At 37.2% G+C, this 72,089-nt stretch overlaps 1 long non-coding RNA gene across 1 annotated transcript; it reads left to right on the top strand.

The window, feature by feature from the left end:
* Positions 1-27,204: 27,204 nt before the first annotated feature.
* Positions 27,205-43,082, top strand: LOC108587327. Its single transcript, XR_002523923.2, has 3 exons — positions 27,205-27,286; positions 39,242-39,292; positions 42,992-43,082. It is a non-coding gene; the product is annotated as an uncharacterized LOC108587327 (long non-coding RNA).
* The last annotated feature ends 29,007 nt before the right edge of the window (positions 43,083-72,089 follow it).

Here is a 72,089-nt window from a genome sequence, read left to right as displayed (position 1 = left end):
ATGGGAGTGAATTTGTTATAAAGAGAGTCTTGGATCTGATTTAATTTATAAGAAAATATAAGCCACTCACAAACATCACTACAGAAACAAATCATTCATATCACACCACACAATCGATGGTGATGCACAAGTGTGTCAAAATGATTTAGTGGAGAAAGGCAATCTGGAGGCAGGCTCCCCAAGTACCCATAGGAAAAGCCAGACTTTCCCCCAGAAAGCAGCTTGAGGTGTAATATACAAACAGCAACCCAAGTACATTCCTAAAGTGTTACACCACAGTATTTGGCCACTTTTCATTTTTTCTAGCAGCAAATAACTTCCTTCAAAGGTTGAATAATTACCAAGAAGGTAGGAGAACTAGGATCAGAAAAATAAGAGCCGAAACAGACCTTTGTTGAACCAAAAATGAAAAGAAAGATTTTTCACTCTACTTGTATTTACTCTTGCATCCCACTTTTTTTAAAGCTCAAAGTCCAGACAGAGTCCAGTGTCTTATCTCGGGTCACATCTTCATGCTGGTTACAGAAAGGCAAGGTGACTTAGTGTGTAGTCCCACAAAGAATACACAGTGGGTGAGAGGGGATTCCCAAATGGAAAGCAGATTGGTGTTGCTAAAAGAAAAATGTGCAAGTGCTGCTATCATCACAGAGAAGCCCAAACTTAGGCCCGGTCCTAACTTAGAACCTAACTTTGAACTACTGCTTCTATTTTACTGTCTTTACATGTCTTTACATGGTCTCTTCGGTCACTCCCTAACTCATTTCTCATACCTTTACTGAGTCCATCGATAAAGGTTGAGTCTAGGTTTCTAATCTGTCTCATTTTGACCATGGCCCTACTTCTGGGACTCCAGTTCCATCCGTGGGTACTTGTTTGCTGGCTAGCTTTCACTCTGTTTTCTCTTGATACACTTTCCTCAGAGGTCCTTTTCATACGAATAGATTTCTCAAGATTATGACCTGAAGCTCTCTCTGGAATTCTGAACATCCACACGCTGCCCAGATTTCCTCAATAGCTAGTCTCCATTCTGTGCAGGATGCTCTGGAACTGATTGGAATGAGAACTGAGAATATTTAACACACGCGCTAGACACTGTGTCTAATGGCTAATGATTTATAACCTCAACATGTTATAAGGTAGACATTGCCAATTGCATAACATTAACATCCTTTAATGGTGCTTCCACGGCTGCTACAAGACTTCCTGGTGAACCAACCCGGATAAATGGGTTTCAAATTCAACTCCCCATAACTACATGAGTTATGTCCAATTAAATCCAATCTTGTTGGATTTTAGTCTTAACAGACCTCAGTCTATTACTCCATTTGGTCATGTTCTTTTGATTCTATTACCCTTCGTCTTAAACATGTCATCTCTTGTCATCTGAAAATTTGATCAGTACTATTTGATGAAGTCAGCTAAGATAAGACAAAGAGGAAAATATAGCTGCACCAACGGAGGCCTTTCTTTAGCATTTACTCTACTCTAGATACAGTCCTTCAATCAATGCCAGCTCTTTCCATATTACCATATCACTTCTGCTTGTCCATCAGAATATCATAATAAATATGCTGAAGTCCTGTGTCTAGAGTTTTCTGGCTGTTTCCTGTGATTTCATCAGCATATTATAAAATAACAACAATAAGAAAGATTTGAGATTGTTTTGATGTGATTTCTAAGTGATCACTGATTTCGTTTCTAAGTTCTCATAAATAATACATTTAATAATACATTCCAGTGCTTCCCTAGCATTGAATCAAACATACTGAATCCAAATTCTTCCCTTTTGGAAACTTAGAACAAGTCCTCTATTATTTCTTCTATTTTTTACCATTCTTTAGAGTTCAACTGTAACTCCTCTTGAAACCTGTAGAATGAATTTACTAAAGCCTGAAGAACTAAACTTTTAAAACATCTTGGTACTTTTTTCACCTGCGTTGTTTGTTAATTCCCTCTTAACTAGAATGGTTATATTATTTCTAATATAAAGAACACTCTTACTGGCAGAAGAGATGGAACAAAAATAGGGTTATGTAGCTCTTTCTGTGGACTTCATCAGTTAGCATAACACAAATGTCCTATATAGATCTGCTCCTTCTCGTTTTTCCTCTGAACATGTAGTAGAAATTCCTTAATTAATGTGATCCACCTAGAGTAGTTGGTAGATTCAAGTGTGTGTGTGTTACACTTAAACAATCTAAATGTACATTTTTTCCCCACTCCTTTGATACAGAGTAAGAGCCTGTTTTTTGAGTGTGAATCTCCCGTTTGGAGTTCTGCCCTACTTTCCTTTATATGCCATAACTCAGAAACATAGGCCCCAATCCTCCACTTTTGATTTCTTAAAGTGCGGTAAAAACTTAGAACACTAGCAAGAGGAACTTTTGGTTAGAATGTGGTTTCCTTTATTGTTCTTTATTTTATCTCATTTTTATTAATCATTTATATTGTTTTAGCAACTCATTTTTACAAAGTCTTTTAAAACACTCAATTTAGAATTTTTAACCTTTTCTAATCATTTCATGAATTCACATATTTCACTACTACGGCACATAAAACTGTCACGAACTGGAAGAAACAAAATGGAATCCCCAGTTACATGCAGTTCCGACTGCAGGTCTGCCTAGTACGCACAGGCACACTAGAAAGAGCCTGGGATTCAATCATGAGCCTTCAGTGGGCTGAGGTTTTAGGCAGGATGTTAAAAAACAGAATAAAGAGTGTCAGTTAATCGGGCGTGTCATTAGGCAGAGGTCAGTTAGGAGAGCTTATTCTGTAACTTTTTAAAATTCCTTTTGATGATTCTTAGCAGTTTTCACAAACCTCAGCATCTTAGAGCTTTGGTCTATAATATAATGGAATTCTTACAGGGCTGTTCTATCCTGTCGTTTTCCTGGTAGTGTATAGGTGCCTCCTTCATTCACTCTTTTCTATGAATGCTTAATGATGGAGAGTTTCCTCTTGCCTGTAACCATCACTGCATCTTCCTTAAAAGCATCCTCTTTATTAGTCATCTGATTTATAATATTGGTAAAGCTTAACTTAACCTTACTCAAGTAAACCACTATTTATCACATGCCAATTACATACAACTCACTGGGCTTTTCTTTGAACAGCTTTCCTTTCTGGTCTTGAGGCTATGCAAACATGCTTAAGTTTCCTTCAACTGGTTGATTTTTCTGATTCACCATCCTTAAATATGATACACATCTGGCCATTCTCTTATTTTCTGGGTGTTTTAGTAAATAATCTTTTGTTCCAAGTGTTAGAACTCTCTAACTGGCTTAGTAAAAAAGAAATGGTGAGAGGGAGAGGGAGAGAGAGAAAGGGGAGCGGGGGAGGAGAGAGAAAGCTGGGGGGAGAGAAAAAGAGTGGGGGATGGAGAGAGAGAGAGAATATGTGTGTGTATGCAGGGGAGCTTCTTTCTTCCTGTAGTTGAAAGTCAGAGGTAGGACTCCCAGCAGGGATTTCAACCAGACTTTCACAGTGTCATCAGGCCACTGACTCTACCCTCCCTGTGGTTTCCTTGGCTTTGACCTCATCTGTGAGTCAGCTTTGTCCTTAAACCTGGCTCCCCTCATGTAACTAAATTTGAACGGAGTGAGCCCCATTGATTGAGGTAAGCTCCATGAGCACAGGAATTGAGTCTTGTTTTGTTTGACTCACTATGTCCAAGATCTGGCATGGAGTCTGGCACAGGGTAGGTACTCAATAAACATTTTCAGAAGAAATAACACCTGTCATAAACCATGCTCTGAACTTGGTGTTTTATACATCTTTCCTCCAAAACACAGAAGAATTTAACACTAAAATATCAGAGTTTTAAAAGTGTCTGTTTTATTAAATTTCTCTGAATCAAATTTTAGTTTTAAACCCCTAATCTTTTGCTTGCTGAGAACTTCAATCTCAGTCACTGGGGTGCCCCTCATCTGTTTCGTACCTCATAAAAATGCTGAACTTACACAGTACCAGACAAGTGGGTGAGAAGTAGCTTCTTTTGTCCATGGTTGTTGTAGTCCTCACATGTCTTGGTCCGTGGCACCTAGCAATGCTGTCTCAGTCACCATCATTCCAAGTGGACTCTCAGAGATCCACACCTGTTCCCCCACCACACTGACTGTGACTCCCTATCTCAGACCCAGTGTCTCCATATGAAGCTCTTTATGCCACCGGCCTCTGCCATACCATCCCCAGACTGTGCAAATACCAACTGTCCCCTAGATGTCACCACTTCTACCTCCACCACTCAAAGTACTTCCCTACATCTCTGCAGAAAGCTGTAATTCCCCTCAATGAGCCATTTCTGGAGTGAAAATGGGCAATGGAGATGTTAATACAAGTTCCTTTTTTTTTGAAACAGTCTCACTCTGTTGCCCAGGCTGGCATGCAGTGACGTGATCTCGGCTCACTGCAACCTCCGCCTCCGAGGTTCAAGTCATGATTCTCCTGCCTCAGCCTCCCGAGTAGCTGGGACTACAGGAGCATGTTCCCACACCCGGCTTATTTTTTGTATTTTTTCAGTAGAGACGGGGTTTCACTGTGTTAGCCAGGATGGTCTTGATCTCCCGACCTCGTGATCCACCTGCCTCGGTCTCCCAAAGTGCTGGGATTACAGGCATAAGCCACTGCACCTGGCCACAACTTACTCTTGTTTAAGATTAATTATTCATTCTTGTATTTCATGGGTCTGTGTTTTATATAAGATGGTTCTCAACATGAGGGGTAACCAGAAGGAAAATCGGTCACTCTAGCCTCTGTGCAGCAAGTTCATGGCTGGCTTTGTATCTCGGTGCATCCGTCTCCTACATGTTCTCCACATTCTAGGTCAGAACAAAATGTGAAGTGGTCTCCTCCCCTGGTTCGTCTCTCTTTACACTTTTATACTCCCCTCACTAGAGGGAGCAATGTTAAGCACATCTACCCAATTAGCTTGGAGAAAGAGCTTATCAAATTGTCTCTTCACTCAAAATGCCTGCCAGCACTAACACATTTCCCTGATCTAACTCCAGCAGGCAGTCATTTGATAGGTAGCTTAACTGCCCTATGTTGTATTTTTCTCCTGGTTCAGTCACTATTCGGGACTATCATCAGTTTTGTTTTATCCCTCTGATAATATACAAAATATCACCTATCAATATGATATGACCACAGAAAACAAAAGAATCCTGCCTGCCCAATCACAGTTCTAGCCACAGAAATACTGAGTCTTTCTTTCCAGAAATAAACATATTCATTTCTTCCAGAGCAATGGTCCCTACATCCAGAAAAAAAAAGTCATATTTTATACTTTTAATCAAAATATGTAGTACATGAATGATGATATTAAATATATTTTAAACATAATTTTTAAGGAAGTCTTGGTTTTTCAGCTCTTGACAGTTTACAAAGCTAAAGAGATATGTGAGAATGTGCAGTAATCCGGTCAACCCAGGTCAGTGTGGAAAGCTGTATGAATTATCTAAGCACTTGTACTCAAACCATCTATACTAAATAAATGAGCTGCATAATCTATGCAACTCAGATTCAGTTAGGTACAGTCCTGGCTGACATATAACCTGGAAACAAAAACAGAGAAGAAGAGAAAAAAAAATAATGCCCAAGTTCACAAAATTATTTTGGAATACTCACAGACATTCCCCATTGACAAGCCCTCCTTCCCCCTTATGCTGGAAAGGCTGGAATATAGCCTAGGATAAGGTGCAGAGGATGACAAAAATTGGTAAACAGCATTTTTAGGTTCAGCCAAACTTTAGAACTTTAGATCAGCCTACTTGAGTACTGAAGAAATATCTGGTCACTCATACGATTCGCTGTTTCCTCAGCTCCAGATCGATGTATACCAGTATATTTGTATTTTTAAATACACAGAAATCCTTTGGGGTGAATACCAGCAACTTCAGTAATGCTTTGTACCTGAGATTTCTATTAAAGGTTGGCTAGCATCATTTCAAAAGAAAGAAAGCTCCCTGTGTGCTGCTGTTAAGACCTGTAGTCCTGTTAGATAAGATGCCTTCCATCATTAGTTCACTTCTTCTGCCTTCTAGGTTTAGAAAGGTATGAATAGTCTTCAGCTGCACTTTAAAACCCATTCAAAATTGCCTTACATAAAGTAAGGTAACTAAATTTGAAGTTTAAAATAAGACAATCCTTGCAGGGAAAATCAGTCACTTATCAGTAGCGTTCCATGCAGCTCATTGGAAATTCAGAATTTGGAACACAAATTTAGAATATTGAACATGGCATTATTCATTGCCTGGCATAGAGTCACGCAAGGCAGTTAGCCAAACAAGCTATCTCTCTACTTACAGGTGAAACAACGGTTTGGAGAATCTTAAAATTTTGAAAACATTCATAAATCAAAAAAGGTTTTCTATGGGGGAAGTTAACACTCTGCCAAGTTACACAAACTAAAGAAGAAAACAAGCCCACCGTTAAAATGGTTTTCGTGACAGACACTTACACTTCTTCACACAATATCAATTAGCGTCTTTAGAACAGACTTCCCAAAGATGATATTTCAATCAGTATATTTTCTGGATGTGAAGGGCTTTCATTTATTGTTTCAGGCTGAGAAGAAAGTAGGACAATGGGTAGCATTGCTGACAGTGGTGGAGCCGGGCGGTCTGATGTATCTACATGCATACACTGATAGAAGAATTGCACCACTTCTAGAACCTCTAATGAAAACTATTCCCTATCTATCAACATGACTTATTCATGTGTAGATTTTTTCAGCTCACATGTAATCTTCCCCCTTTACTACACAAAATTTTGTCTTTCTAGGATCAGCTAAATTTCCCCCTTGTTTTCTAAGGCATGTCTTTGACACCTTGCCATAAAGCTATATCCAGAGAATGGATAAAAGACATGGAATTCTAAAGAAGAAAAAAATAAAAAAACAATTCTTCCTTGCTGAGTCATTTATTGAGCTCTCCTTTGTTACGGCAAAGCCAGGTATGGAATTAAGTCAAGAGAACCAAGTTGATCTACACTATAAAGAGTTGAGGAAGAAGGGTAAACAGGAAGTGACACAGTGAAGCCTCATGAGCTGTGTTCTGGGGAGAATTTTGAAGGTTTGGCATGTGAAGACCTCCAGAGTTACAATTGGAGAAAAGAGAAAAGATGATTGAGATATGTGTGGTGAGTGTTAAATTGAGTTCCTTCCATATTTGAAAGATTCAAGTAAAAATTCAAAGCATTTTGTTCACTGTATCTGTTTCTTCAAATGCCCCTTCATATAGAGTCTAGGTGATGCCTCGTACTGGATCTGATTCATGTTACATCCATGCCACAAACCACCTCACTCATGTCCAAAAAGAAAGTCCTATTTCTAACACCCAATAAATTGTTCATGGAATAAAAGCACAAAGATCCACCTTCAATGACACTAACCTTAACAAAAGCAGAGTTGTAAGGCTTGGAGTTGCATTTGAGTTCAATATCTGAGCACACCATTTGACATGAGTTTTGACCGACTGAAAAAGATTGGCTACCATAGTATTTTAAATCTTTCTGGAAGATTATGATGGTAGTGGCATTTCAGAAGCACTGTAGCTTTCACTGAAAATCATTCAATATTAGAGATAATACATGGCTTTTCTAAAGAATCTGGTTAGCACTCCATATGTTCAAGTAGTGGGAAAAAATAAAACCTCTATCTGAGGGGAAAAAAAAGCTGCTAGGCATAGATATCATGCTTTTTACATTTTTCCTTTAAAGGAAATACAAATTAGCCATTAGCACAATGTGGCCTGTTCTCAATTCTCTGCAAGTTGATGCTTGTTCCAGAGTGTAGCCTCCTTTGCTCTTCGGCAATCCTGACAACAGACTTTGGTACACATGGTGAGTTTACACTGGCTGACCCAGAGCCTCCCTTTGCCTGCTCCAGCCTGGATAATAATTCTCCGAGATGCAGCACAGCAATTATCCTAAGATTTCCTCCGCTGCCCATCTGAGAAGTCCCTACATTTCTCTTGGTTTGGATAACATTTGCCTGACCCAAGCTCTTCTTCCTTCCTTTATTCCCTAGGTGAAATGCATCCTCTAATAGCTCCCTAAGAAATGGTACTGAGGAACTTGGGTTTTGAGACTTTGCTTGACTGGACATACCTTTATTCCATCTTGACAACTGATTGACAGCTTTAGTGGGTATAGATTTCTAGGTTGAGAATCATTTTCCCTCAGAATTTTGAAGATATTTCCCCATTGTCATAGAACTAAGTCATTTCTATCTCTGCTCCTTTCTTACTGTGTGACTATGTGATCAATTTATTTCAATGCTTCTCTCTGGAATCTGTTAGGATCTGCTATCTATCCTGCTGTTCTGAATTTCATAAAATAATATTGGATATTTTGTATTTTTATGGATCCCTTCACATGATGACCATTTTTACTTGGTAAGAGTTTTGACCTAGAAATTAATTTTTTTTTTTTTTTTTTAAAGACAGGGTCTTGCTTTGTTGCACAGGCTGGAGTGCAGTGGCGCGATCTCGGCTCACTGCAACCTCCGCCTCCCAGGTTCAAGACATTCTCCTGCTTTAGCCCGGAGAGTAACAGGGATTACAGGCACATGCCACCGCACCCAGCTAATTTTTTTGTATTTTTAGTAGAGACGGGGTTTTGCCATGTTGGCCAGGCTGGTCTCAACCTCCTGGTCTCAAGTGATCTGCCCACCTCGGCCTCCCAAAGTGCTGGGCTTACAGACGTTAGCCACCATGCCCAGCCCTCCTAGTTGTGGTAAATTTTCTTTTATTACTTCTTTAATGGTGTCTATCCCACCATTTTGTTATATTCTGCAGTAACCGTTTTTCGACATTGGAACTTCTAGAATCATCTTCTAATTTTCTTGTCCTTTTCTCCTATATTTTTATGTATTTAATATTTTGGTCTTTCTTCTGGAAGATTTGCTTATTAGTCAACATTTATATTTAATTTTTAATATTTTACTTTTTTTATTTTCAATTTTTTTTTGGCCTCTAAATGGTACTTATACCATCTTGGTTGCATTTCATATGTGCAATATCTTATCTTTCAGAGAAATATAGTTTCTCTGAAATTTATTTAGCTTCCTGTATGGTTTATCTTCTGGCTTCCTTTTTTTCTGTATCTTTTGGGCACTGTCTTTGATGTTAGAGACTTATCTGAAACATCAGGTAATCTTGGGGTCCATTCCAATTTCAGCAAAGTAGTAAAGTGCTAGTTGGAATATGTCTGTGTACATGAGAGGGGCTTATCAGATAGTGGGCTTTATTCAGTAAGAGAAACTGGGTGGAGGGTATTTGCCAGACTGTCAGTGTTGAGGGGAAATCACAAATGTCTAGTCTTGTAGATTTTGTCTCTTGAGTGGGTCAGTTTCCTTCAAGAAAAATCCTTCCATCTTGTCTGAGTGGGAAAAGAGACTCCCAATGCTCTGGGAGGTAAAAATGAAAAAAAGGGAGTTTTTTTTTTTTTTTTTCTTTTTTCCAGTATGAAATGTCTACCTAATCCCTCTGTTTCCATGTAATACTTATCCTCCCTCTGCTTTGCTTAGTGGTACAGACACCGGAGTCTTTGTGATGCAGCCTCTCCAGAAAGTAAACCTCCAGTCTTTAGCTTAGGTGGAACAGGGAATATAAAGGGTATTGTCTATTTTGTGTTGCTATCACAGAATGCCTGAGACTCAGTGATTTATAAAGAAAACAGGTTTATCTTATCTCACAGTTCTGCAGGCTAGAGAGTTCAAGGGCATGAACTTGACTTCTAGCAAGGGCTTTCAAGCTGTGTCAAATCATGGTGGAGAAGGTCTGGGGAAACTGGACACATGCGAAGAGGCAAAGCCAGAAGGGCGTCCTGTCTATATAACGATCCACTCTATTCCAACAAGAACTAATCCAGTCCTCATCAGAGAGGGAACTCACTACCACAAGAACAGCATCAAGCCATCCACCATCTCTTGTGTGTTTATGCCTCTCTTTCCATTTGATGTGTAGAGAAAGTGGAAATAAACATGTGATCAATCAACCATTTTAAGCTGGAAATCTGTGCTGTCTTTTAAAGAGGTCTGCCCTGTAACAAAGTAATAACTACAAAGGGTCGAGAGCTTCACTCTCATGGTTCAGGTTCAGAGTCAAGAGCATCCCCATCATGGTAAAGGTGGACCAGCATTATGTCTAAGAAAAGTTCAGTGGTAGTCAAATCATTTCATGCAGCTCTAATTGATATTGCTATTCATAACAATTGATGGAGACGGAGATGAGGAAATGTTTCTAGACATGCTACATCAACTGTGAAGTCTGTTATGACCGTCATCACCATCATCACTCACATAGGTAGAAAGTAAACATATCAACTCACTCTCACTTCTAAACTGAAAACTTTTCCTGGTTTTTGCCATCAAGCAGCACACCACCCAGTGGCAAAGACAATTTATACAGCGCAGGAAAAAAATGCCAGACTACAAAAGGTCATAAGCAATATTCCAGATATCTGAATGTGATCTTATCATGTTCTCCTTCACCTCTCGAGCCTTCACCAATGTCCTTCCCTCTTTCAGAGCACCCTTTACCACCTCACTTCATTTCGTTTAACTCATTATCGGCATCTTTGTCTCTCCATTTATTAATAATTATAAGAATACTAATAATAGCTAAATTTATTGAGTCCTTACAATGACAGGTATATCATTATTACTTTACATATATTACCTTATTTATTGTTTCGAGCAATCCTTTGGTGTAGAAAGCCTTTGGCCCACATTTTATAGATTAAAAAACTGATGCAACATTTATATGGCACTTTCTCAGAGAATTTCCCAAACTCTCAGCTTCAATTTAATCATTTCTCCTGTAAGGCAATAGTTAGGATATATACCCTGGTGCCAAAGTTCCTTAGGGAATTTTCTTAGCCTCTGTGTTCTTTGAATCTCTGTTAGAAACATGTAGGTAACAATCATTTTTACATCACATGACTGTTCTGAAGATTAAATAATACAAATACAAATCTCCTTGAATATAACCTTACATGCAGTAAGCCATGAACGCATGCTAGCTATAGCTACATGCTTCTAGAGCTCTTGACACATTTCCTATCTTAACACTTACATCAGAATCTTAAGTGCATGTGTGTTTTTTAAAACATTTCAGTCTAATATGGTAAACACGTACACACTCACACTCTTCCCATTACACAAATACTCGGGAGCAAATTATTTAGCAGTTTAAATGGCAGTGCCACAGTTTTAGGGCCTGGGCCCAAGACGGTAGGCAAAGCCCATTTAGGTCATGATCTATTAATATTTGCAATGAGTTTAAGTGGAATTGCTGCTGCTCTTTCTGTAGTACATGAGCAGAATCTGAATTTTGAATGTTCTATATCCCGCTCCTCACTTCCTATTGGATTATAAGCCCTGAGAGGGCAAGGATCATGACTATGCTATTTAGTACTGTGTCTTACCACTTAGTACACTGCCTAGAATGTATAAAGTGCTTAATAAATGGTTGTTGAAAGGGGGAATCAATGAATGAATGCTCATAGAAAATAAACTCCTTTGGGTGAGTTTCACACAGGCAGAAAATAGGTGAGGGTAGAATACTAATAGAGCTTCCAGCAGAAACGTGGTTATTATACGTAGCAAAAGTAGATTCTGTAACAGCTGTAATTTGGAACCAGAAATGCTGGCTATAAGGCCAGTCTTCATGATTTTCTGACTATGTGATCCTGGACAAGTTGATTAATTCCTCTGAGCTTCAATCACCAAATAGTTTAGTGTGAAAATCAAATGAGATAATGTACATCCAAGCATTCTGTAAACTAGAAATCCCTGTGAAGGGTTACTATGAAAGCTTTCTCCCCAGGCCATATCAATCTGGAAGTACAGTTGGGGCATTAGTTTAATAAACTTGTCATTCTCTGGGGTGTTTCATGAACTGTTGCCGTCCCCATGATCCTAAGTGCCTGTTAGATTCCTTGTTGATGATGAATAAATGTAGATTGTGTGAGTGGGGAAAGTGGGAGGGGGAGGGAGGTGAGGAAGCACAAGCTACTCATGCTTCGTTCTGTCCCTAAGACCCTAGAAGACAAAGAGGATTGGAATGCTCAAAAAAGTTTTAGAGCTGCCAAAAGTACATAAAGTCAGCTATAGAAATTTAAACATAAGGGATGATTCTGTTTGTTACAGCAACAGTGCCGACGGGATGTATTCAAGTTGCTTAGTAAAACAGGGGGAATAGAGAAGTACAAGTTTCCTCTTATACAGGGACCAATGATCACCTCCTTCCGCTAACCAATTAAGTTAGTTGATTCACTATTAATTAAATTATTTATTTTTGAACCCCTATGATACATATACATCATCTGCTATGTGTCAGGTTATGTTTGGTACTTGGGTACATTGTCAAATGAAAAGAAACACAATGTCTCATAACTTACAGCCTGGGGAACTTATAGTCAGCCACCCCATGCCTCTGCTCTGAGTTGAAGCAACCATACCATCTTTGGAATGAGTTTCTCTTCATTAAAGAAACTATGATGGTCAACAATGGGAGATGGTGTTTTCTATCAAGAATAGGAGACACATTAATTAAAGTACATATTCAGTTTGAGATATCATTTCTGAAAGTGAGTTCTGGTAGTAAGAATTAAAATATTTAAATTTAAAACACATATACCATGTAAAGAAAATAAAGATGTTTTATCTAAATAGGGGAAATTGAAGCCAGATTTAATTTTTGCTTTTGATCAAAGGTTTTCAAGTAGGAAATAGTCGTAAGTCATATAGGAGAAATGTGGCCCCTACCTAAGGAAGAATTTCTCAGCATGGAATGATAAGGAATTGGAATGGGCAGCCAGAGAATCTTGAAGAACTTCATCTCCAGGGAGATCCATGAATTTGACCTCAAGTTGCTTCACGACAGAGACATAAGACCATTTTCCCCTGTGCTTTCCAGCTTTATAGACAAGTGAGACACCAATTAAAACAGATAGCTACTAGTTCTGTTTAGAGAAAATAAAATAGAGAAAGTAAACTTGTTTTGATCCTATTTACACTTCTAATGCAAAACAGACCAGCTCTTATAAGTTACTTCAACATTATTGGACCCTTTTTATGTCCCAGGCACTGTATTGGATGATGCAAATCTATAAAAGAGTCTTCTACTTTCAATAAATTTGTAATTTACTGGGGAGACAGAGCTAACAGATAGTTACTATGTGTTAACCCCTTACTAGGGGCCAGATATTTTGTTAAGTATTTTAAATGCCTGATTTTATTTAATTGTTACAACAATCCTAGGAGGTATACTACCATTAATCTCCATTATGCAGATACAACTGCCCTCATAAAAACAATCCAGAGCCTTTGAAAGATCAGATAACTTATCTGAGGGTCCACTGCCAAACCATGGAGCCAGTATCCAAACCCAGTCTACTGATTCAAAGCCTATGTCCTCTTCACCATTACTCTGTATCTTGTGCTATACTCCAAAACAAATGACAGCCATAATGATAACAACAATAACATAATTCTTATTATAAGAGAGGTGTAAACAAAGTGCTTTGGGGTCAGAGAAGGTGAAACAATTAATTTGAATTTGAGATCATTGGAAATTTTAGACAGATGGTCATTATTTTAGAAAGAACAGCTAACTGTTCACCAATATGTGTGTTCTCACTTCCATAGTACAGCTGTCACTTGGGAGAAGCTGCTCTCCAGGATGACATTCCTGGCCCCTGTGCCATGTGACTGGTTCTCAGTGGAATCTGAGTGGAAGTGATGTAGGCCTCTCCTTCATCAAGGCAGTAAAGATGCAGATGCACCTTCCCCACCTTCTCCTTCTTTTGCAGACCAGGATACCTATATGAGTGCTACATAAGAAAATATATATAGACTTTTGTTCTGTTAAGTCACTGACATTTGGGGATTTATTTGTTACAGCCACTAGCATTACACTCATATAAAATGTGTTCTAAGCAAGGAGTAGAAAATAAGCAAAGTCACAGAAACATGGTGTATTCATGGAAAGTGAAGAACCCCTGTTCTTTGGAGTATACATGTGGAAAGGAAGGAGATCGACCCGAAAGGTAATTTGGAACCATGAATGTCAGGCACGAGGTTTGAACTCTCAACAACAGAGATCTCCTGAGACAAGTCAAATCAGAAGTGAGACATATCCCATCTAAAACGAATAAAATGTTCATACTTTCCATTACAGATATGGTCAGAAAGAATTCCGTATCATGGATGCCTAAGTGTTCTCTCCTACTGAAAGCCTATGTTTGGTTTTAACATGTATGTGCTTACATATACACACAGAATGCACACACATACCTGCAGCTACACACGTGTGCACACCTACAAACCACTGACATGCATACATGTAGGTGCATGCATACACACATATTTGTGTATGCACACACCTGCAAAACACCTATATGCACACACACAGTGCATGTAACAAATGCATATTTGCATGTGTGTACACATGCAATTTTTCTCCTCAGTCAGTATTAGATGTTATCTATAGTATCTCATAATCATACATTTATGTAGCTACCTATTCTTTCTTAGAATTGCATCTGTTTAAACATCCAGTTTAAATATTTTCTTGAGGGCGTAAACGGCAACTTGTAAAACCATAGTGCATGGCCTAATATTGATGTTCTTGTTGCCTTCATGATTTTTCATTTTTCCTTCTTTGCCTCCTAGAAGTCAGTCAGGAATGCAAGGGGTGTGACTAAAGAGAAGACAGAGAGAACATCTTTTCATTTATTTTTCTTCTTTTCTTCTTCTTCTTATAACACTTTCTTCTATAGGTGTCCACAAAGTCTCCTCAGGTGGGTCAGAAGGTCCCCAGAGCTGCCAACACTTCTCTTCAGGAAGAAACTTGTGCAAAAATGTGGCCGCTACCCAGAGGGATGTGACAGATGGCAGAATCACCGTGCCGAGCTCAGATGGCTCACCCAGGTGGAGAGGTATCAGGGAGCTGGAAGCAGAGCTCTGGAAATTATTCCTGGCCTGCATCAGCCTCTCATATTGACAGCTCCACACTCTTCTGATCTGTGAATTTGGAGGTTGGAGAGCCCAGATGCATGCATTTTTCCCCCAAGAGCAAATTTTAGCTTTCTAGAGCCACCATTTCTTTGTAGGATATTATGTTTCTTGTATTGTACATTGTCTGTGAGAATTCACTGATGCCTAACTCAATCTAATTTTCTTACCTGAGTGTGACGTTGACATACAAATAGCAACCCCAGAACAACCTCTAACCAGCTTACTTTGGGGGCTCTTCAACAGCCATGGGACAGCCAAAGCCAAGAAAGCACATGGAATGGAGTGTGTGGAATGTGGCCTGATATTGCAGTTAAGGCTTTGCAACAGGCCTGAAGGAGAAGTACCAAATAAGGAGTGGTCAGAAACCTCAGTTTAGTTAGACAGAATGAACACCTATAGGATAAATTTTTTTGTGGTTCTTCCGTCCTCCCAAGAGCCACAGGGGAATGCAGGGCAGGCAGCTTTACTCTTAGATGCCATCACTGGCTGGGAAAGCTTTACCAGGGAGAGGGTAAAACTCCACATCTGAACTTCACCTTCAAAAAACTGAAATAGTAGCAGATTCCAACCTCTTTATCTTCATAGGATTAAGTAGATTAATTTAGCCTCTGTGCAAGTTGCTAGATTGAAGATGTTTACTGCCTGAAAGCAGGAATTCTGTTTATCTACTGCTTTCTTGCCAGTGAGGTGCTGTCTGCCATAGTTGTGCTGTATTCAGCGCTTGTACCCTGTCTCTCTGTCACAAAAGTTAACACCAGCAGAAAAACAAGGAACCACCTCCACCCCCAGGATAGCGATTGGAACTTTATGTCAAGACAAAGAGTGCCTGTGTGAAATGCAAGAACCCTGGTATTTGAAGAAGCTTCACCACAGGCCCTTTGATGTGCTTTTTCCCCCGCAAAGTTGAGGTGACATTGAGCTTGAACAATGTACTGTACACATGTGAGTCCATTTGAGTATTACATGTTTTCAAGTAGCTTTGAAAGATTAGAGTAAAATTCAGAGGCCTGGAAAAGTATATGTATATATGTGTGTGTGTGTATATATATATATATATATATATGATGTTTCATGCTTACATAAGTGGCCTTCAATGGATCAAACTCACAACTTTTGCAGCCGTATAATCATATCATATCTCAAGGGTTTTTAAATCCTTATGTACCTGTACAAAGCAGCACCTGGGAGATGTGACAAAATACAGATTCCAGGGTCTTATCCCAGAGAGTCAGCAATTCTGAAATGAGGCTCAAGAATCTGCATTTTAATAAACCTCCCAGTTGTTTCTTGGCACCAAACCCAGAAATAGTGCTAATTGAGCTAAATGCTAATTTAAGTGTTTGACCTCTCCTTTTAGGTTACAGACGGAACTACAGAGTAGTGTTGCCATGGGTTAACCTTATTTGCCATGACGAAAGTGAGAAAGAGAAAGAAAATGAAAAGAGAGAAAGAGGGGATCCTTAGGTTCCGTTTCCTAGAGGCAGAGCTGATTCTTGTGGTAAGTGATATTTGAAGTAGCCATCTCAAGAGAAAGAAGGGAGGAAGCAGGGAGAATAGGATAAAAGAGGGGAAGGAGTTAATCAAATAAGGGGTCTCCACTGTAGTCTACTTTCAGCCTGAACCTGTGCAGAGTTCTAGAGCATAAATCACACCACACCACAATCCTAGCTTGAGGCCAGGGATCAGCTTTTTGTACCCACAAATGAGTCAGTCATTGGCTGCAGGCCACACCTAGAAGTGAGGCTTAAGGTCCCAGGCATCTCTGTTTGGTGGTGTTTCCTTCAGCAGAGAACGAGGAAGAAGCAGCTGTGAATTTACCCAGCCAACACTCCCAGCTAGTAGGGGAAAGATGCACCAGCTCACTAAAGAACACTTGGGTGAGCATCTACAGCATCAGCCCCAGGAACGACTGGCAAAGGGGGAAAGGGAGAGACAGAGAGAGTGATAAAGAAATAATTCTCAGCGAAGATTGATTCAAACAAACAAAGGCTCTACTGTCTCAGTCAACAAAGTGAATAGCACTAAAAAGCCAGCAATCCAGCTTCTGTGGTACATTCCACGGAGGGTTCACAAGTTTCTGCATTCTTGAGCATCTGCGGCTTTGACACTAGTGTCCAACAGCTCCCTCTGGAATAAGCCGCATTTAAGAGGTTCAAGGGCACAAAGGTATGACAGAGGTAAACAGAATATGAGTGTTGAACAGCCAAGCAGTCTTTGCAGTGGCCATCATACTCAACTTTGTGACATCTGCAAATCTGATGACCACAAATTTTCAGGGTGGGTAAACTAAAATGCAGCTCATCAATCAAAACTACTCTGATGTAATCAACATTTCAACAACATTTGTGTGGGATAAAGCATTACTAGGATAAATCCATCCAAGCCACATTTTCCATCTTATCCAACATTTCCTGAATTATTTTGTCCAACAAATGCCTTCTGAAATAAAAATATACCATTACCATGCATTCTCTCTAGCATTCTGATGGCCTCATTTTAGAAGGAAATTAAATGGATAATATCCATGTGTCAATATTTGTTCCTAGTATCACTACTTGTTTTTTGTATAAGTACTAACAAACCTCATATGTGATCATTGTTCCAAAGACATTGACATGGTTCGACAGCATTTTACTGAGCAGTCAAGTTTTATAAATCCCACCATTTTCCCCTGCCTAAAAGCAGGTAATATACCTATCTCCAGTACTTTGGTAAGTCTCTCAACCACTATGATTTCTAAACAGAGCACCCAGAATAATACTGATGTTCTCTGCATGATCCTTCGGCACTTTACAATTTTATTCATCTAGGCCTTTACTCATATAAAGCTGATAGATATTTCCTTACAATTTGTTTGCTCATCCAACCTGGGCATCTATTTCCTCTTAATGATCCATGATCCTTGTCTACCTGTCTATCTTGAAGATGATCCTCCTGGCTGGTAAGCATGTAATAAAAGTAGGACCTAAATAATTCTGCTGTTACTTTGGGCATGTATCTATGGTAGCACTTATAGATCAACTGATCTATTCTCAGTTGTTCTTACTCTCCAGAAAGCAATAAGCCCTTTGGGTAGTATTCAACTGTTGTTTGAAACTTACACTTCACCCTGGACTCTGGACTTCCTGACATTCTTCTGTAAGTCCACTTTGCTCTCCTGCCAGTAACTTGGCCAATGCCTCCCTCCATCCATTTCTGTAGGTGCCCTACTACTGGATAACTTTATCAGAGGACTTCTTTGTGGTCACACTGTGAATGCTAGAAACATTTCTGCTTAAGTATTCTCATTTGTGATTAAATTGTTAGAAATTAGACTTTTCAAAGATTCACTCTTGAGCCACATGAACTTTTGACTTCACTGACCATGAAATGTGGCTTGCCCTTGTTATAAACTCTAAGCAATGTATTTCCTAAAGCCTAAGATATAATACTGAGTGTCTCCTATGCTCACTCTCTCTCTTTTAACCTAATGTCTCAAATGATTTGACTACTTCCTACAAAGTTTCCGATATCATGTCTCTATCACAAAACAGCCCTTTCATAATTTGGTCCAGAATATTGTTTACTTTCCTTGCTTATTCATCTTTCTGAGTTGTCAGCAAGTCTAAAATTTATCAGATGCCCTGCTTTTTGTAGAATAAGACTTCAGCAGACATTCCGACGGGTGTATTTTCCCCTCTCTTCAAGGCCAGTTTTGTAATCTGCCTACGGAAACCTTTATCCATATCCTCTGTCTGGTCTGTTGGTCTGCAGAATACTTCTAGAATAATATCACTTCTAATTTTCTTTTATCTTATCCTCCTTGAGAGGAAAATTTGCAATGCTCATGCTTTGTGCAAAAGGGAAAAGATCTTTCTAAGTCACAGCTGTCACCTGAGTTTCCACAGGTCCATGTGCTACTAAAAGCTTGAATGCTCGAAAGAGAGGAAAACTCGAAGGTCAATAGATGTGTCTTCCAAAAATGCAGCAAAAAGGTCTGTTGTCATTTTCTCTTGAAAGTTCCCCAAACTCAGTTACACCACCTCTGTTCCAGGTTGTATGAAAATATACACTTATCTAATGAAAACAGAATTATTTGAAATTTTTCATATAGGCAAATGTAGAGTTATTAAGAGCAAGAGCTGTGAAACCCAGAGCTGACCTGACATTGAGTGCCAGCTCCAGTGACTATTAGTTGTGTGCCTTTGATAACCTTTCTAAGTCTCAGAGTTCACATCTACGAGATGGGTTTATTACTAGTACCTTTCTGGTACGATCATTGTAAATGTTATTTTTAAAGGTTAATCACATCACCTGGATTTTAATAAATTCCTTTATTTAATAAAAGGAAACAGGATTATTTACTAGAATACTAGAAATATTCTAGACACTTTTATTGCAATAGGAAACCTCATCAGAAGGGAGTTAAGTGCAAACTATAAAGTCATCCATACATAAAACATATATGTTATTGGCAACAGTAAATGCCATGAAGTAAATAAAAATACATAAAACAGGAACCAGAAAATGACTGTGTATGTGGGAGGCAGCTACTTTAGCTAGAATGGCCAAGGAGGGCTTCTCTAAAGAGGCAACTTTTCAGTTGAGTCAGAATGATGAGAAACCACCAGCAATACAAAAGTCTGGAGAAAAGAATTTTAGACAAAGGCGTGAGCAAATGTAGATATAATATAAACCACTTCTCCATATGTATGTTTTCCTTAAATAAATTTTGCCCAAGTGTTTGATCTGATTTTATATTACCTATTTGGGCATCATCAATTTTCGCTTAAAATTGAACAGATTCCCCTCTATCATCTCCTGTAACCCTGTTCAATCAATCATTAATATTTTAAGCTTTTACAAATCACAAGTTGATGTTTTACGTGTCCATGTTTTATCACTGAGAGCCTATTGCTGAATGCCATGTAGATGAATTTGACTCTGGAAAGCAAGTCCCTTCAATTATCTGTTAAATGCCTCTTTTACACCCAACCTGCTGACAAAAATGAGAAAGCAAACAAATGAGATGAGTTGCAGTGAGGACACAGGAAGCCAAGAGAGCAGAGTATCTAATTGGAAGAGAACAGGAGAATGTTTAAAATAAGTTTCAGAACAGTGATAAGGACAAAGATGATGTTATCTCTTGGATAGAAGACGTTATTAAAATACCCCAGAGTGTTTTCAATCACTTAATCAGAAAGCCCTTTTCCTGAGAACTGTCTTTTGTCCATGTGCCATGAACAAACATAAATATTTTGGACTTCCTGCATCCTTCACCCTGATAATGAGCTCTTAACTATATGCTCTTCCCACCTCAAAGAAACAGCTAAAAGCAATGATAAAACATAAAAGATAGATAGGAAGTCTTTTCCAGATGAATTATTGAGTCTCACAAATACATTTTAGTGTTATTCTTTCTCTAGGCTCTTACATTTTTGTAGGATATTTTATTTTTTTTTAAATATAATTCATGATGCATCCTAGAGTTAGAGCATAACACATAATGTAAATATGTACACAAAAGTTGAATTTAGACAAAATACATAAATGTTCTGAAAACTTCATGTGAATTTAAGATGCCACATAATTTTAACCATTCATCTGGACATAAATTTTCATTTCTTATTTAAATTTTGGAAAATTCTTGGAATTTCACAAGATAATGTTATGAAATGTTCATTTAAGATTTAATTAATATTCTAAATTCTTAAAGTCAGTAGAGCAACTATGTCTAGACTTTTTAAATGAAATAATTTATGTCAAAATAAAAAAATATTTAAATACCTATGTTAGCACTATTCAGGGAAAAATAAAAAGCTGTGCTTTTTAAGAAAAATTATAATTAAAACAAATAATTTCACAGAAACTTCTTTTACGGTTATTGGAATAAAGTTTCATGAGATGTTTACGTTCTTATAAGATTTTAAATAGCATTTTCTGGATTCCAATAGAGATGTGTCAATCATTTGAATCATAATAAGCCAGAAGTTCTCTTTTTATGTTAAACAAATAAATCAAAGTGAAATTCTACTTGGGCAAAAGGTGAAATTAAGTTTAAGTGACCATATTCATGAATAAAATCACTATGAAGCACAATTAAATGCATTTTTGCTACTACTATAAATGAGAAATTTTCCCATTATACCTATATTTTAATTTATAATTGGAAATTGAATTCCTGGTACTCGGATTGATCCCATCCAGAGTTTTACTTTGAAGTGTGACCTCAGAATTTGTGCAATAATATCAAGTAGATGATAAAATTACAGGAGAAATTGTGTAATAATAGCACTCCTGTAGAAATCTTTACTTGCATAGCCATGATTCTTGGATACCAACCTGCCCTTGCTTTACATAAGGATATAATATCCCTGTCTATTTGAAGCCCGTGTTACCAAACAGCTAAAATACAGATCTGGTTTAATTAAACGGCAAGACCCAACAGAAAGGATCCAATCAAGATGAATAATATTTCTGGTTCTCTCTCCAAAACAAAATAGACGGCTTGAGCGCTTTATGTTCAGGCGCAGCAAGCCAATGCGTGCTGGGTGTCATGTCAGATGATAATTCAAGAGTTTAAAAGGACTAAACTCTCATTCACATATGAGAGAAGCTGCTATCAGCTCCCTTATTGACCTTATGTGTGCTCACGGGTAAGATGCACTGTTACTCATAAGAAGATGAGAAATTGATTTATCTGGATAAACTGTTAGAGGAATCTGATGGTCTCATTAGTAAGGTGCTTCCCGGCCGGCAACACTGTCTCCCCTTACGAAGGAAGCCGCGGCTAATCAAATGTGCTCCTGGCGAACAACAGGATTTGGCCCTAAATTTCCAGATAATGATGGTCGAGTAGGGCTTGATTCATTCTATGAGTTGCTTTTATTCTCTTTATTGATTCCCACAAAATAAAGATGGCCGCGCCTGGTACAGAATTAGAAATAACTAGAATCAGTTGTTATTTACTTATGATTTTATTTTTGCAGAAGTTGAGGAGTGGGTGGGTAGGGGGTGGCAGGCGAGGGGAAATGTGTCCTTTGAATAGCTGCCTCTGGAAGAAATGTTCTGGTAAAAAACTGCCTCCAGTGTTTGTCTAAAATAAAGAAATAAATAAATGCGGCGTCGGGTGAATCACATCAAAATCTCAAGACAATTCCAAGATGAACCAACTCGAAGAGTAAATGACCTCTTCATCTGGGTGATAAAGTTCCAGCCAAAATATTCTCTGGGCCCGAGACGTGATTCATTAGAAATATGTGCATGGTGTGGCGCTCCCCTCTCTATCTGGCAGAGTCCGGTCTGCACACTGATAAGAAGCAAATGCAAATGTCCTGATAAGAACTGAATGCAAATATTTATGATATGATATTCCCTGGGAATTATGTGCAGATAAAACAAAGTGTATTATTTTCCTGCTTCTCTTTCAGGTTTGCCAAAATGCCCTTTTTCGCTTTTGGAATTTGCATTTCTTCAAAATTGATTCGGCTTGCGTATTATGTTAAGCTATTTGTTTGCTAAGGATGGTAATTAGTTACTGTAATTACAGCAATGACAGTTGCTAAATTGTTTTTAAAGCATTACAGTGAGCCTGTGCCAGAAGATTGCAGTATTTTTTTGGATTTAAGCAGAGGCTGGAAAAACTCCCACTCTAGGGCCAGCATGGGATTTTCAACTACAAAGCTGCTTTTCCTGATTGAAATTTAAAAAAAAAAATCATTAATTTGCATTGATTGCAAGTGCTAACTTTACATTTAGGTTTATTCACATATCACAGAAATATTAGTGATAGTGGACCTTGGCGTAGAGGAGACACAAGGGGACACCCATCGTAAATAAAAGTGAAAGCTGATAGCAGAGGAAAAATGGTATAACTATTACTTGGAGCCTGTTAATTAAACTTTTTAGCCTGTTTTTAGATAAATTAAAAACAATTAAAAATGTTTCTCTGAAAGTCATTTCCAAACTTTTCTGAGCACTCCTGGTTAAAATGAGTAATGTGGAAAAGAATAGTTTGGCCATATTCTATTTTTGACATGTGGAAAGTAACAGAAACAAGGAGAAAGGTTATTTAGCCTAATACTCCTCACAGATTGAGTTTAAAAGAAAATAATTAAGCAGGAGAGACTTGAGCTATGGTACATGTCCGAGATGGTTCGTATGATTTATGTTTTATAACTGTGACTCAGAGGTTAAAGGCAGGGAATGTGGTTCTCTGTGCTGTTTGTTGTCACAAGTGTCTTCTAATAGTACTTCATAAAGTCTAGAGTATTCAGGTGAGCTCAAGTTTTGTTCTCAGTCACATGAAGTCAAAAGAATACAAAGTTTCAGTGCATAATTTAAGGGTGCAGGTTTTTATACTCATATATTCATACTCACAAATGTCTCATAGATAATGACTACTAGTATATTTTAAATGTTGATGTTCCTCTACTGAAAGGAAGTTAGCTACCATTGTAACAATAATAACAATGGCAGCTAACATTCATTGACATTTTTCCAAATTCCGGGCACAATGCAAAGTACATTACATATATTCTCTCAACAACTTTTAAAATGTTATTATCTCCACTTTACAGAATGAAATACCGAATGTCAGAGTTAGAACTTGCTCAGTGTCATATTTCTGGTAAAAACTGAACATGAAATTGAAATCCAGGCATCCTGAGTTCACAACATGTGCTCTTGAGAGGACAGAACTTTGCATTTTAATGTAAATAAATAATAAACAAATAAATATTTCTTAAAGTCTTGACTTTGTCCTTTAATCTATAGCTAAACTCTAAGCTAAGCCATAAAGTCAAGATGTCAAAAATCAAATTTTTTTCTTGAAGTTTGTTCTCCTGAAATTTTATTCTATTTACTTGTTGCAGAGATAAATATATATTTTTTGATTATAGTACCAGCTCCAATAGTACCAGCACTTCATGAGAAATCTGACTTTTCACAAAAAGAATTACTTCCTAGGAACTGACTACTTCTGCTCCAAAAAGACTCAACAAATTTAATTTGTGTATTTTTCATCATATGAGAACTATAAATCCCAGTTTGTGTAATGTGGTTTTACATTTGTATGAATAGAGATAAAATTGGTGAATTGGTATGTTATTCATTTCAAAACTGAGTTTTAAAAATGACCTCATGCTGTGGATACTTATGTTTGACCCTCATTCTGTAAAGCTGCTTCATGCATGACACAAATCAAATAGCTCCACTATGGGAGGCAAGTACTTCCCATGTACACACATATACACATACACATACACATACATACACATACACATACATATACACAGAGGCAATAGTCAATGCAATTTATACAAGCACTATTTCTAATTAACATATTCAACAACCTGTCTTCATGAAGTCACCCCTAATATACTGTCACCCCCTTCAAGCTGGTTCTCTCTTCAATTCCTCAACCTGCATGACACTATACTTTTACCTCTTACAGTGTTTGTCAAAAGACTTATGGCACCTTTTATGAACTGAATCATTGTATACATATCCATCTCCTTCAATAGACTGGAAGCTCTTTGAATGCTGGGTCTTTTGTGTCTCCTGGATTTAACACAGAGCTTGGCACATGGTAAAGGCCCAATAAAGACTTGATGAATAAGCACTGAACTCATTTAAACAACCACAAAATTTTAGTGACACAGGCAATGAGTACTTATTTCTCACCCATTGGTCTACAAGGCAGCTAGGACAGCTCTGCTTCAGACTGGCGGTCAACTTGTCTACAGCATTTGTGTCAATTTGGATCCAGGCTAGAGGGGCCTAGTCTGAATCCAGAATTGAAGACACACCTAGAGCATATTTTTCTCATGATGGAAGTCAGAAACTACCAGGTAGCTAAGTAGAAATGTGATGTCTTTTAAGGGCAAGGCTTAGAACTGTAGAACTGGTACCCTTCACTTTGATCCACTTGTTCAAAGCACATCAAGAGCTGAGCCCAGTGTCCATTTGGTGGGAAAGCACACCACCTCCCATGGAGGGGCTGGAGGGCAGATGATGGAAGGCTAGTAAGTGTTTGCTGAATGATAACATAAGCTTCCACAAATACTAAATTTCCATATATTAAAAGGTATCATCAATCATCTTTTCTCTAATGTAAAGCATCTCAAACATCTAAGTGAGATAAGATAGAGAATTGCCTCATTATAAAGACTCTGGAAAATATTTCATGATTTCCATTGATAATTTTCTTTTATTCAATAAACTTAACTGACAAAAAATTTTTTACGTGTGGTCAGCATTCATACAATAGCCTACAGTTTGGCGGTTTTCTTATTTTTCTCCTCTGTATGTCTGGAGAAATAATCAACCCTCTTCTTCCATGCTTGAAGACCATTAGTCAATTGTTCCTATGTTCATTCTTCCAGCCTGACATTTCTTTCATCTCCCCTTCTATATTTCACTTGTCAAACCATATCCAACCTTGTGGCTCTTTTTTGGGACTCTCCTCCAAAGCATTTAGAGCCAAAAGCTATATTGGAATCTCTTCTTACCATCGATCAATCAAAACTGGAAAGGGAATCTTATTCCTTAGGGGACAAATATTGGCAAATTCCCAGCTGAAGGGAAACATATGGGTTCACACCCTCACTCCCACATTTTCCTAACCCCTACTCCAATCTGCAAACATATCAGAGTCAATTTGACTAAACCGTATTGGATCAAAGAAGAACTCTGAAGAGTGTGAAGTCAGGCTTCAAATATCAGCAAAGCACAGTTTGGTTACAGAAAGGAAAACATCCCCCCTGGAGTGAGACATCTTTCTTGTCCAGACATTCAAAGAGTGTTATTCATTACAAAGTTTATGGTACCCACACTGGGAGCACAGTTCATTACTTCAGAATTTCTGCCTAGTTTACAGGAAAGGTCTTCAGTCAGTTGCCTAGTGCTTTCCACAGCAGATTTGGTGTCAGTGAATATAAAATAGATCATTAGATGATCTCTAGCTGCACTTGGTCATGTGGTGACTGCAAACACCCTGGAGCCAAGAACTTTCAAATTTTTCATTTAGATTTTAAAATTAGGAAGATAATTTATTTTGTATGCTAGAAAGTAGGATTTATTCACACTTCTTTTCATTTAACTCACCTGCTTATCCAAATTCCACTGAAACAGAGAAAGTTGTAATGTGTTCATATCAAAGCATACAAGAAAAATCACACTTTGGAACATAATTCATTATAATCCATGATGAGACAGGAAAAGATAGAAAGGGCATCCAACACCCTGACTTTTATCAGTAACTCACGTATTCAGACTCCAGATCACAAAGTGGTAATATGGCTCATCATTCTCTTTATTCTATTGCCCACTTCATCAATAAGCATGTACCAAACACATACCACAAACTTGGCACTCCCCAAGATTCCTGCAAAAGTTCTGAAATTAATGATTCTGAATTATTATACACATTTATTTATTCTCAGAGACATTAGGAAACGAATAGACTTGAAATCACACCTACATTGGGTCTCTCCTAAAATCTTAAAGAGATGAGCACAAACACATAAAAACATTGGCAACAACACAAAAAGAAACTTACCAAGGTCTATTCAAATAAGATGCACCCATTTTGCAGGCCGTATTACATCATAGTCACAAGGCCAAACACAAGAGAAATTTGATTAACTAGGGAAATACAAATCAGCAGTTTCTGGACTAGCGAAAATGCTTCTTGGATCACACATTTGCATGACTGCTTAAACTAAATCACTGCACACCTTTCTAAACCAAGTCATAAGTCAGGCTCTTGTCTCTTAATTTTAGGCTCCCCGTGTACCAGGCTGAGTCTGAAAGCTCAAGCTTTCCCTAAACGCTGCATAGGGAAAGGTAGCCTGTTCTTATGTATAGCTCATGCTTACATTCATGAAAAAGGAAAAATGAAGCAGGTAGCATCCTAACTCAATGAAAGATTATTTGGCTTTCCTAGTCAAAGCCAAACACAAGTCCACATATTAATTATGGGGAAAATATTGCCTTAGAAGCTGCTCCTGGCATTTTATGACATCATAAACCTACACGGCCTATTCAGGGGCAAGTTTCCCAGGAAAAAAAAATGAAACAATTCAGGCAGCCACCCATTCAACATGTAATTTTTCTTATTCACCAAGGAAATTTTACGTATTTTACAAATTTTACATGATTTTACATATTGCTCATTGGTACTCTCAATGGCTGTGGGGCTTGATGGAACTCAAGAGTCTAGGACTGCTGGAGCAGATATAAGGAGGTGTCTTCTTTCTCTTGGAAGGTTCCTGGTCCCTGGTAATATGCTGTTCAACTTTTATTCCCTCAATTTTCTAATACATTTTCAGAATTTATATATAGAAGTCATGATTTCCTGTCATATCTTCCAGACTTGTTTTGTATTTTATTATGTGTACGTAATCTCTATGTACATGTGTGTATTTAATAAAATACTAAACTAAAATTTATTGAGACACTGCCATGTTCAAGAAACTTTCTAAACGCTGATAGTCCAGTGGTGAACCAAAAATCATAGTTTTAGTTCCCAAGAATTTACAGTCTAATGTGGGAGACAGATGACAAATAAAACTTATATATTATATTTAAAATTCTGATAAGGCACCTGAGAAAAGAGTGAACGCTAAAAATGCATTTAGCAGGGGAAGCAAATTTAGCCAGGGAAGTCGGAAAAGACTTCTCTGAAAAAGTGATATATTGATTCTGTCCTGAAATTTAAAGAATTATCAAGTGTTATAGAACTATTGAGGGGACTAGCTTCCAGGCAGTGGGAACAGCATACGAAAACACGTGTGAGAAATACACATAAGTCTAGTGTACCCTCAAAAGGGCCTTTTGGGTCATGGCGATAATTTTAGATCCAATCCTAAGTGTGCAGGGGGCTTATTGCGAGGTTTTCAACACGTGAGTAACATGGTAATATCTGTATTCCTAAACAGTCATACTAGCTGCAGTATGAAGAATGAGTTTGAGGGAAGTAAAAGTTGCTGTTGGGAGACCAGTTAGGAGACTATCATAGCAGTGCAGACAAAAGCCAGTTGTAGCAATAGACATTGAAAAAAAAATAACAGAAGAGATGTATGTGACATGGATTTTATTTATCAAATTCACCAGGACTATGTCATTCTTGAATGAGGGTATAATGCAGGAGCTGTTAAGGATGACTTTCTGGATTGTAGCATGAGCATCTGGGATGGAGAACATTGAATGAGGATTGCAACTGAAAATAATGAGTTTAGTTTTTATTAGAAGTGCTCAGTTTGAGATGCCTATGACACAATCAAGAAGAAATAAGGAATAACCAGTTAGGTACATAGTTCTAACTGGAGGTAATTGAGAGATGTGAGTTGTTATAGTTAGAAGTTATCAGCCAATATCTGAAGACATGAGAAAGAATCTGCTCATGTGGGTAGAGTGAAAAGAAATGAAGGTCCAGGCAAATCTCTATGAAATTTGGGTAAGAAGGATGAGACTCAGAGGGAAAGGAAAAAAAGAAATCAAGACCACGTGGCGACTCAGAAGCAAAGGGAAGAGCATTTTGACAGAAGGCGCATCTAATCATACCAAATGATGGCGAGAAGCAAAGGAGACGGTGTAGATGATATGGCCAGATTTCCCTTCTACTCTACCCTTCATTCCTCCATTTTCTGGGAGGCCAATAGCTCTCGGCTGACCCTTCTCTGGGAATTGCCTTCAGCTAAAGGGAACTACTTTGCCTAAGGTCATGCCTTCCTTGCATAATGGCCAGCATGTGATGACTGCTCAACAAGGGCAAAGAAAGTCCCAACCCTTGCCCCAATCCAAGACAACCCTGAAGGGTCTTCTCAGCTTCAGAGCTGCCTGTTAGGATGGGTTTCAGCCTTTGTTCTCCCTCGGCCTAGTGTTGCATCCTGCACTCCTGCACTGGTGCTGCTCCTGGGTGCTCTTTAACCTCCCATCCACGTAAATCTGTATTCAGAGTCTGTTTCCCAGGGAACTGAGCTTCCACAGTAGGATGAGTACTAAAGAACCATACATTGGACCTGTCAGCAAGGAGAACATTGATGATCTTAGTAAGTGCAATATTTTTCCGAAATACAGCAAAAATGATACCATAGTTATATTGTGTTCCATGGAATGAGCAAAGTACAGTATTCAGTTGATAATTACCTAGGTTCTTTCAAGTTTTATTATTATAAATCAAGATGTGATGCATTTCTTTGCACAGATTATTCAGTAGGATAATTTTTCAAATTTGAAAAATTTATCTTGCCCCAAGCTACACTGTAATTTTCTATACCATGTGTCTCAAATCAGCCACCTCATCGCAAAAACACAGGGGAAAATCACTATCTTAAAAAGATCTCTCACTGCTTCTATTATTCTTGTTCTTGACCCTGCAGGTTCTAGATTAAATCCACCAAACTGATCAAAATGGGAACAAAAGTATCTCCTTTGTCTTCTTTAGAAAACTAAAAAACAGCTTTATTTTCCCGGGATTATTTAACCTTTATACTACTGAAAGTTTATTTAAGGAAATATACTCTCAGTGCAACAACCACACCCAAAGTAGATGTGCTGAGGTAGGGTTTTCACTGTTGTTTTACTTTTCACTTTTGGACTCTGTATGTGTCTGTTATAGTTTTCTTCTGTGTCCATTTATTGAGTTTAGAGATCCTGTTTTATAATAATTTGGTGTACACTGATCTAATGTCTGTTGACCACCTGTATCGTTTATGACATTTGTCTGGATACTCTAAAGGACCCCCAAACACTAAACATTTAAGCACATGATATTTAAAATAAGGATATCTGAAATGCTGACTGATACACTTCAGGTCCTCTGATAACAATGCTCTTTTCTGGTTCATGACACTCTCTAATCTAGTGTCCCACCCCTTAGAGTAAGTTACCAATGCATTTTTCACTATAAACAAATTTGTTACTGCCAAATGTTGCTAATATATGAATAAAAGTAGCATATGTCGCATTGTGCAATTGTACAAATCTCAAGCTTGTCTCATGGTGACCCTGCAGCCTAAAATAGAAGAAGCCATCAAGGTAGCACCAGTGATTATGACTGCCAAGCACAAGACAAGCACAAGACAATAAATTCAGATTTGGCTGATGGGAAATGCTTAAAAGCCCCCAAAATTCAAATAGAAAAAAATAATAATGAAAAAAAGAGGGGGTTGTGATGGAAATTAGAGTAAACAATAAAATATGGAGACTGGAAAAACAAGTTAAAAAGGAGAAGATGTAACTTTTAATTCAGCTTCAAAGTCCAAGAGCTTGGAAGTTGTTGCTCCCAGTGTTGTAACAAGATAAAGCTGAACAACTGAAAATCAGTGACTTTTCTTGGACCCACCAGAGAAATGAGGACTCAAGGCAAACTGCCACTCCAAAATATGGAAAACAAGTGCATCCAGAGGGTTACAACTGCTTCCCTAAAGCAGAAGCTGTTGGGACCATAAACTGGTAGAAACACTTGAATGGAAATTTTAATGCATTTCTGAAGGCTAAATATGGACTAGCATGAAAGTGAGAAACTTATGAGAGCTGTTGTCTCAGGGGGTCCTACATACTGTTGTAGGCTTCACCTGCAGGAATCCCACCAAGTTCTCAATGTGAAGCTCCAAGAAAGAGACTTCATGGTGCTAGTAGGATGATGGGGAAAGTAATAATTGTAAAATACATCAAGAGCCTTCACAGTAACAAAGGCCTACTCTATAAGGCAAAAGATATTATCACAGACTTAACCACCTAAATGGAGAGTATTTATCCAACTCAAGCTGCCTTTCTGTCTCATACAAGGGAAGAAAAATAGTCAACAGGGGTCAAGGCTTTTAGGACATAGCTGCAAATACCACAGTCAGAAAAGAGTAGGAGTGGGGGTAAAAAGCTATACAATTGGGGAAACTATTGTAAGAGTCACAGTCCCCAGACACAGGCTCACTGAAATGCTGAGATTAATTGAATATTATAGAATGCGCTCTCTCCCCAGAATCTTACTATTGTACCAACATGTCCCCAGCATAATAACAGGGAATTCTAGCTAATAGAGCTGCAAGACCCAGACTCTCTAAGGAGGGGTACTTAGGGAAGCCCAAAGTCAAACAAAAACACTAGAGGAATTTGAAGTTTCTGGCAAACATTAAATACAACCCAAATCTTATGCATAAACTCCCATTTAACATAAATTCTCACACTAATGGCTTATTTATCTCTGGCATATATGGCTTTTAACATAACTGATTTTCAACAAAAATGGCAAGAAAACCCACACTTTGAAGAAACAAAGCAATTGCTATCATAACCAGATGCAGGCATGATACAGATGTTGGACTCATCAGAATGAAATTTAAAAATAACTACAATTAATATGCTAAGGACTTTAATGGGAAAAGCAGACAACATGCAAGAAAAGATGAAACGTAATCAGAAATGAAAATTCTAAGAAAAAATCAAAAAGAAACACTAGAAATTAAAAATGTAACAGATGAAGGATGCCTTCAATGCGTTCACTATAGGCACAAAAAGGTTGTGAAAAGAATTTAAAATTGAAGACAGATCAATCAAAATTTCCTAAAGTAAAATACAAATAAGAGGAAGGATAAGTAAAACAGAACATCCAAGAATAGTGACTCAATTTTAAAAGATGTAACATACACATAACTAGAATACAGAATAAGAAACACAGAAAGGAACAGAAGAAATATTTGAAGGAGCGATAGCTGAGCACATTCCAAAATTAATGACAGACACCAAACCACAGATCCAGGAATCTTAGAGCAGAATAAATATAACACACATTCTCTCTGTCTCTCTCTCTCTCTCTCTCTCTCTCTCTCTCTCTCTCTCTCTCACACACACACACACACACACACACACACACACACACACACCCCTAGGCATATCATATTCAAGCTACAGAAGACCAAAGACAAAAAGAAAATCTTATAGGAAGCTGAAGGGAAAAGAACACTTTATCTGTAGAGAAATGAGCATAAGAATTACAAAAAATTTCTTATCGGAAACCACGCAAATAAGAAAAGAGTGGAGTGAAATATTTAAAGTGTTGAAAGAAAAAAAATCATCAACCTAAAATTCCATATCAAGCAAAATTACCCACCAACTATTAAAATTATAATAGTAACATTCTACTGTATGATTATAGCATAAGGATAAGTGAAATAAGTGACAGCAAGACCAGTCAGGAAGAACTGAGAATACTCTAAGGTACCTATCTGTACCATGAAGCAACATAGTGTATTTGAAGGTATAATACATACCATAAACTAAGATAACCACCAAAAAGATTCTATAAAGATGTATAATTGATTTGCTAAGAGAAAAGATCAAATGTAATCATGTAAAATGCCCAATAAAGACCAGAGAAGGCAGAAAAAGAGGGGAAAAACATAGAAACAAAGAGTAAATGTAACAAATAGGAAAGAATAATAAACATGGTAGATATTAATTCAGCCATATCAGCAATCGCATTAAGTGTGAATTGTGCAAATATACCAATTAAAATAATTGGTAAACATGCCAATTGTCAGAGTGGATAGAAGTAACAAGACCCAACTACATGTTGTCAATGAGAAATACAATTTAAATATAAAGATTCAGATGAGTTAAAAGTAAAAGAATGAATAAAGATATACCATGAAATCACTAAACAATAACAGTAAAAGCTGGAGTAGCTATGTAAGTTTCAAGCAAAGCAAACTCAAAACAAGGAAAATTATCACCAATAAAGAGAAGCAATACTTAACAATAAAGGGACTAATTTCTCTAAAAACACAATACTCTGTGTATGTATTTAACAACAGAGCCTCAATATGTATGAAGCAAAAACTGATAGACCTTAGAGGAGAAATGAACAAATCTATTATTATAGTTGGATATTTCAACACCCCTCTATCAGTAAATGATAGATCAAGTAGAAAGAAATCAGTAAGGATTTAGATGACATGACTAGCACTACCAGTCAATTTGTTCTCATTGAAATGCATAGAATATTCCACCCAATAATAAGAGAATACATCTTCTTCCCTAGTTCACATGAAACTGTCACCAAAATAGACCAAGTTTAGGGCCATAAAACACACATTTACAAATTTAGAAGAATATATATTATACAATGAATGCTATTAGACCACAAGATAGAATTAAACTAGAAATCAATAGTCAAAAGTTAGCTGGAAAATATTCAAATATTTGAAAAATAAACACATTTCTAAATAAACCGTGGGCCAAAGTAGAACTCACAAGTGAAATGAAAGAATGTTTTGAATTAAATGAAAATTAAAATATAAGTTATCAAAATTTACAGGTCATGGTAAAAGCAGTACTTAGAGAAAAATTTATAGCATTAAATGCATATATCAGAAATAAAGAAAAAAAACTAAAATCAGTAACTTAAGTTTCTGTCTGGGAAAGAGAAGAAATTAAGCCTAAAGTAAGCAGAATAAAAGAAATAATAAAAGAAATTAGAGCAGAAATAAAAATTGAATTAAAAAAAATCAATGAAACCAAAACCTAGTTATTTGAAAAAAAATCAAGAAAACTGATAAACCTCTATCTAGACTAATCAAGAAAAAAGAAGAAGATATAAATTAACAATATTAAAAATAAAAGAGACATCATCACTACTGAACCATGAACAATGAAGAAATATTACAAACATCTATAAAAACAACTCTAGGTCCACAATTTTGATAAACTGGATGTATTGGACAAATTTCTTTAAAGACACAAACTACCAAATATACAGAAAATAAACAGACAACCTGAATAGCCCTATATCTATTAAAGAAATTGAATCAAAATTAATAACCTTAGAAGCACCAGGTTCGGATGGTTTCACTGATGAATTTTATCAAACATTTAAAAAAGAAATAATACAAATTCTTCACAATCTCTTCCAGAAAATAGAAGCAGAAGGAATACTTCCTAACTCATTCTGATAGATAATCATTATCTGAATATCAAAACCAGGTAAGCAAAAGATAAGTACAGATCAATATTTCTCATGAATATAGATGCAAAAATCTTCAAAAAATACTCACAAATTTAATTCAACAATTTATAAAGAGCAGCTTTATCCATCTAAATGAAGAGTCTTATAGAATTTATAAGGAGAAGTAGACAACACAAGCAAGTTGGATTTATTCCAGATGTGCAAGGCTGGTGTGACATTTGAAAATCAATCAATGTAATTTACCATATCTACAGGCTAAGAAAGACAAATTATATAATTATATCAATTTATTCAGAAAACACATTTTAAAATACCCAACACCCATTCGTGATAAATATTCTTATCAAACTAGAAGCAGAGGGGTACTTCCTCAGGAAAAAAAAAAAAAAAAAAAAAAAAAAAAAAAACCATAAACAAGAAACCCTGCAGCTATTATCATAGGTAATGGAGTGAATAAGATGATTTTTCCCTAAGATTAGAAACAAGGCAAGAATGTTCTCTCTCACCATTTCTATCAGCATTGTACTAGAATTTTTAAGTACTGTAATAAGACAAGAAATAGAAATAAAAGGCATAAAAATAGTAAAAGAAAAACTAAAATAGTTTTATTTTCAGATTACGATTGTCTGTGTAGAAAATCCCACCTAATCTACAAAAAAAAAAAAAGAAAAATCTCCTGGAACTCATAAGTGAATATTTCAAGATTGCAAGATATAAGGTCAATATGCAAAAATTATTTACTTTCCTATAAATCATCAGTGAACAATTGAAATGTAAATTCAAAAACAATTCCATTAACAATAGGACCAAAAAATTGAAATACTTAGGTATAAACGTAATAAAACATGTATGGAATATGTAGGAAGGAAACTACTAAATATTGATGAAATAAATCAATAAATTAATCAAGCAAATCAGACAGTCCATCTTCATAGACTAGAAGACTCAATATCGTTAAGATACCAATTCTTCTCAAATTGACTTACAGATTCATCACAATCCCAATACAAACCAAGAAAGCTATTTTGTAGATCTTGACAAGCTGATTCTAAAATTATTTGAAAACTCAAAAGGCCTAAAATTGCCAACACAATACTGAAGAAGAATAGAATTGGAGGACTGTACTACTAATTTCAAGGCTTATTATAAAACTAAAGTAGTCAAAACAACATGGTATTAGTAAAACAATAGACACAGAGATTAATCAGACTAGAGAGCACAGAGTCTGATATTTGGTAGATACCCAGTATTTTTAAGATAAATATATCAATGAATCCTCATTCTGTTTCCTAGCCAGGGGGCAAAAAATGTTATGTGAGATTGGATCAAGGGACACCTCTTGTGCAACTGTGGATGGACATACTAAACCATACCTAGTGAGTCAGGTTACCTCTGGCTGAGAAATACATCAAGGGCTGAGTCTCTAGGAGAGCCCTTGTTCCTGGTAGCCCCAAATGAAGCTAAGATACTACCAATTGTACATTCAGTGTGATAGAGGTGGAAAATCAGCTCTTGTTCTGCCAGGAACTATCCACAGGCACAGGTCCTACGTACAAAATAACCTGTCATTTCCCAATATCAATCCATCTATTCTTCTTGCTGCTAGTACTATGGAATATGAGAGTGGCTCATAGGGTGCTATTAACTACTCCAGTTCTTCTGCAGTTATGGCCCTAGGCCCACTGCCGCTCTTGTAGGACACTGGTACTTCTAAAAGATTCAGTAGATTGGTGCAAACAACAATCAGCCAGTGCTTCCAGTCAAGTGCATTGATTGATGAGTCTTAGCTCAAACTGTCCACTTATCATGAAAGGTCACCAACAGGTTTATCCAAAAGTGTCCAAGATCTGAACACTTGTTTCTATATTACCAACACAATCCATTGAACCACAATCGGTAGTTTAGTATTTTCTATTTGTCTGATGCTCAATTTGAAGGGGTATATACCATGTCTTAGTTTTCTGTAGCACACCTGAGATGAGATTAGAGCAACAATAAATAAATAAATTGACTCACATATACCCTTGACTCATCTAATCCAAATCAAATAGAAAGAATATGGGGAAAACGTAAAAGATTTTTCCCTCTCTTTCATATCCCAGTTTCCTTGCTTCTTCCCCAATGACAGCAGAAATATTTAACCTTTCAACAGAGACAACAGAAGATTATGAATCGATGAAGGCAACTAAAATAGAACGCAATCCAACAAAATTCAAATCCAGAATATTTTAGATAGCTAGATAGTAGCTGGAAATGTCATGTTAGCCCACTACATTGTCTGTCTAGCCTGACTCCAAGAGATTGAACATGTACAAACAACATGTTTGTACAATTTTGTCAAATACAGATACATTGGTTTCAGATTATCTTTATAATTTTTGAAGAATCTTTAAAAGTTCGACATACAATTTTAGGATGAAATTCTAGTGGGATATATTTTGAATAAGTTTTTCCTTGCCTATTGCTCTTCTCCTTGCCCATTCTGCTTTAGGGACACCATCTTTCTTGATGCTTTCAAAGAAATCAAGAACAATTCTGCCTTAAAATTTGACCATTCCCTCTGCCTAGAACACTGTTCCCCAGCTAATACATAACTCACACCTCACTTCCTTCACTTCTCTGTTCAAATGTCATTATAAAGCTCACCTTGACCAGCCTATTAAAATTGCAACCTGCCACTCCAGACAACACCCTAATCCTCCTTTCCATAACACGTCATATTCTAATGCATTTTATAATTTGCTTACTCATTATCTTTACTGCTTGAATCCCAATGCAAGAAAGTGAGATCCACAAGATGAACATCTTTCTTTTATTTACCATCTTATCTGAAGTGTCTGAAATAGTATTTATCACAGAGTAGGTGCTCAAAAATTATTTGTTGAATCAATTAACCATTCAACCCTGTTTTCTAAGAAAAACAAATCTGTGTAAATATTTTTATGAATATTAAGTAAACTAATTACAATCTTTATTTTTATTTTTGCACATGTATATATGTGTTTTACGTCTATCTACCAATCATCTATGTATGTATGTATCTATTATGAATGCATATATTAATGACCTATCTATCTATCTATCTATACACCTATCTATCTATCTACAATCTTTGACTGTCAGGTGCAAGCAGCTGAACCCACAGTTCCTCTATTCCCCACTTGATCTCCTCCCTCATCTTCTACTCCTGGGCAAGGCATGTTCACCTTCATGAAAAGCAGTGCTAGCTTCACTTGCAGGTCTCCCACATCATCAAAGTTGGAAGCATGTGGTTTGAGAGATAAACATGATTCTAGTCTGTTTTCATGGGTTCCAGTTCATCCTTCAGTTTCCAGTTTGCAACTGCTGTTTCTCACTTTATGCCTGTCTTCATAAACTCTTTAACCAGTTCCCACAGTTCCATAAGGTTGAATCCTTACAATCAATCACTTAATATCTATTACTCTTAATGGTTCTGCTTCTCAGAGAAAAAAAGAGAGATAGAGCTATCCCAACTAAAGCCTAATAAGTACATGTCTTGTTAAGCATTTCACATATATTGTATCACTTAACACCCACAGAAAATTTCTGTGGTATGCGTAGAAGATATTTGTCCAGTATTTGTTTCTTTGGCTGTGCTTATCTATGCATGAGGGTATCATATGAATTGTAAAAGACCAGACATTTACTCTTCCTTGACACACGTAGGCATGGGAGTGTAATCAAGGCTTGACTATTTGATGCTCCTGCCTGGAAATTCAGATTTGGACTGTGTGATCAAAGCAGACACAGCTTAGAGTTATATAAAGGGCCAAAGGGGCGCCCTAACTCAGACGTGTCCATATATGACTTGTGTTTCCTCCCTCAAGTGTAACTCCCCCATTTTCCAGGCCCAATTCACCAGACTTCTCACAAATCCTGTGAATTCTTCTTCCAATACATTCCTTTTTTTTTTTTTTTTTTTTCCTAATCTTGCAACAAAAAACCCTGACTACTAAACAGGTATAATTTTTATCTGTATTTTACAGATGAGGAAAATTAAGGCTCAGAGAAGAGACATGCAGTTCTGTCTAGATTCAAAGCTGATGATTTTAACCAATATTCTATGACATCTCCTTTATTTACTTATTTATTGTTTGATGCTTTCTGTCACTAGACTTATTTTTTACTGGCTCTATATTGAAAAGCAAAATGTCAATACAAAAAGCTACATGTAAATACAGTAACTGACAACCTTCCCCTGTAAATATTTGGAAACGAGTATTCCCTGACATTAAATATTCTCAATACTTCGGATCTGGTTTAAATTTGTTGATGACAATTATGTTATGTCATATTGAACGCATACATAAATTTGGATTTTACAACATAGAAAATAAAACAAATCAGCCAAATACATCTACGACAAATTAGTTCTCAGTTCTCAATATAACTTTTCAAAAACTATGACCAGCTTCTGCTGTATCACACAGGAGTGAGCACACTGCCAGAAAGACTCTGCTGTGCTCGTTCGCACACTCTCTCTCTCCCTCCCTCTCTCTATTTGTAGCCCTAGATAGAACTGAGTGACTTGGGGTCACAGGTGGTGTGTTTATCTCCAATCTCTGCATAAGGTCATGGCTTTGGAAAGGAACAAAGAGGGCCAGGTGAACATGTGGATGGTGCTGAAGTACACAATTTGTCCTCAGACCATAGCTTATCATGTAAGAACGATGAGCTCCTGGCAATGGATTCAGTGCCTCTTATGAAGAGCAGGAAGGATAATTCTGACACCAGGATAGCTGAGTTGACCAAGATGGCCTTGATCAGAAGGGGGAAAAGGAAAAAAATTCACTGATAACATGCCCAAATTGCTATCATGTAGGCCAAAATCTGTTAAAGGAAGTAAAATAGTGTTACAAAATCTGTTGAAGGAAGTACACATTCGTTTTCAAAACAATAATGCAGAAAAATAGCTGGAGATATTTAGATCTTATATATCTTATGCTAAATTTACAAAGAATGATTTAGACAATACAACGAGTCTAAATACACTCATGATATTGAAATCATACAAAGGATGTTCTCTGACCATACTGGAGTTAAGTTAGAAATCAACAATAGAAGGAAATTTGGGAATCCATAAATATTTGGAAATTAAGCAACATATTTTTAAATAACCCATAGGACAAAAAAATCATGTGGAAAATTAGAAAGTATTTTGATCTTTCTGAAAATAAATTTAAGATAATAAAATATTAATGAAATAACCATAAACAATAGCTAACATGTTTTCTGTGTTTACTGTATAGGTGGTGTTTTGCGCACACTTTCTCCTTTAATTCTTCCAGCAGCCCAATGAGGTAGGTACTATCATTAGCCCCATTCAAAAGATGTAGACAGTGAAATTTAGAAAGACCACATGCCTAGAAAGTGGTGGAGTAAGATTTCAACTCTGGTGTGTCTGACACTGAAATCCTGTGTTCAATCACTAAGCTATGCTGCCAACACAAGACGGATCTGACCTATGGTTATTGCTTAATTTTGCTGAAAACCTAGTAATTGAAAACATGCAGCATAAAAGGAGTGGCATTTTGTTTCAAGAGGGCCCCCTTGGGTTTGGAATTCCATGTTCCTGAGCACAGAGACTATACTGAAGAGCTTTTAGATGAGGATGAGGGGAAAGAGGCAGTTTATGGATGTGTGTTACCTACCACCCATGGAGAAGGAAAATGTGTGCTTTGCTAAGATTTATATGAAAATTCTCACAAAGGTAAGATATAGAAACACTTACTGAATAACTACTGCCCTTGAAATATAAATATGAATAAGATATTCTGTGTCTTTAAGATACTGACAATTTTCTAGAATTAAATGATAAAGACAGAATTACTAATGATTTAAATAGGGTTCCCCATGAAACAGATTTGGGGATATAGATTAGTGTGCAGGAAGTTTATTGTGACATGCTCCAGGAACACTACTTGTGAGAGAATACAGGTATTTTTCATTCATTCCTCATATCCAATTTTTACATCTCAGTAAAATTTTGCATCCAAAAATTTGACACAGAATCAACATGAAGAATCATTTATGCAATTGGTCATTTTTTCTGCATCATAAAAGTCAGAAAACCAATGAAAAGGAACTCAACTTGTGAGCACCAAGCAAGTGATATTTTATCTCATTCAAAGAATTTATTAAAACTACTACTACCAAAAAGTTACATGTAGCAACAAAAACACATTTTTTGAATGCCATGTTATAATAGGTTAAACTAGTATCCATCCAATATACTTTTCCATCTTTGGAGCTCTCCTTTGGAAAATGTGGTCTGAGAGATGAAGGATTTATGAAGCTCAGTTTCAACAGTACTGATAAAAGAAATTTGCTATGGCCAAGACAGACTATGGAAGGAAATAATCTGGTGACAGGCCTAGAAATTCATACTTCAACTGAATTTTCATACTATTTACACTACAAGTGGTGATTAAATACATGCAAAACTGAATGTAAAATTCTCAAATTTTGTGATTTTCAACACTCTCTGCTGATGAATGCCAAATCAATCATCTGTAGCCACAACTTCTTCTCTAAGTTCCAGATACGTATATCCAGCTGACTATTACATATTCCCACTTGAATGTTCCATACATCCTTGGAGCTCATTGAGTTTAAAGATACTGATCACATTATCTTCATGTCCAAACCTGACCTTCCTATAAGATTCCCTATTTCTATGAATGGTACTACCATATACCAAAGCCAAAAACTTCCTCTATTTTCCACATTCTCAAAAACACTTATAGATTTGACGTCCTTGTTATGATCTCTCATTGAATCCTATGCTCTTTATTCCGACTGCTAATACTTTTATTCAAGCCCTTATTTTCCACATCGATCTTGTCATTCATAACTGTAACAATCTCCTGACTGCTCTTCCTGCTTTATTTCTAGTCCTTCTCCATTTTTTTTTCATCACAGTGAGGTTTTACACTAAAAACTGATGCTACAACTTCTTCAATGGCTTCCATTGCTCAATGAACTCAAATTCACATTCTTGGGAAATTTCCCCAAAGCTAGTTATCCTCACCCCTTCCTTCTGCCTTTCCAGTCACATCTGCTACTCCTCCACCTTATGATGTACACTGCAGCTATTCTGATACCTAAATGTTCCTGGAAATAGCTTGTCTCAAATGTTTGTCCCTTTGAATGGAACATACTTCATCCTCTTCTTTTACCAGGATTATTTGGGTTTGTCCTTTAATCTTGACTTACAACTTGAATGGCAACTGGCAACAAAGACTAGACTAAGAAATGTCAGGTACAGACCTACAGCCTCATCAATACTACAGTAAAATTGCTATTTCCACTTTGGCTTCTTTTAAATCTGTTCAGTCCCCTCCACCTCTGAGATACAAAACATAATCTCAACAAAGAAGTTGAGTTTCTACAAAAGAGAGAAATAACTGTTCATCCCAAATAGTTTCTGTTTTCTGCTCTGCAAGAATGACAAACCAGGGAATTACTAAGGGCTTTTCTCTCTACTTGAAATACATGAGAGAAAATTACAGAGAACATTGTATCTCAAAAAATTATTGAGTGAAATTATCACGGTGACACCAACACAAAGTAGGAAAGTAGAGTGAACATGGGATTTGGTAAAAGAAACTGTAATGAACACATTTGAAGTGTCTACATAGCCCATAAGCCAACACCTTCTTCCTTTCTCTGTGAACTACTCCTAACCACATCACCTCAGGAGTAGGATTCCAGTGGTTGTTTTTGTGGGGCACGACCTCATCTCTTGGCCACACTGATTACTCCAGATGTGGGAATTTTACCTAGGTTGAACCAGTTGAGATTTTTTCTCTAAGAATTTGCAATTGAGACTAAGACTTAACCTGGAATACAAGAACTCAGGAGATGTGGGGAAGCTGTGCTTTCCACTGTAAACCTGAAAAGCAGAGACAGTTGGTACACAGAAAGAAATATAGAAAAAGCAGCAGACACACACACATGAGAGAGGGGAAGGAGAGTGGAGGGGAGCGGAGGAGAGCAGAGAGGAGGGGAGGGGAGGGGACTAGACAAGAGGAGAAAATACTGTGTTTACTATTGCCTTTCAGGTTTTATTCTTTCTTAAGACCTGTACAACTTACATGACCTTAGGTTCTATATATTTATAATAACACCTCTAACTTTTGTTTATTTCTGTTACTCGCAACCAAAAGAATTCTAACTAATACATAAAGAATTAGCCAAATTTCCAGAACTTTACTTTATGAGCCTTAACTGTATTCATTTCTCCAAGTGTACTTTTTGAGTGTCTTCCAAGTGTTGGACACTGTGCTGGTCACTGGGGATACAAAGGTAAGCTCATCATTGTCCTTGGACAAACCTCTAAATCTGAGCCTCAGTATCCTCTTTTATTTAATAAGGATAGTCGTCACAATGGTAATATCAGACTCAGGGCAAGGTTCAGATTGAGACCATATTCATGAAAGAACTTTGCAAGCCTTAAAGACCAAATAAATGTTGTTTTACATTCATTATGATACAGTTTTGGTTTTATGGCTTTTTATCATGTTTGTAATCTCTAGGATAAGAATGTTTCCAGTTTGACTTTTATTTTCAAAACCAGCCCTTACTAATAAGGCATGTGACTAGAAAATTTCCAGGTCAATTGGCTCAGTCATAAAGCTACTTCATTGTAGGTTTGAGAATCTCCTCATGGGTAAGGAACACAAAGATCATCAGGGTAAGGCACTGAAGAAAGTTACAAACTCAGCTTCACTCAGTTTTACATAAACCTTGCAAGAGGTCCCTCTGCTTTCCATATTTCTGTCTAGTTACCTTCCACCCCTTTAAGGCCAGACAAATGAGATGTCTAGATGTTCTTCTTTACCTCACTGACTGACTTCCAGCCCAATTTACAGATTTATGCATGGTGTGTGGGTGGGGGGATGTGTGTGTGTGTGTGTGTGTGTGTGTGTGTGTGTGTGTGTGGCTGGCCAAGTTCTCCTCATCAATAATGAAGCAGGTAACCCCTTCTTGTTTTCCAGATCCTGTTCCTTGTTCAAATCCAAAGCCACATCAGCAGTGAGAAACAAGATTATCTGACAGCGGTTGTCCTCACCAGCTGTAGAAATCTGACCACTCAGACACCAAAATTTTCCCAAATATTTATTTTCCTCTTCTTTAAGTGTATTGTTTCAGGATACATGGAACTTAGGGTAATCTCTTTCATGAATTTTCTAGCACTGTCATTTCATCTGCATACCACTTTCTTATTTAATTGGTGAAAAAGAAAGCACAGGATTTTACTTATGGCAGGTGATAGCTTGTATTTAGCAAAAGCAGAGTCAAGATTCTAGTCCAGCTCTATAACTGTTTCATAATTGGTTAATGAAGAGTTCAAAGGGCTCACTGAATCAAGGTTTATTAAAGAAGTTACTAGAGATTCCTGACTCTAAAGGCAATGGACATATCTGAATCTCTGTAAAATGTAACTAAACAGTACTTGCATAGTATTATTACCAATATACACTCCATTCTGCATGTCAGTTCTTCAAATATCACTGTGTAAATTAATGGTAATCAAAAGCAAATCAAATAGACATTTCTTATATGAGGCAGCTCAACAATATACTTACTAATGATGACCTCGTTCTTTTCTAAGAAGGTTGTAGATCTTCACTTTTCTTTCAAGTCTTATGACTTTTATCTATGGAATACTTTTTAGTCATAGCATTCATGAAAAATATATAGAAGACTCCAACCGATTTCAGATTACTAATCAACACACATAATTCATCACTAAGTACTAACCTAGCCTATCTTTTTAATGTACAACTTAGTTAAAACAAAAGGAACCATAGTGCATATTAATTTTAAAGCGTTACTGCATTTCCAGAGGAGAATGGTTGTACACAGTTTATTAACAGTAGGTTGCAGATTTCTAAATGGTGTGTTACTGATTCTAAAACAATTTGACTGTAACCATCCTCTTGCAATGCTTAAAGCAATATACATTAACAGAAGATGAATTCTGCTTTTTCTAGTACAGTTAAACAGTATAAATGTAAACACTGAGAATTCCCGTCTGATACAAAGCAAATATCACACTGGTTCTCCATATGGAACTCTGATGTGCAGGGAAAATGTTAAGTGCTGCAATGTAACCCTCAAGCTTGCTTTCTGGAGAATATATCAGAGGTCAGGGTAAGCACAGTGTCTAGTGAAAACTTCTCTCATCCCGTTTACTCTGAAAGCATACAATCCCACTGGTTTATATGGCATTGGAGAGATCTTTTAAGGCAAGAAACGGGTACACCGCTTTCGAATAAAAGTGATTCTGCAACATTTGATCCTTGTTCTCTGGTTATCACACCTGGATACCAAAAATGCAACTCAGAATCTCAGTTCTAGGCCCAGAGAGAACATTCAGCAGAGTCACTTTTTCCCCACATACGGTTTTCTATTGGGTCCTAATCTCCAGGAACCTCCTCTGCCATTGGTACTGTTAGAGTCCTGGGTACCCTGAAATGCCTCCAGCACTGCCCATGAGAGCAGAAGAAGCTGAGCTGGAGTGATGCTTGGCTCCTCACTGCTCTTCAAGTAAGAAATCTCTACTTTTATAAGTTTTCTGTATTGGTAGGTGTTTTGGCTTTGTTTTGTTTTGTTTTTGTTGCAAGAATGATTCCTCTGTCAAGCAAGTTTGAAACCTGCTGCTCTAAATAAAATAGCTGATAGGCCCAGTCTATCAGACCCAATATATGGCTCAGTTAAATAGAGCTTCTAAGGATGTGACCAGGAAAGACAGCACCATTAACTTTTGCTCACTCCCTACTGCATCATTTACTCATCAATACATCTCTGAAACTTGAGTTCTCCACATGCTTGTAGCACTTTCTTTTTGTGACTTTAGTCTATTTAAGTATATGTTTTGAAAATGTTGCAGAGAGTAGAACCATCTTTCCACATATAAAAAAATATGGTGAAGAACATTTTAACATGTTTTGTGTTTTATACCCCTACCAACTTTCAAAAAGATTCCGGAGCAGCTAATAATCACAAAATGGGAAAATCGCTTCAAAATTTCAAGCCTTTCTCCAAAACACCGTATCAGGAGAGAAAAGATGTATTTGAGAAATATGAGGCACCCAGGAGGAATTGTTTGATTGTGAGATGAGTGACACAAAAGCCTGACAGAAATGAGTGATTTGGTCAGCTCACAAGAAGGAAAAATTAGAAATCAAGTTACATGCTTTGGGACAGCACCTAGACTATGCCAAAGGGGAGGCTTCTCTGCAGAGAAACAGACTGTTCCTCCAATCACTCTAGTTGTGAGAGTCTAAGAAACTAAAAAAAAAAAAAAAAATGTAATCATATGAGGTTTCTATTTTATGGAAATTACTCCTTGTAGTAAGAAATGTGTTCTGATACTTTCTTTGTTCGTAGCTCCAACGAGTTCCTTCTTTTCCCAAGTTTCCCAGGTATGAGGGGCTATCCCATTCTGATCTGAGCCCAGTTAAAGGTAGTGACCACTTAGAGTAGGTCGTTCATATAAGAACTGGGCACAATCCCAGGACGTAGGCAAGAACCACTCCTGAAAGACAGTTAAGGAGGCTGACAAGATGCTGTTAATGAGTTGTGTTCACAGTTCTGCTCTGAGGAGGACATTACTCTGCCTCTGGCAGTGACCATCCTTGCTAACACAGACCCATGGGTACCAGATCAGCTTGCAACCCTGTCCAATCTCTGCCAGTTGGTGAGTTCTAGCCAAGTCTTCAACTCACCCTGTATGGTGACCATTCTCACTGCACTTTTCTGAGGTGGCCAGAACTGGCATTAGAATCTTTTGCAGGCACACTTGTTTTCTCTTTCATCAATACACTACTTAAATGCCCATGAAATTTTGGAATTCCCTCTGTACCCTTCTGGGAAACTCATAGCTGTCTCTTGTTTCTTCTTCTGAAACTCATAACTCTGCCAGTTTTACTAGATGGTATTTGCAAGTATACTATGGTTGCCTTCTTTCTGGATCTCATAAAGCATGTGAAATACAGTTTCTCTGTCCTCTCAGATCCACAGACTCAGAGCTGGGGTGTCTATCATGCTTTCCACATGGCACATGGGAAAAGTCTACAGCAAGGATCAGAGGGCAGGATATAAAGTCTCCCATACTAACTCTGTTGCTTCCATAGTAGTTTTTATCACTCTCCCCTACCCCAAAATTCAGAGGGTTGTAATGAGTTTGGAGGGGAACAGAGTGGACAGAGGATATATCTGACTTGGATTATTCTTACTGCTTTCTAAAACATTTTATCTTACCCTTGAATCTGTTACCTTTTGTATTAGTCAAGGTTCTTCAGAGAAATAGAAACAATAGAATGTGTATAGATAGAAAGGGAAGGAGATTTATTTTAAGAAATTGGCTCACATAATTATGGACGCTTGGCAAGTTCAAATCTGAGAGGGTAGGCCAGCAGGCTGGAGACTCAGGAAAGTGATGCATTCTGAGTACAAAGGTATTCTCTTGTGGAACCAGGAAGAGTTGATGTTGCAGACTGTATTAGTCCAATTTCAAGCTGCTGAAAAAGACATGCCTGAGACTGGGTAATTTATAAAGAAAAAGAGGTATAATGGACTCCCAGTTTCACATGGCTGGGCAGGCCTCACAATCATGGCGGAAGGCAAAAGGCATGTCTTACATGGTGGCAGTCAAGAGAGAATGAGAGCCAAGCAAAAGGGGAAACCCCTTATAAAACCATCAGATGTAATAACAGTTATTTACTACCCTGAGAACAGTATGGGGAAACCACCCCCATGATTCAATTATCTCCCACCAGGTCCCTTTCACAACATGTGGAAATTATGGGAGCTACAATTCAAGATGAGATTTGGGTGGGGATACAGCCAAACCCCATCACAGATGAAATCCCAAGGCGGTCTGCTGGAGAATTCCCTCGTGCTCTGTAGAGAGAAGCTTTTTGTTCTATTCTCTCCCCTCCCCCAAAATTCAGAGGGTTGTAATAAGTTTGGAGGGGAACAGAGTGGACAGAGAATATATCTGACTTGGATTGTTCTTACTGCGTTCTAAAACATTTTATCTTAACCAACTTATCGGATGAGGCCCACTCACATTATGAAGGGCAATCTACTTTACTCAATCCACTGGTTCAGATGTTAATCTTGTTCTAAAATACCCTCAGAAAAACACCCAAAACAATGTTTGACCAAATAGCTGGGCACCATGGATCAGACAAGTTGACACATAAAATTAATCATCACACCTTTGAACTTAACAGCAAAAAATGCTGTTCTTTTTCTCAAGTTTCAGTGCTAATGTTGTCCACTGGGCTAATGATAAATCTATGCCTAAGAGAAGAAAAAAATAATGGCCATGGTTGAGGAGGGAGGGGAGAAGAAAGGAAAGTCTGATTAATATTCATTAAACAAATACTTACTGATAACCTACCATATAGCAAGCAATATTCTAGGCACTATGATTATAATGATTATTCTGCCACATTCATAAGCAGCATTGTTTTCTCTTATTAAATTGTTTGATCGCAAATCTGGAAGCATGCCAAAGACATATTATTATTTTTTAATCCAAAATTTTCTATTTCACATCATAGATTTATGGTATAAATGATTTCAAGTTCTAGATGTTGAAAGAACTTTACACCTCCCAAAATCTATTTAATTTCATTCCATAACAGGACCTCTAGCTATAGAGTGTTATTATCAAGCTAAAATTCTGCCATAAAATTTTATAAAAAAAGAATTGAAAACCATTTACTATCTGAAACTGTAGTCACTTACTGGGAAAAACAAATTCTGGATGAAAATCTGGGTCCCTCATTTGTTTTGCAGTAGCAAACACTGGCAACACTTGATAATATCTTCCCTAAGAACACCACACCTGGTCTTTAGGCTCAAATTCTTGCATAGAAAAATTGTCCCAAAATACGTGAAGAGTCATAATACAGACCTCTCTTGTTCTTTTTGTACGTAATTTCAAAATTCAATGTCTGACTGTGACTTTATTTGAGAGAAAATGGATTCCACCTAGGACAAGTTTTTCCTGTGAGTCTCTCACTGACACCTCTCACTTTGGAAAGGTTCTAGCCCTTTCTCCTATCAATAAGGAGACATTGTCTTTTCAGGGTTGTTAGAACAAAGAAATCATTTTCCCTTTCCTGAGAAGCCACTCCGACAGGATTAAGTAGCACAATCCAGTGGCCATAACAGAGACAGATGTGTAGATCATAGACAATGGATGAACTGGCTTCTGGCTTGGCGAGCCCATGTCTATCACCAGTGATAGAAAATGTTTGACTCTTCTTAGAGGAAAACAAAAGAAACCTGACCACACTTAAATCAAGAAAGCCTTAGACCACTTTCTACTATACAGGCATGCTAAGGCAACGTTTCAGGAGAAGTACTCAAAATATTTCAATGGCAAGGCTAATCTGTAAAAAGAACTCTAATAACTTGTAGTACTGGTTAGTATACAATGGTATTTTTAAAATATTCCATTCATGACCTATAAAGCCTCCTTACTTACAATTTCTCTAAATGCAAACCTTCTACTATATAGATTGTGTCTTGCAGAACTAGGAAAAATTTTAACATTCATTTTTGACCTATATTGCTAAGTATACATGGTAGGTGCTCAGGAGTTATTCATTAAGTTACTCTAAAATCCCTGAAGTTTTCTATCGTGTTGTTGATTTTCCTCCATTGGAATTTCAACCTTCCAAAAAAATTATTTCTATGAGTTTAGGATCAAGGACTTATGTAAGTTATTGGAGTTCCATGCAGTCAGAGGCTGAGCTGCAATGGCTAAAGTCACTCTCTCTCTAAAATAATTAACTGATAACTTGTTAGACAAGTTGCTTTCATGTGCTTTGGCATCTGTATAAGAAGAGAAACAACAGTTAAACATCAGATGCCTGGAACTGAAATCATGGGAGATATTAAGATTTTCTTAGGGTAAGCTTCTTGCAAAGTAGCTTCCTTGAAATAAATCTGAATATAAAAACATTATAACAGTAGTTCTCAGTTGCATTGGACGATTTTAACTTTAGTAGTCCTGTGGCTCATTTACTCTAGATAATTTAATAGAAGACCTTGACTTATTTTTACAAAAAGCAAATGAACACTTCCATTGGTAATGCTTCTCTTTTCAGGAGTATCTTTACATTAATAGAATATACTGGCCACTTGTTAAGAAAATTAACTATAAAAGCCTAATGCAAAGTGAGTTGGTAGAACTTCTAGTAGCACTGTGTAATGTTGAGACCAATTTAAATATTAAATGTTTGAAATGGGTTGGATTGATATCCTTAATATCTGACTTGATAGCTGGAGTACTTCATATTGAACAAATGTTTATAGAGCAGCTATTATATGTAGGCATAGTGATAGATGCTACTTTAGTTACAATGATCAATAAAGCAAAGTCTCTGTTCACAGTAATTCGAATTTCTAGAATTGCAGGGAAATGAAAATAAGCAACCATAAGAATGACCATAACATGAGATTGTATTTGATACACCAAAAGAGAAATATAAGTGAAATGCTACTACAATTAAAGAGATGAGTTATAAAGGAGAGATTAAATTATAAAATGTTTTATAGATTAAATGACATTCAAACTATGCCCTAAAAGATAGTGTCTAGCATATAGGAGTTTAATAATTATAAATTAGTAAATGAGTGAATGAATGAGATTCTGGTAGGAAGAGAGATAAGGATAGAAACTTCTAGCAAAGGGAATAGCATTAACAAGGGCTCAGAGGCAGGGAACAACAAAGTGGGACTGTAACAGAAGGAATAGTTAAGGTTTATATTTGTAGTATAAGAAGTAGAGTATATAAACCTAAAATATATGTTTGTTGGGGCAATATAATCTAGGACTTTTAATAGTTATCTGAGGAATTTTTACTTATTTTGAGAGGCAAGTATCATAAGAATATAAAAATGAAAAAGTTGAAAAATGGAAAATACTGCAAAATCTTTAAATTAGTTTCAAATTTGTCATGTTTAGCATTATGATCACAATGTATATCTGCAAATACTATGGAGTAAAATTCTCTAAATATTCTAAAACTCAAGTGTTGTAATCTATCCATGCTGCCCAGCCAGTGATTTTCACTGTGCTTCTGAAATGTTTGTTCACTTGTTAAAATTCGTGTCACAAATCTTCAGTGCAGCAGCTAATATTTTACAATTGATCAAATAGTCTTGGATATATATTCCAAATATGTGACTTAATGAAAACAACATAAAGATTTATGCTCCATTTAATGTACTTAGCTAAACTCATGGGATTTCAAAAGAAGATAAAAAACAAAAGGCAACACGGGTTAATGCTTAGTTATCTTTGGTTAACTTATATAGCTTAGCAATCAAAGAACATGAAAGAGGAACCTTTGATAAAACTAAGTTGCTTTTTAAAATCCATAAAAGGCAGCTGCTTTTCTAGGAAGGGCCATATTAACATTGGAATGTACAACTTTTAAACAAAAGCTCTCACTAAGCTTCATTTGTAATTGACAGCCAAGAAACAATTTTTTAAGCCATTACCACTCAGTGGTGCTAGCAAAATAAACCTAGAATAGGAAGATTGTTTTTCTTTATCCCATAAATGAAACTTCAGGACCTTCTTCCTTGTTTGTTTAGAGGACTTTGGTGTTGAGTAAGAGCAGGTGGAGGTTCCTGGGTCTTGACGATAGATGCAGACTTGACAGAACAGAAGACAAGACTGAAAAGCTGATGGACATCTGGGAGGGTACATTTTGTGTTGGGGTTTCTTCTGAAGGTAATTTAAAGACAACATTAAGATTCCTATAATTTTCTCAAGTACATATCAGCATATAGATCAGTCAAAAAATTTCCTTCAGTAGTATGATCATGCAATACTACACTATCAGCAGCTCTAGAGCTCTATGACTCCCTCTGGGAAGCCACCATGAAAGGGAACAGAACCTCGGACCTCAGGAGGATGAGGTGGCAGAATGTGAGCTGTGATGAAGTGTGGCTGATGAAGATTCAGGACAAAACATAAAGGGTGGTTCGATGTTGGAAGCGCATTGCCAAAGATTCATGGCATTCAAGGGGCTAGGATGGAAACAAGGGTGGTTAATGATAAAAAATTGGTCATGACCCTCATAGAACTGGGGTCACTTATTCATCAGGTACAGGCTCACCTATACCTCAGACTGTAAGGCTAATCTTATACTTATCCAGGAGAAATAAAGTAGGGGGCCATGACTCAACCTTAAGCTAGATTTGCTCATTACTTCTTGTGTGGCAGTTAGCAGACACACCCTGACAAATTCCCTAACCATCTATGTCTATTGTACTTCCTAGTACCCTTAAAACTGACTTTCTCTAGAAGGTTCACCCAAGGTACAAAGTCCTTCCCCTGGAATACAGATCTCAATACATGATCCAGATTAGAGGTTCATGATGTAGAAAATGCCTACTTATCCAAGGAAATTTTGACAATTGGCTTTTAGGAGCCTCTCCTAATGCAGAATTCCACCTGTCTGACTCTCAGCCCTTGGCCAGGTACTCGGACACTACTTGCTTTAGTTACAACTGGTTGCCAAGGAGCCCCTGCATCTCCTAATGATGTTCCTAAGCTCCTCACCTAACCTCGGTGACTTTGTCCCTTCTATGAGCACTTATCTTCATTATTTGGGTTAGTCTAATGCTCACTGACCTCTATTCTGTCCAGATGAATGATATGCCCTCTTGTGACAATCTGGATAATTAAGTCAGAAACTGCTGGCATGATTTCATGTAAATACCAGAGATAAAGTGTAATCTAGGAAATTCTGTGTTGATGGGACTAATCAGCCCTTGATGGGTGTGAATTTTCTAGTCACACAATCAATCAATAAACTAATATTTGCAAAATACAAGTTTACCTTCCCAGAGCTTCAGCCCATCTTCTCTCTGATACAGAAAACTTAATCTAGTCCCTTCCAAACACGTTTATAAAACTCAGTGTCTTTTGCTCATTCTGGTTTTAAAATTCATCAATATTCAGGGTTCCATAACCGCTTCCCTGTCACTTGGAAGGAAGGCTATGCTCCGACGACCTACGTAAACACAGATTATGGGTAACTTCTCCAGCCTCGATCTACCTCAGCCCTGTGCTGGTCTCCTGCTCCGGTCTGATCCTTAGGTGTGTCTCCTTCCACACGAGCAATTGATTGGCATATTGCCACATTCTAAAGCAGTCGCCAACTGGGCTTCTTTTGCTCTGTGCTGCTCTTGCTCAGCAGAGACCCTCTGCCCATCCATAGGTGCACCCCCACAGGTGCACGCGAACTGGCTCAAAAGTGCTTTCTCACTACCTCTGTCTCAGCTAGTTTCTCATGAGTGCAGGGAAGGCTGACTGCTTTCTCCCACATCCTTCCGGGGCCCCAGGAGGCCTGAAGTTGTCAGCAGGTACTCACTTTGCCCTAGCAGACCCCATAGCCATCTCTGTTCTGTTGTTCCTACATCATATCTCAATACATTTCTGTAGGAGCAAGGAGACCTTTCTCCCTCTTCTTATTGATTTCTTCAAATACATCTGGGATTGTAGAAATAAGATGATGTAAGTCATTGCTTCCTTTCCATCACTCCTGTTACTCCCTAGGTGGTGGAGTCTTTGGCTGGTCTACGTGAGGGACAGAAAGCCCATTGTGATTGCATGTTTTCAAATCTTTCTTATCTCACATCTGAATCAAATAAAAGCAGTAGCACTTTTATTCTCTGGTTCTCCTAGTGACAAACAGTAGTACAATTGTCTGTCCTCTGTTTTGGCCACCTGAAGTAGGGGTGCCACCTAGTAAAGACAGATTAAAAATCACATATTTTGTTGTGAAATCTATGGAAATTTTAAAAAAGCACTTTCTACATATCAAGCACAGTTCTAGATTAGGATCATTCTGTAGAAGTGATAGGGAAGACTACCTCGGGGAGGTGGGATATTTAATCTGAGTCTTGAAGAAAAGGCTTCCAATGCTAATAGTGAGGGGATGAGAACTCCATGCAAAAGAAAAAACAATAGAATTTCTGAAATGTAAGTTCTGTTCTACCTTGCTCTTGTGTATGTGTGTATAGGTGTGTGTTTCACCATTAGAATTTTTTTCCAGTTTGATGTACTTTCAATGACGTTCGTAGGCATTAAGTTAAAATTTTAAGAAAATAACTTAGAGCCACTGAACGTACTTCTCAGATCTTCTTCTCTGATTTGCAGCAGCATGAGCAAATGCTACCTATTTTCATCCCCCTGAAAAGTGTTCTTATCTTAAGTACAAAAGACTGCATGCAATCACTCACTCTAGGCTCTCCCCCTGCTTCTTTGATCTCCTCTTTATGAGTCTGCTCTGTTGGCTTCTTTTCTTGCTTCTATTTCTAACTGTGTATCTCTCCTAAGGTTCATCCCTTAGTCATTTGCTTTTCTCCCCCAAGAGATTACCCAGAGTTTCTAGGCTTTATCTACCCATGTGAATGATTCACAGATTGTTTTTTCCAGTCCTTTCCTCTCCCTGGTCTCCAGTTTCTTCATGTATTACCATTCAACACCCTTATTTAACAATTGTTCATTGAGCAACTACCACCTGCCACCTCAATACTAGATTCCTGAGATTCAAAGATGAAAAACACAGTTCCTGCTCTCATACTAACCATAGAGGAAAGAGATTACATCATCCCAAATGAGATATGTCCTACCCTAAACTCTTCTTTCTTTGACATTCTTGTTTCAATTATAGCAACATCATTCTCTGAATCTAAACACCATGGTATCATTACTGACTCCTCTCTTTCATTTTCTCCCCCTTTATTATAAAGTCATCTATATCTCCTTATCTCATCATACCCTTAAAACTTCCATAGCTACCACCCTATGGCAAGTCCAGTTTACCTGATGCCTGAGATAACCAAATAGTCATCCAATGGGGCTTCTCAGCTGAGTTCCTGTATCTAAATGCACATGTATGTCCATCATGATATTGTCAGATTCACCTTGCTAAACCAACATGATAGACATTTAGTTTGTGCTTTGATTTCCCTGCTGCCTACCAATCCACTGAACAGCAAACATCTGTTATATTCATAGCTGCCCTTAATACGTTGAATGGACTTCCTATTTTTGGAAAAACTCTGCATCGTGTGTTCTGCCTCCCTGACATAGGAGTCAAACCTAAAAGTTCCAGCCTCTTTGCAGGTAGGAAGCAGCTGGATAAGCTGCTGCTAAGTGTAATCTGATACACTTACATAACAGTTTGATTTGGGAGTGAACATGCTCTGTGTAAAGCTTCCATTTCTTTCTCATGATTGAGACATTCAGTTTTTGGTGATAGCAACAGTAATGCTGGTTTCCCAGAGTTGTAAAGTGAAGTTTCTGGTGCAGAAATGGAACAGAGGGTGGGCAAAAGCAGTGGCTTTTAGGTTCAGTAAGGTCACAGAAGAGGCAGAAGTTTCTTCATAAGACTAGCTCTGCAATGTGGTTCTGTTCTTGGAAGCTTAACTTCCTGTCTGATTCCTAACATTCACAATAATCCTGTGAGCAACCCAATGGACGGGCATATTAGCCAGAGTCAGTCCCTGTTGTTGGAAATGAAGAATCTTGACTGATACGTTTATATAAGTAAGACTGCCAAGGTTTTCTTTTATCTACTCTATACATTTCCCACCTTTATTCCTCCATGTTTTCATTCATTTACTCATTTACCAATGATTCGTTGATGCCAGCTACTGTTCTTGGTACTGAGAATAGAAGAGGCAGCAAAATAAACCAAATCTCTGCCCTTATGGAAATTAGATTCTTACTCTTCTCTCTACCAGCTCTCAATTTCAGTTAAGTTCATCTACCCTTTATGTCCTGTATACATCATATAAAGCTCCACCTTTGGGTTAGATGATGCTCAGCCTAGAATGATCTCTCCATTCCTCTTAGTTATAGTTATCCTTTTTCCTTGGTCTTAAGAAGTCCCTTATTCTATAAACACCTTTCTCATGTGCTTTGTCTGAATTATTTTCCTGCTGTCTGACCTTTTACTGAACATTAAGTGGACTCTTTTAGTAACTGGATCATATTTTATATTATTATTCAATGCATAGAACTATCCATCTACTAAATTCTAGGCTACATGAAGGCAGAGACTGTGCATCATGCCTTTTTGAGCCTCAGCAGTTGGCCCAATGTCCTGAATATACTATGTGTATAGAATGGAATGGCGAGAGCCTCCCCACTTGTGCTGTTGCTGTTGTCTTTTCTGACATGATGCTGACCAGCAAAGCCCTTTAAAACTTTAAAATTCTCTATTTACTCTCAAACACATTTTAAATTCTTCTACTGAGTCTTTAGGGTCCTCAACAAGCTGGTCCCAAGTTTCCTTTACACTGAGACTGCTCACGGACCTGATTTTCTTAAGAATATTAAAAATGTATACTGCTTTTCTTTCCAAACAGAAGTCAATCATCTTGAGACTTGTTTTTATAAAAAGCAAACAATTCTCGATCATTTGGACAATTCCATTTTGTGTGTGTGTGTGTGTGTGTGTGTGTGTGTGTGTGTGTCCATCTATCTAGATATCTGATTTAATGATTGTTCTTCCACATTAGTTTATATTATAAAAGCTCTTAAAATAGGAATACTACGTTTATTTCTGATTTATATATTATGAATGAGGGGAAATAAATAGAACATTTGGGAGAGAAGAGAATGATGAAATTGTAGTTTTTGATTATTTAAATAGCAATTTTAAAACCTGAAGCAAAATAGATAATGCTGAGGAAAAGAAGAGGGGCACAAGAGAAAACATACTGGGTAATTCCATTAATTTTAACTTCTAGAACTTCAAAATTAATAGAATAGTAATCAGAGCAGTAGTTACCTGGGGCAGGATAGGAGGAGACTGACCATATGAGTGATTGAGGGAAGTTTCTAGAGTGCTGTAAATATTCTAGATCTTGACTGGGTTAGAGGTTACAGAAGTCTATATATTTGTCAAAACCCACTATCCTGTACATTTGAAATGGATATGGATATATTTTATTACACATAAATTATACCACAATAATGTCAGTATAAAATAAAATTTTTTAATCCAATAAAAACAATTTTGAGGGGATGGGGTCAAGATGGCCAACTAGAAACTGTGGCGATCAGAGGCTCCCATCAAAAGAACCGTATTTAGTTTGTATCCAGGTTCTCTTATCAGAATGAACTAGGCAGCTGGCCTGATCCACAGAGAGGAAGGAGGAGCAGTGTGGTGTGGCGCCCCACCTGAGAGCCACATGGGCACGGAGCCCTTATCCCCAGCCAAGGGAAGCAGTGAGTGAGCCTGCTATCCAGCTAGGGAAATCATGCATATTCCACGGGAACTCTGCAACCCACAGATTGGAAAATCCCACTCATGGGGATTTTTCCATGTCACCAGAGCCTAAGGTCCAACCCTGGAGCAATGCAGATTCTCATCAACCTCTCAGCTAAAATCTGCTTAAGCCTGCCGAACTCCCAGGGGGAGAGGCAGCCAGCACCACAGCTGTGACTGCCTGCTGTCTATGCCTTTTGAGCTCCTTCGGGGAGGGGCAGCAGCCAGCACTGGGACTCATAACTGCCTAACACTCCAAGCTCCCTAGGTGTGGGAAGCATCTATCTCTATAGCGCTAGGCCACACTTCTCCCCTGCTGGAGCCAGGGAGGCTGGACAACTTGTCCCAGGAGGTGTCCCCCACAGCCCAACACACTGGCTGTGGCAGACTGTGGCCAGGGCACCTCTTCAGGCCTGACTCTGACCCATCCTTCCTCACCGGGTGGGGTTTCCAACAACTCCAGCCAGAGGCTCAGGGACAGAACCCAGTCTCCCTGAGCCTGAGCCCCTAGGGGCAGGGGTGGACATAGTCTCTGCAGACCAGCAGACTTAGCCTTTCCTCCTGGTACTTCTGAGGAATGGGGGCAGCCCAGACGAATGAGTTTCCCTATAGTGAAGCATACCTCCTCCACAAAGGAACAGTCAAAGAGCTTTGTTAAACACATCCTGTTCCCTGTGCCACCCAACTAGGTGAGACCCTCCAAAAGGGGTTGTGAGACACCCTATACAGGAACGATACTGCTGGCATCAGGTCGGTGCCCCTCAAGGTCAGAGATCCCAGAAGAAGGAGCAGGCACCCATCTTTGCTGTTCTCCAGCCTCCTTGAGTGACATCTCCAGGTGTGGGAGCAAACCAGATGAACAGGGAATAAAATGAACCCCCAGCAAATTGCAGCAGCCCCACAGAAGAGGGACCTGACCATTGAAAGAAAAATCAACAAACAGAAAATAACAACAACAGCATCGACAACAAAGAAAATGTCCCTACAAAAAACCCATCTAAGGGTCAGCAGCCTCAAAGACTGAAACTAGACAAACTCACGAAGATGAGAAAGATTCAGTGACAAAAGGCTGAAAACCCAAAAGGCCAGAGTGCCTCTTCTCCTCCAGATGATCACAACGCCTCTCCAGCAAGGGCACAGAACTGGACGGAGGATGAAATGGATGAATTGACAGAAGTAGGCTTCAGAAGATGAGTAATAAAAAACTTCACTGAGCTAAAGAAACATATTCTAACCCAATGCGAAGAAGATAAGAACCTTGATAAATGGTTAGAGGAGCTACTAACTAGAATAACCAGTTTATAGAGGAACATAAATGGCCCAATGGAGCTGAAAAACACAGCATAGCATGAGAACTTCATGAAGCATGCTCAAGTATCAATAGCCAAATTAACCAAGCAGAAGAAAGGATGTCAGAGTTTGAAGACCACCTTGCTCAAATAAGGCATGCAGACAAGATTAGAGAAAAAAGAACGAAAAGGAATGAAGAAAGCCTTCAAGAAATATGGGACTTCATAAAAAGACCAATCCTACAATTGACTGGATTACCAGAAGGAGACAGGGAGAGTGGAAACAAGCTGGAAAACACACTTCAGGATTATCTGGGAGAACTTCCCCAATCTAGCAAGACCAGTCAATATGCAAATTCAGGAAACACAGAGAACAGCACTAAGATACGCCATGAGAAGATCAACACCAAGACACATAGTCATCAGATTCTCCAAGGTCGAAATGAAGGAAAAAAATGTTAAGGGCAGCCAGAGAGAAAGGCCAGGTCACCTACAAAGGGAAGCTCATCAGACTAATGGCAGATCTCTCAGCAGAAACTCTACAAGCCAGAAGAGATTGGAGGCCAATATTCAACAGTCTTAAAAGAATTTTCAACTCAGAATTAATATCCAGCCAAACTAAGCTTCATAAGGGAAAGGAAATAAAATCCTTTCCAGAAAAGCAAATGCTGAGGGATTTCATTACCACCAGGCCTGCCTTTTAAGAGCTTCTGAAAGAAGCACTAAATATGAAAAGGAAAAATAGGTACCAGCCATTGCAAAAACATAACAATATATAAAGACCAATGACACTATGAAGAAACTGCATCAACTAGTGTGTAAAATAACCAGATAGCATCATGATGACAGGATCAAATTCACACATAACAATACTAACCTTAAATGTAAGTGGGACAAACACACCAATTAAAAGGCACAGACTGGCAAATTGGATAGAGTCAATACTCATCAGTGTGCTATATTCAGGAGACTGATTGATAAATTCCTCAACACATACACCTCCCAAGACTAAACAGGAAGAAGCCGAATCCCTGAGTAGACCAACAACAAGTTCTGAAATTGAGGCAGTAATAGTCTACCAACCAAAAGAAAAAGCCCAGGACCAGATGGATTCACAGTCTAATTCTACCAGAGGTACAAGAGGAGCTGGTACCATTCCTTCTGAAACTATTCCAAACAATTGAGAAGAAGAGACTCCTCCCTAACTCATTTTGTGAAGCCAGCATCATCCCGATACCAAAACTGTGCAGAGACACAACAAAAAAAGAAAACTTTAGGCCCATATCTCTGACGAACATCAATACAAAAATCGTCAATAAAATGCTGGCAAATCAAATCTAGCACACAGCAAAAAACTTCTCCACCATGATAAAGTAGGCTTCATTCCTGGGATGCAAAGTTGGTTCAACATATGAAAATCAATAAATGCAATCCATCATATAAACAGAACCAAAGACAAAAACCCCATGATTATCTCAATCTATGCAGAAAAGGCCTTTGATAAAATTCAACATCCCTGCATGTTAAAAACTCTCAATAAGCTAGGTATTGATGGAACATATCTCAAAATAAAAAGAGCTACTTATGACAAACCCACACCCAATATTGTATTGAATGGACAAAAATTGGAAGCATTCCCTTTGAAAACCGGTACAAGACAAGGATGCCCTCTCTCACCACTTCTGTTCAACTTAGTATTAGGAGTTCTGGCCAGGGCGATCAGGCAAGAGAAATAAATAAAGGGTATTCAAATAGGAATAGAGGGGGTCAAATTGTCTCTGTTTGCGGATGACATAATTTTATATTTAGAAAACCCCATCACCTCAACCGAAAAACTCCTTAAGCTGATAAGCACCTTCAGCAAGATCTCAGGATACAAAATCAATATGCAAAAATCACAAGCGTTCCTTTACACCAGCAATAGACAAGCAGAGAGCCAAATCATCAATGAACTCCCATTCACAATCACTACACACGTAGGAATACAGCTAACAAGAGATGTGAAGGACCTCTTCAAGGAGAACTACAAACCACTCCTCAAGGAAATAAGAGAGGACACAAACAAATGGAAAAACATTCCATCCTCATAGACAGAAAGAATTAATATCGTGAAAATGGCCATACTGCCCGAAGTAGTTTATAGATTCAATGCTATTCCCATGAAACTACCATTGACATTCTTCACAGAATTAGAGAAAACTACTTCAAATTTCACATGGAATCAAAGAAAACCCTGTATAGCCAAGATAATCCTAAGCAAAAAGAACAAAGCTGGAGGCATCATGCTACCTGACTTCAAACTATACTATAAGGCTACAGTAACCAAAACAGCATGGTACTGGTACCAAACAGAGATACAGACCAATAAAACAGAACAGAGGCCTCGGAACTAACACTACACATCTACAACCATCTAATCTTCAACAAACCTGACAAAAACAAGCAATGGGGAAAGGATCTCCTATTTAATAAATGGTGCTGGGAAAAATGGCTAGCCATATGCAGAAAACTGAAACTAGACCCCTTCCTTACACCTTATACAAATGGATTAAAGACTTAAATGTAAAACCCAAAATCATAAAAACCCCAGAAGAAAACCTAGGCAATACCATTCAGGACATAGGCATGGGAAAAGACTTCATGACGAAAATGCCAAAATCATTTGCAACAAAAGCCAACTTTGACAAATGGGATCTAATTAAACTAAAGAGCTTCTGCACAGCAAAATAAACTATCATTAGAGTGAACAGGCAACCTACAGAATGGAAGAAAATTTTTGCAATCTACCCATCTCACAAAGGTCTGATATCCAGAATCTACAAGGAACTTAAACAAATTTACAAGAAAAAAACAACCCCATCAAAAAGTGGGCAAAGGATATGAACAGACACTTCTCAAAAGAAGACACTTACGCAGCCAACGCACATGGAAAAAAGCTCAACATCATTGATTGTTAGAAAAATGCAAATGAAAACCACAATGAGATACCATCTCACGCCAGTTAGAATGGCAATTATTAACAAGTCAAGAAACAATAGATGCTGGTGAGGCTGTGGAGAAATAGAAACGCTTTTACACTGTTGGCAGGAATTTAAATTAGTTCAATCATTGTGGAAGACAGTATGGCGATTCCTCGATGATCTAGGGCCAGAAATACCATTTGACCCAGCAATCCCATTACTGGGTATACACCCAAAGGAATATAAATCATTCTACTATAAAAACACATGCACACGTATGTTTATTGTAGCACTATCTACAATAGCAAAGTCATGGAACCAACCCAAATGCCCATCAATGATAGACTGGATAAAGAAAATGTGGTACATATATACCATGGAATACTACCATAGAAAGGAATGAGATCATGTCCTTTGTGGGGACATGGATGAAGCTGGAAACCATCATTCTCAGCAAACAGGAACAGAAAACCAAACACCAAATGTTCTCAGAAGTTGGAGTTGAACAATGAGAACACATGGACACAGGGAGGGGAACAACACACACCTGTTGGGGGTGGGGGATGAGGGGAGGGAACTTAGAGGACGGGTCAATAAGTGCAGCAAACCAGCATGGCACACATATACCTATGTAACAAACCTGCATGTTCTGCACATGTATCCTGGAACTTAAAATAAATAAAAAACAACAACAACAACAAAAAAAAAACAATTTTTGCATAAAGATGCCTTTGAATTGAGGTTAGGTATCTCATTCACTATTTGCCACTATTTCATGTGTCTACTGCTGCATAACAAGTTGCCATGAACTTAATGGCTAAATCAATACGTATTTATTATCCCACAGTTTCTGTAAGTCAGGAGTCTGAGCATGGCTTAGCAGGTTCCTCTACTCAGGATCTCAGGACAATAAATAAAGGCAATATCCAGGCTTCCTTCTCATCTGGTGGCTTAACTGAAGAAGCTCAGTAAGGTTATTGGCAAAATTCATTCCTTTGTGGCTGTATGGCTGAGGGCCCCGTCTTCTCACTGGCTATCTGCTAAAGGTTGCCCACAGGTCCTAGAGGCTACCTGCATGCAGTTCCTTGCCATGCAGCCCCTCTCAGTAAATACCTTACAAAATGCTGTTTACTTCTTCAATGCCATCAGGAGAACCTCTCACTCCATTCTACTAAAATAGAATCTTGCATGATGTAACTCAGTCAAGGAAAGTAACATCCCAACTCCTTGGTCACATTCTATTGGTTAGAAGCAAGTCACAGGCTCCACTTTTACTCAGGAGAGGGGGATTTTACAAGGGCGTTACTTGTAGGGAGTCACCTTAGAGTACAACCTTCGGCCAAAATTAAGAAAAAAACTGCGAATAAACTTCGAAAATTAAGGATACTATAGCAAGCAAGGCACCTTTCATGTTATGATTTCAAAGGTAAAACTACTGCATTGTGTGGAAAGGAATGTATACTATTAATTCAACTGGTTGACAATGACTCAGGATGATGAATTCCCTCTCATATTTAATTGATCTAATTCCTTCTCCAGGCTGACAATATTTTTACTGCCAATTTTCAATTAAATTGTTTCTCTCAGGTCTCCTTGACCCCTGGATGCTCAGTTCTGAGGAGTAATCTGGAAACCCTCATCTGAGTAATGGTGTCTACAAAATTCAGAACAAGTCCCTTGCACTGTGACAGTAAACATAGGCAAACTGTACTAGACTTCTTAATATACTGACCCAGCCAGAATTACTAGCTCAAAAATATAAAGTTAGTCACCATGTTCTTGGATCATTTTCCTACAGAGAGAAAAATAAGCCTTAGGAGGACTATGTTTCACGGCATCAAGCACCACACTAGACTCAAACACAGCTCAGTAAATCCTGTTAGTATAGCTTGAAGAGTAGCTGAGATTGAAACACCATTTCTGTCAGTGGTGATATGTAAATTATGTCATTCAATGACGTCCTGAGCAAAAAGGTAAATGAAGAGTTAAATTAAAATGCCCAGTGTACGGTCCCCTAGATCATGACCCATTCAATAAGGAAGAGAAGATACTGGGATGCATATTTCTCTTGTAAATATTTCCTGTGTAATTAAATATCCCACCTTAGAAACCATTCATGTTATCGGGTTCACAACATCCTGTTTAACAGAAAGTACAGTATCCTGATTAGACACCATTAGATTGACTATAAGTAAGACGATTTTTAGTTATATCTTTTCCTATCCACCTACCCAGAGACGTAATTATAGGTGTGGCATTTATTGTCATGACCATATATTTTACTTGTCCTATAAAAGATAGAACAAATTAATATTATAACCATTATTTTTCTATAATGTTTTAAATGTACTCACCCTTGATAATTTTCATTGCAATAGAGATCTATGCAGATATTGAGCAGGCTGCTTCTTCCTGAAAGGAAATAAAAAGTTTCCATGAAAGCTTGGTTTATGGATGTCAGTTGAGGAATACGTTCTTATAACTTAATTTTCCTCTACTGAGCCATGAAAATTAAAGGTATCAAGTTTAATGCTGATGCTGTGTTTATAAAAGCCTAACCTGATAATGCTGGTTAATTATGCAACTGAGGTCGTCTCTGACATTTTCCTCTGTTTTCCTATGGGTTAACACTTTTTCAGCATTTATTAACACTGCTGCTGTTCATGATGATAATGATAGCTAATAATTATTGAACACCTATAACTGGCCAAGTACTTAAGCCAAGTACTTACAATACATTATCTTACTGAGCTTCACAATGCTGTATAATAATCTCCATTTTGCAGATGAGAAACTGAGGCTTAAAAGCTATTAATACCATGTGCAAAAGTCATACAAGTGGCAGAACCAGGACTCAAACCCAGTTCGTGCCATCATCAAAGTATATGCTATTGGCCTCTACACCCTACTGCATCACTATGTCTTTTTAGTGGTTTAATTTTATGAATCAATGATACATCATTTATAGAAAAGTCAATGAATGCCCAGTATGTATACATTTTAACCCTGGACAGGTACTACAATGCTCTATAAATTTCACAATACTGCCACAAATATTGTGAAATACTGACAATGTACCAGATTAAAGTAATTTCAGCTTCAAAATATCTGTGTAATGTATGACCTTATTCTCAGAGCTTACCAGAGTGTGCATTTCTCTCATTTGAGATGAAGTTTTCTTTAAAAACGTTAATGCATGTTGTGGTCATTTCACAGAGATCTCCCTCGAAAACCAAGTGGCTAGATACAATTACATGCATGTTCCCATAAAGAAAATAAACACAAGGAGAGTCATATTATGCAATACAAGCTGAAAAATGAATATTGACTATCACTAATGTCAATAATATTGTCAATATCTTTTAAAGATTATATTTCTCTTAAAACGATTAATGAAACAGGGTAGCAAGATGACATTTAAGGCTGCATTAGTTTGCTAGGGTTGCCATAATGAAATACCACAGGCTGAGTAGCTTAAGCAACAGAAATTTATTTTCTCAAAATTCTGTATGATAGGAGTCTAAGATCAAGGCGTCAGCAGATTTGGTTTCTTCTGAGGCCTCACTCCACGGCCTGCAGATGGCTGCCTTTCTGCTCTGTCCTCACATAGTCATTCTTCCCTCTGTGCATCTGCATCCTAATTTCCTCTTCTTATAAGGACACACATTGGATTAGGACCCACCCATATGACCTCATTTTACCTTAATTTCCTCTCTCCAAATCCAGTAGTATTAGGCATTAGCAATGGAACATGAATTTGGTGGGGCAGTTGTGGGTGGGAGGGACACAATTTAGCCCATAACAGAGGCATATCCTCATGATCACCCAGCAAATAATAAAAATATTGCATTAGGCTGGTACCAAATAACCCTCTCCTTTTCTTGGTATAATTTCTTAAACACAGAAGTCATTAAATTATTCAGAAAATAAAAAAGCAAAAATGCTCACAGAGAAGTAGTAATCCCTACCTCTCAAAAGGAAAACAAATCAGAAAGTGGTTAACAATTTACAAAATACAAAAATTTTCTCCCAAAAATTTCAGTTAAGTACTCTAAAAACCATCTCACATTATACAGCAAATAATTTTGACATATTGTATATCAATTTTGGCAAAGAAAATTATATTTTCCTACAACTTTCATTATAAAAGCGAAGTTATAGCTCATAGGTATCAAGGACTCCCTTAACTTTATCTTCTGAAAGAGTCCTAGGAGGAGTCATCACTTATCTATTGTTTTTGGATCAGTTCCAGCAACCAACCCTTCAAATAGGCAAGTGATAAGTAGCTGTGACCCATGTGGTGCCTACATTGTATAGGGGTTACAGATTTGTTATTTTTGCAATTAATAAATGGTACAGCAGACATTCCTGAAATTTGTGGTCGGGAATCCACAGACCTAATTATTTCCAAATTCATCCTCATTCTTCATTTTTACTAGAATTTGGCAAAGAACATGCAGTAGCAATTTAAGATTGGAGTGTTTGATAGCATTAGGTAATGGTGATGATGGTAGGGTGAATATTTCAAGATTTTATAAAGCAAGGGTATTTTTAATCATTATTAATCATTGCTTTAAATCATGGACCAATGAAGAACTTATAAATTCACACAAAATTTTACACCAATTTCAAAGGCTCTAAAGATTTCTTGAATACCAATGGACATCAGATTTAAAATCTCTTGTATTATATTTTTAAAAAAAAAGGGGGGGGGGGTAAGAGACATCAATCTCAGCTCAGAGACTTAAGAGAGTTGAAAAGAGCCCAATTCCTGACTACATTAACACTAATCTCCACACTAATGGCCTAGAAGATGGTAAAGAGTATTGATCTCAAAGCATAAAAACTATTTACCTCAGTCTTTCCTACTACATACGATGGCTGGCTTTCAACAGAAAATGACAAAATATACAAAAGGTAAAACAAAACAACAACAACAAACTCCCGCAAGACAAAACAATTATCTGAAGCAGACTTAGATATGACACAGATATAAGAATTCCCTGGAGGTTATTTAAAATCACTATGATTAATGTGTTAAAAGATCTAATGGAAAAGGTGAACCACATGTAAAATCAGATGGTTAATTTCAGCAGAGTGATAAAAAGGATCAATAGAAATGCTAGGAATGCAAAACACAGTAACAAAGTTGAAGAATGCATTCAATGAGCTGATTAGCAGGCTCCACGCAACCAACAAATAAGTAAATTTTGTTAGATCTGTACAGATCACCCAAATTGAACCACAAAGACAAAAAAAAAAATTAAGGGTGGAGAGGGACAAAAACCAGAAGGGAGTATCCAAGAGCTATATTCTATTTGTTCCATCTCTTATTTGTTTCAGTTAAAAATATTTTTTATTTCCCTGGTGACTTTCTCTTTATTTCATGCATTATTTAGAAATATGTGGTTTAATTTCCAAATATTGGAAGATTTTCAAATAACTTTAATTGGTTTCCAGTTTAACTCCAGTAAGTCCAAGAACATACTTATTTTTAATTTTATAATCCAGAATACAGTCTATCTTGATGAATTTTCCACATGCATTTGAGAAGAATGAGTATTCTCCTGTTGTTGGATAGTCTTCTAGAATGGGTATCAGAACAAACAGGTTAATAGTGCTGCTTGGGTTATCCACATCCTTCTTGATTTTCTACCTATTTGTTTTTTTCAATTACTGTAAAAGGGTGTTAGTGTCTCCAAGAATAATTGTGGATTTTTAAACTTTTACCATTCAGATATATTTTTTCTTTCAGTTATTTTAAAACTCTTTTGTTATGTGAATGTACATTTAATTTGGCATGTTTTCTTGGAGAATGATTCCTTTTGCAAACTTCTAGAAAAAAACATGGAAAATCCATGTGATCTTGAGATAGGCAAAAAATATTGAGATACAACATCAAAAACACCAGCTATAAAATGAAAACATGATAAATAAAATTTTATCAAATGTTGAAATGATTTCTCTTTAAAAGACAATCTTAAGAAAAGTTTTTTAAAGCCACAGAGTATGACAAAATCTTTGCAAAACATATCTGACAAAGGACTTGTATCTAGAATATACAAAAATCTCTCAAAATTCAACCACAAGAAAATCTAATTCTAAAAATGGGCAAAAGATATAAATATACACTTAACCAAAGACAAGATGCAGAGGGCCAAAAGGCATATAAAAAGTTACTCAGAATCATTGGTAATTAGATAAATGCAAAATTAAACCACAATGAACTATCACTATATACTTATAAGAATGATAGTATAGCTAGTATTAGAATGTATAATATTATACAAACTGCAATCTCACTCACACATATTTACTCAAGTAATTGAAAGTATACATTCACACAAAAACCTGTGAGAGTATTTATAGCAGCTTTTTCACAACCCCCTAAAACTGGAAACAACCCAGATGTCCTTCAATGGGAGAATGGATAAACAGTGTTATATCCACACACAGTCTCTATTTCTCTACTTAAAAATAAAAAGAAGCAAACCATTGATCTATGCAACAACATAAATAAATCTTAAATGCATTTTTCAAAGTGAAAGATGCCAAAATCAAAAGGCTATTAATGAATTATTCCATTCATATGAAATTCTTCAAAAGGCAAATCTAAAGGGATAGAAATCAGATGAGTGTTAGACAGGGATTAAGTGTTGGAGAGGGGTTGACTACAAAGGGATAGCGTGAAAGAATTCAGGGGGCCATGGAAACATCCTGTATGGTACTGCATTGGTAAATATATAACTTTATGCATTTGTTAAAATCCATAGAAATATATGCCACAAAGAATGTATCTTACTCTACAGAAATTTTTTTAATGTAAGCAGATTAACAGGGGACCCCAAGATGGAATGTAGACCATGACAAATGTACCATGTAAGATATTAACATTAGGGGAAGCTGGGTGAAGACTATTTGGGAACTCTGCTATCTCACAACAGATATGGGCAAAAAAATAATAATCTGAATAGACATTCCACAAAAGAAGACATACAAATGGCAAACAGACATGTGAAAAAATGCTCAACATAACTAATTAGCAGAACACCACAAATAAAGCTACAATGAGGTGTCATCTCAATCCAGTTAAAATGACTCTTATCCAAAAGACAGGAAATTTAAAATGGCTCTTATCCAAAAGACAGGAAATAATGAGTGCTGGTGAAGAAATGGAGAAAGGAGAACATTTGTACACTTCCGGGAATGTGAATTAGTACAGAACTATATAGAATAGTATGGAGACTCCTCAAAAAACTAAATATAAAACTACCATATGTTCCAACAATCCCACTGCTGAGTATATATCCAAAAGCAAGGAAATTAGCATATCAAAGAGATAGCTGCACTTATATGTTTATTGTAGTATTCACAATAGCTAAGATATACAATCAACCTATGTCCATCAATGGATGAATGGATAAAGAAAATGTGGTGTATATACACAGTGGAACACTATTCAGCTATAAAAAAAGAGATCCTGTCATTTGTAACAACATGGATGGAACTGGAGGCTATTATGTTAAGTTAAATAAGCCAGGCACAGAAAAATAAATATCATATGTTCTCGCTCATATGTGGTAACTTTAAAAAGTTGAACTCATGGAAATAGAGAGTAGAATGATGGTTGCCAGAGGTTCAGAAGGTTATCAAGATAGGGAATAAAGTGGGGATGGTTGATGGGTACAAAAATACAGTTAGATAGAATGAATAATATCTAGTATTCAGTAGCACAATAGGGTGACTATAGTTAATAATGTATATTTTAAAATAACTAAAAAAGTGGAATTATAATGTTCCTAATACAAAGAAAGATAAATGCTTAAGGGGATGGATACGCCAATTACCCAGATTTGATCATTACACATTGTAGGCCTGTATCAAAACACAATATGTACCCCAGAAATATATTCAACTGTTATGAACTTATAATAATTAAAAAATATTTTAAAGCTACCTGGTTGTATCATTGTCACTTAATATAACACCCTAACACCAAAAGAGAAAGAAGACCATAATCTTATAACAAAGTTCCCCAAATTTACTAAAAACAATTTTTTAAAAAGGTTTTAGCAGTCCATTAGATCTGCAAAAACACCAGTTTTACATATCCTTTCCTGACACATTTTAAATAATTATTTAAAGGGTATCTGTCTAGGAGGTGCTTAGGGAGGTTTCTGAATGAATAAATGAGCTAAGAAATTCTCAAACTCAACTCACCATCTTTCTCTTAGCCCCAGTTCCATCTTCTAACTAATTTCACCATTTTAATTAATGATGATTTTATCCTCTCAGTGCCCCAGGCTCAAAATGTTGGCATCTTTTTAAGCTCTAGGTTTTCATCTCAACACTTCTCCCCACCCTACATACATCAAGTCACCAACCATGCCATTTCTATCCAGATAAATCTTCCTTTAGCTATTACCCTGATCATGGCATGATTATGTTCTAAAACTGTCAGTGATACACCATTTCCTACTAAACAAATTGCAATCTCTTCAGGGCATTTAATGGCTCCTCACATTTACCAATACAAGCAAGTTGAATCGTTCAATATTTCCCAAGGATAGTATCTATTTTCAGATATTTCATGCCATTGTTATTGCTATTTGTCTGCTAGAATATGCTTTTCCTGTCTATTCATAGAAATCCAACTATCTTAATTCACATTCCATGTTCTTCATAAAGCTGCTCCTAATTCCCTAGAAACTGGATGGAAATTCCCATCCCCTCCAAAACTCTATACTTAATTTTGTATGAACTGCTGTTATGAATCTGATCACATTTTCACCTTGCATTATGATTATTTAACCATCTGATTTATTGTCTCATTATATTGTAAGCAAAATAAAAAACTGGGGCTGCGATTCATCTTTATTCTTTATATTCCTTACTGGACCAAGAAAAATGTCTGATGCATGGCCACAAGACATTAAATATTTGCTGAATGAATAAATAAATGAGATATCAATGGGTGAATTAGTGAATACTGACCAAATTGTGATGGAGAAGGAGGTAAAGTTTGGACTGAAGATTTCTTTTTAAAAAATAAGTCATTCCTTCTCTCCTATAAAAAAAAAAAAAAAAGACTATTGGAGAAGAAAATCAGCTAAATAGAGAAGAATATCAATGGTTCTTCACCAAGTCTGTGGCTACTGGACCTACTATTTTAGTCACAGGCACATTGCTAACTCTGTAGTTTCTTCAAGGAACTTCTGTGAAAACAGAGAGTGGCAGCCAACTGTCCTCAGTCTTCAGAACTGACTTTGTGAGCTCTGGCAATGGCTACTCTGATTCTTATGAATATAAGATCTTCTATCAGCTTCCATGTACTGAAAATAAAAGTATTATAAAGACTTATCTCTTTTACATAAAAGAAACTAGACTGTACAGAAAGAACACTAGAGAATTTACCCCAGATAATAGCAGTCTCAGTAAAAAGTACCTGCTGACCCACACAAAATTAAGACATCACATACATTAAAGATACACATCAACTTAGATTCTAATACTCCAGATGACACTCTTCTTTATTATGCATGACTGAAAGCAAAAGCCTGTGAGTGACAGATATTTTCTTAAGCAGCCATAGGTAAAAGATAATTTATGGCTCAAATAACTAATTTAAATCCCACATTGAATGTTCTAAACAAGACACGTGTGCATTTTTTAAAAAGACAAATTCTTCCTCAATGCTATTTTCCTGCTGTGAAATATTTTGTATATTTACACAAAATTACTTGAAATTTTTCACTTTGATGGGCAGATCTTGCCTAAAACCATTTATGAACATAAGAAAAATAAAATAACTTCGACTGCTTCTGCTGGTTTTTTCATGGAATATGTCAACGGTCCTAGCCAACCTAACCGTATTCATATGGTGGCTAATGTTGGAGAAGTCAGAACCTAGTGCTGAAATACCAATAACCTCCCTGTATGTTATTAAGTCTGGCCTTTAACATGTTGGATTTAACATATCCAATGTTCTTCTCTCCTTTCACACAACACGAATTTAACATATCTATACTTACCTTTTAATACTTTCATTTTTTCTTGGATAAAACACAAAAGTTGAATGTTTCAAAATTCGACATATATAGATATAGATACATATTCTAAGGACAGCCAAACTTTTCAGTGGACTCACAAATCATTGTCTGATGCCATTTAGTTGCCCTTTTTATAGCTCTGAACATATGGGCAAAGAACTTACTATTTCTGAATTATAATATTTTATATGTACAGCCCAACTCTTTAAATGGCTATGTTGCAGCTTTCTCCAAACTCACCTCTACTTTTAAATCACTGAATTCTATATAAGCATCCTGAAAGGGTTATAGTATTTTATACCAATAAATCTAGAATACACTTTTACACAAATTTGAATTTACACTAAAGGCATCATAATCTTTAAAGGCCTTATCCTAAATACCACTGAGTCCTCACTTTAAGAAACACTGCAATTTAAAAAAGGAAGAGTTTTTAAAGGAATTCTCTAGTGAATCCTTTTGCAAAGTGAGTAATCACATTCCAACTTATCTGTTTTGTAAGTTGGGAAACAAGATTCTTGCTTCTGTATCTCTGGTAGAGGAGATGAGATGGAGGGCAAAGAGCATCTCTTGGATGGCCCAAGAGGAAAGGGTGAGATGAGAGGAGAGAGAGCAGCCCGGGTTCTCTCCCTGGAAAGTTAAATGTCAGCAGGGTTAGGCCTTGCCAATATAAATACAATCACAATGATGGTATAAAAAGACATGCATTTTCACCTCTATTGACTTTTCACGTTCATGGGATAATTATTGTAACATTTTCTTAAAGGGCAAAAAGCTTTTGATGATGAATACATCTCATTACATGGAATTTTACGTGTAATCCTTACATGAATCTCATTGTAATTCAATGGATGAATTACGTGTTAATGCTAGCATAACAAGCCTTTAACCTATTTGACTTAATTACAGACATATCATCAGATTTACTGGGAAAAGGTTTCTTCCCTGTGCTCTAAAAAGTCTTTTCACTTTTTTTAACCCTTTGGTTAAATATTTGGAAGTTCCTGTTACAATCTCTTCCTACTACTTGCTATAAACTTTGTCTATAGGAACGGGGAGGACAGAATGGAGAGCACATCATTTTGCTTTGTGGATGTCTATCTAGGTATTGAGGGTTCCAGTATCTCTGGTCCCTTATGGGCAAAGTCTTTTTCAAATCAAAGAATGTAGTGAAATAGAATGAACTTTGGATGGGAGTTGGAAATCTGGCTCCTCTGACAGTCACTAATAGGGTAGCTTTAGAGAAGTCAATTAACCAGCAGGAACCTCTTTTATGTTAAATGGAGAAAATATACCCACCTGCCTAGTCACAGGGTTTTGCTGAAGACCCCAATGATATAATGTAAGTTTTTGAAATAGTGCTATATAAACAATAAAACATAATACAACTAGAGAGTATTGAGGAAGAATAAGAGGGAAAAAAAACAAAGGAGAAGGAGAGAAAGAGAAAACAAAGGAGAGAGTAGAA

Source organism: Papio anubis, chromosome 8 (genome assembly GCF_008728515.1).
Source record: "Papio anubis isolate 15944 chromosome 8, Panubis1.0, whole genome shotgun sequence".
Taxonomy (NCBI): domain Eukaryota; kingdom Metazoa; phylum Chordata; class Mammalia; order Primates; family Cercopithecidae; genus Papio; species Papio anubis.
The sequence above is the reverse complement of the archived record's forward strand: the minus strand, read 5'-3'. Positions and strand labels throughout refer to the sequence as shown.